We start from the raw sequence: 71,081 nt of genomic DNA on the forward strand, positions 1-71,081 counted from the left end.
AGGTAAAATACAATCACTGCCTTCAAAGAGCTCCCAGTCTAATGGGGCAGACAACATGCCAACAAACATGCACAAACAAGCTATATACAGGAGAAACTGGAAATAATCAACAGATGGAAGGCACTAAAATGAAATGAGATTAGGAAAGGCTCTCTGTTGAAGGTGGTGTTTTAGCTGTGACTTGAAGGAAGTCAGGGAAGCTTACAGAGATGAGCAGGGAGAGAATTCCAGGCATTGAGGACAGCCAGGGAAAATGTTTAGAATGAGGAGATGGGGGGGCAGCTAGGTGGCACAGTGGATAAAGCACTGGCTCTGGATTCAGGAGGACCTGAGTTCAAATCCAGATTTAGACACTTGATACTTACTAGCTGTGTGACCCTGGGCAAGTCACTTAACCCTCATTGCCCCGCAAAAAAAAAAAAAAAAGAATGAGGAGATAGAGTGTTTTGTGTGACAAACAGAAAGGAAGCTAGGGTCAGTGGATTGGGGGTGGAGTATAAAAAGACTGAAAAAGTATGTGAGGGTTAGGTTATTATATTTAATTCTGGAAGTAAGAGGGAGCAATTGGAATTTATTGCAGAAAGGGGTGATATGGTTAGACCTGAACTTTAGGAAAAATCACTTCAGTGGTTAAATGGTGGATGCAGTGGAGTGGAGAGAGATGTGACACAGAGAGATCAACTGGTCGGCTATTACAATAGTCCAGGTATGAGGTTCCGATGGCCTGCACTGGATTGGTGGAAGTGTCAGAGGAGAGAAAGGGGATGTATACAAAGAACTTTACAAAGGCAAAATTGACAGGACTTGGCAGCTTATTGGATATGGGGTAGGGGGAGATAAGAGATAGTGAGGAGGGGGCAGCTAGGTGGCACAGTGGATAAAGCACTGGCCTTGGATTCAGGAGGACCTGAGTTCAAATCCAGCCTCAGACACTTAACTAGCTGTGTGACCCTGGGCAAGTCACTTAACTCTCATTGCCCTGCAAAAAACAAAAACAAAAAAAGAGATAGTGAGGAGTCAAAAAGGACACCTAGATTGTGAGCCTGAGGGACTGAGACAATGGCAGTGTCCTTGACAGTAATGGGTAACTTTGAAATGGGGGTATTTGGGGGTGGAAACCACAAGAAAGAACTGTTGGACAATGGTATTAAAAGAGCACAGCAATCTCTATGCATAGCCCATGAAAGAGAGACAGAAGAATGGGAAGATACAAATACAAGAATATTCCCAGGCTGAACTAAAATACTCAAGTGGATTTTTATGAGCTCCCTCATTTGGGAGGTATCTTCAATAATATAGGTAACAACCCATCGATATCTGTACAACTTATGTCCATGTCTTCCCCCAAATTTACCCAATTTTGCTAGATCCTTTCTTCACTTTCTCCTGACATTTCCAGGATGACAGTGGAGCACTCTGGCTTTCCACCTGTCATCCCTTATTTCCACCATATGACCAGTCCACTATTTCTTCCTATCATACAGCTCTTTGATGACTCCTGTTTTTCTATAGTGCTCTTTGTTGGTGGCATGTCTCATGCTGCTCACACTCACTATTCACCTCTCCCTTGCCTTTGATGTGATGCTATTTTTAGGACTTTTGAGAAGCTTGTATTCCATGTCTTATTGCCATATCGGAACACCAATAGAAAATTAATACTGAAAAAATGGACCTTTGCTTCCATAGGAAGCTTGGGTTCAGCAAACGAGCATGACAGTTTCCTGAAAGGAATCTAGCCCATTCTCCTGTTCTTGTTCAATTTCATTCTACTTGGTCTTTCTTGTGTGGATGAAGAGGTCATACTCCTTTGTGGGTGATTATTAATCTCTTCTGGGAGGCTCTGAAACGTCATAGCACTTGATGCAATCATCACATCATCAGAAAACTGAAACATCTGGAAGACCTCATCAACCACAGGGAATCTCTCCTCAAGCTTGCCTCTGTGCTGGATCTCCTCCATTACAATGACAAATATTTTTTGATGAGTATATATATCTTTCTTTTTTATGCTGTGACTATTGTGTTTATAGTTATCAGGAGGTTAGTGAACAGGGTTATCTTCCGACTAATCTTGAATGGGTTTTTTGTTGTTGTTGTTGTTGTTTTTTAGTGAGGCAATTGGGGTTAAGTGACTTGCCCAGGGTCACACAGCTAGTGTTAAGTGTCTGAGGCTGGATTTGAACTCAGGTACTCCCGACTCCAGGGCCGGTGCTCTATCCACTGTGCCACCTAGCTGCCCCCATTGAATGGTTTTAATGAGTGAATGGGAAACACTTTCAAAAAAGCCTGTAAGGTAGTGTTTTGTTCTATTGAATCAAAACTCATATTCAACAAGCAATAAGCACAACAATGTGGTCTCTACATCTTTCAGTTAGTTGTCAAATTGTAGCAATGTGGTTAATTGTTGAATTGCTCTGGTGAAAGCCAGTTGTTCACAATGAATAACTTTTATTAAGGATGCCTTCAATTCATGCATAGATGATTTTCATAAGAATTCTATATGGATGAAAGAATAAGCAAATAAGTCACTAGTTTTTGATGTTTCATCAGTCTCCTTTTTTCATATTAAAGAGAATTTTTCCCTTGACAGAAACCATGTATGTCAGGGTCTCAGTGACCCCACAGCTGTATTTCCTGCAGTGCCTTTATATCTATACTTAGTCCAATAATACTGCTATTTTCATCTTTGTTCTTTTTAGTGCCACTTCTTATTGTTCAGTCATTTCAATCACGTCTGACTCTTCATGACCCCATTTGGGGTTTTCTTAGCAAAGATACTAGAGTGGGTTGCCATTTCCTTCTCCAGCTCATTTTAAAGATGAGGAAACTGAGACAAACAACGTTAAGTGACTTGCTCAGGGTCACACAGCATAGTAAGTGTCTGAGGCCACATTTGATCTCAGGAAGATGAATCTTTCTGATTTCAAGCCTGGCAATCTATCCACTGCAGCACTACCCAGGTGCCTCTAGTGGCTCTTCTGCCTCTTCTAAAAGCACATTTGGGACTATGATTTGAGGGTCTGAGAGTAGTAGTTCAACTCTGCTTGATGGAGAAAGCAGTTTATTTTAATAATAATAAACATTTTTATTTATAGTTTGGGGTTCTAATTTTTATCCCTCTTTCCCTCCCTCCCCTCCCCAACTTCCTGAGGCAGCAAATAATCATATATGGGTTATACATATATGATTATGTAAAACATTATCATATTTGTCATTTTGCACCAAAAAACTTGATTTAAAAAAAAAAATGAAAGAAAGGGGCAGCTAGGTGGCACAGTGGATAAAGCACTGGCCCTGGATTCAGGAGTAGCAGAGTTCAAATCCGGCCTCGGACACTTGACACTTACTAGCTGTGTGACCCCGGGCAAGTCACTTAACCCCCATTGCCCCACAAAAAAAAAAGAAAGAAAGAAAGAAAGAAAGTGAAAATAGCATGCTTCAGTATGTTCCATTAATATCAGTTCTTTCTTTGGAGAGGGATAGTATATTTCATCAATAATCCTTTGGGATTGTCTTGGATCATTGTATTGTTGAGAACAGTCAAGTCCTTCACAGTTCTTTGTCAAACAATATTGCTGGGGCAGCTAGGTAGTGCTGTGGATAGAGCACCGGCCCTGGAGTCAGGAGGACCTGAGTTCAAATCCGGCCTCAGACAATTAACACTTACTAGCTGTGTGACCTTGGGCAAGTCACTTAACCCCAATTGCCTCAAAAAACCCCAAACAACAATATTGCTGTCTCTGTGTACAATGTTCTTTTGGTTCTGCTCACTTCACAATACATCTTTTCATACATGTCTTTCCACATCTTTCTGAAGTCATCCTGCTTGTCATTTCATAGAGCACAATAATATTCCATCACCATCATATACCACAGTTTGTTTAGCCATTCCCCTATTGATAGGCATTCCTTTGATTTCGAATTCTTAGCCATCACAAAAAGAGCTGCTATAAATATTTTTGTACAAATAGGTCTTTTTCTCTTTTTGGGGAAGTCTTTGGTATATAAAATTAGCAGTGGTATTGAGAAAGCAGTTTATTAAAATGTTTTTTCACAAATCTTTTCCATTTTTTTCTGTTTGTATTCTTCCTTCCATTTTCATCTTTGGATATTCTTGTGAGGATTTGACTTTGCTGGGCATTTTACCAAGTTTTCTTTAAACTGGTTTTGCCTTCCCCTGCTTTTCTCCACTTTATGAGGTAACAGTGCTCATAATCATCCATCATTCTTCTTATATATGAATTTATATTCTAACCTGGTGTTGCCTTTCTCTTTGTTGGTCAAATAAGTAAGATATTTGCTAATTAAGGAAATGTCTAGGCTCTTTTGGCCATGTTGCTGTAGCAATTAATTTACTTCTGGTTAAAATAACTGCAGTTGTTGATATTATTTTGTTCATTTTCCAATCTTCATTTTCAATTACTTTAAAAAATAGTACATGGGGGCAGCTAGGTGGCACAGTGAATAGAGTACCGGCCCTGGAGTCAGGAGTACCTGAGTTCAAATCCGGCCTCAGACACTTAACACTTACTAGCTGTGTGACCTTGGGCAAGTCACTTAACCCCAATTGCCTCACTAAAAAAAAAAAAAAAGAAAGAAATAGTATATGGTTAAGTTGTTTTGATTGTATTATGCCACATATATGTATATATGTATATATAGTTATTCTTTCCTATTTTTAAAATAATTCTTTGAAAAGTCTGACTTTATATACAAGTAATAGACATAACTGCAATATTATAACAAATATTTTCTTTTCTATTAAAATGTAATCTCCCAATTGCCTCACTAAAAAAAAAATGTAATCTATGTCATTGTCTATGGAGTTATTTGTTCTCACAATATCTAGTACCCAGCAATTCTGTTTTCAAGTAAAGTATCCATATTCTGTATAACCTACAAGTCTTTGGCTTCTCTCATTTCATCTTCCTGAACCATGCTTTCCCATATACATCTCCCCTTCTCACATTTTCTTACTTTTGCACTAGAGTCATCAAATATCATAGTGTATATTGATTTTATTTGAAGGGTCTTCAAAAGTTATTTGTATAGGGGGTAGCTAGGTGGTGCAGTGGATAAAACACTTGGCCTGGATTCAGGAGGACCTGAGTTCAAATCCAGCCTCAGATACTTGACATTTACTAGCTGTGTGACCCTGGGCAAGTCACTTAACCCTCATTGCCCCACAAAACAAAACAATACAAAAACAAACAAAAAAAAGAGTTATTTGTAGAATTTCCCTATCATATTGTCCTCAACAACTGATGTTGGCATATAAGCTACAAATGTTTTAATAGTGCTCTTCTTGCAAATACTTACCATTATTACTGCAGCACATTTTATTTTATGCCCAGAGGCAAGAAGAAACATTATTTCATGGGATATTTGTTATCATACGATATAGACATTGGACAAAATAACTAAACTGGACTGGTATGCCATGCCAAGAATTCAGGATGCCTTTGGACTGTATGTAAGGAAGCCAATGGTATCTGTATTCAATTTATTTAGTAGGTCATATCAAATCCCTATGACAGAGGAAGAAAAAGAGAATATATCTTTCATCTGCCCTACCAGATTTTTGTCAATGTTCACATATGTATGTATGTGTATATATATACGTATATACACATACATACATATACATCCTGTATATTCTATTGGATCTTGATGGCACCTGTCACTTTTCAATGGCTTATAAAGAAGGTGGTTATAAATGTAAAGGTAGTACTGCATTGTGTCATCCATGTAGGTTATACGTACCCATATGAGTATCTAGATGTGGCTCCCAGGGAAGTATGAATGCACATTTCTAGAATCTCTTCCACCCACCTTTACCCCAGGGAAATTTTGATTCTTGCCAGGAGGGAAAGCAGGAAGCTAGAACCGGAGACTGGTTACTCTCTTCTCAGAAAGTATCTTTATCTGCTCCCTTAAATGTTATTGTCTAGGGGAAGTAACTTTTTTTTTTTTTTTAGTGAGGCAATTGGGGTTAAGTGACTTGCCCAGGGTCACACAGCTAGTTAAGTATTAAGTGTCTGAGGCCGGATTTGAACTCAGGTACTCCTGACTCCAGGGCCGGTGCTCTATCCACTGCGCCATCTAGCTGCCCCTAAGGGGAAGTAACTTTTAAATTCAATCTGAGCTCTTGATTGCTATCCCTTAATGAAGGAGTATTCCAAGCTGCATTTCCAAAGCTTGACTCCCTTACTACCAAATAGGAATTCCACAAAGAACACATGTAGTGAATAGCAAATAAACCCATTTATCTAAACCTATGACAAACAGAAATTAGAAAAGGTATGTAAATGAGGATATATAAGACAGAACAGAGTGAGCTCTCCCATTTGGAGTGAGATAACTCAGATCAATCAAGATAAAAAGTCCCAAGGGAAACACCCAGAAGTGCTGTCAATGTAGTCAGTGGAAAGGAATGTGATTGAGGTGTTGGCTACATGTCAGCTTCTTCTCAGTCTTTCTCTCTCTTTAGGGACCTGAAGACCATCTAGAACCACATGTTTTCTTTCTAGAAGCCAGAAGAGTAGGATCTTTTCTCTCCTAAACTTCTGCTAACTCCATTCTTTATCTGGGCACAAAGCATTGAGCAACCAATTTCCACCAGTGAGAACAGTCTAATAGCCCTTTGAGCTGAAGGTTACATAAACACGAACTGCATGGACACATTGGTGAATCTGGATCATTTCCTTTAAAAAAAAATTGTTTTTTTAATTTTTGCAAAGCAGTGGGGGTTAAGTGACTTGCCCGGGGTCACACAGCTAGTAAGTGTCAAGTGTCTGAGGCTGAATTTGAACTCAGGTCCTCCTGACTCCAGGGCCAGTGCTTTATCCACTGTGCCACCTAGCTGCCCCCTGGATCATTTCCTTTTAGAAAGACACTGGTAAAGGGCAGCTAGGTGGCACAGTGGATAAAGCACCGGCCCTGGAGTCAGGAGGACCTGAGTTCAAATCCGGCCTCAGACACTTGACACTTACTAGCTGTGTGACCCTGGGCAAGTCACTTAACCTTCATCGCCCCACAAAAAAACTTTTTTAAAAAAGAAAGAAAGACACTGGTCGAACATGCTGATGAAGAGGTAAAAAGCAGGATAGGCTAGAAGAAGCTGGTTTGAGGTAACCAATTACCAAATGTTCATTTTACAAAGCCTCTGTAAAGCATATGGGATATATGGTATTTCAGCAAGAAATGAGCAAAAACATGCAAGAGAAAATAGAAGCTTCTCAATTGACCACAGCCAAAGCACCTCAGAGAATTAAGGCCTTTTCTAGGATTTGGTGGCTGTAGCTATGGACAAATATGTAAAATAAGCATATTGCTATTGTCAAATCCCTGAATTATCAATCTCACTCATGGATCCCTGGCTGAGGAGAACCAGAAGAAGAGGGCAAAGAGAGGTCCGTTTGGTCTGAATTCTCTGAAACTGAAATCACTGGAGTAAGAAATGTGAGCATTTTAAAGATTTGGTCAAATGCTTTAGCGCACGCACCAGTACTAGCCTAAAAGGCATGGGAGCAGCTCTCTACCCAAAGCGATGGCCATCAGAAACCCATTGGATTCTTCAGCAGAGGACTTAGGGACAATGAGATTCATTTTCCCAAACGTGGACTGTAGTTCTCAGCTTCAAAATGAGCTGTCACTGAGAAATTCAAGACTGTGTATGGAGCTAAGTTTTAAGTATGGCTGGGCAACAACCCATTGGCATATATTTCAACCATTGCCAGGCTGGATGCTGTCTGCTGGAGATAGGTAGCCACAGTCACCAACTAGGAGATCAGCCTAGACTTTCAATCAGGGAAGATGAAGGTGGCTGTAGATACTGTGCCCTATAGGACATTAAAGCTGTGCGAATACCCCTAGAATTCTAGGGGTATCTGAGAATGCATATCTAAGAAGTCTATTTGAAAGCCCTAGGGACCTGCAGTCTAATAAATGGAAATGCAGCTGAGAGCACAGAGTGCTCTGCCAATATTTGTGAACAGTGTGTTGCTGAGCCAATCTTCATTTCTTTGGTTGTCCTGGGATGGCTAAAAGTGAGAGCAACAACACAGGAACGTAAGAAGTGATACAATCCCCAAAGCAAGAAAATGAATTCATTCTCTAGATCAGACGTTCTTAACCTGGGGTCCATGAATTATTTGAAAAATTATAGGTTTTTAATAAAATTGGGATTTCCTCTATAAGATTATATATTTTATTCTATACATTTAAAAGACATTATTCTATATTTAGTTAGTTAGTTTTTCCCCCACCTTACATGTAAAAACAAATAGTAACATCAATTTTTAAAACTTTGTGTTCCAAATTCTCTTCCTTCCTCCCTATCCCCCTCTTAAGAACTCAATCAATTCAATATAAGTTATACACATGAAGTCATGAAAAACATAGCAGACAAAAAAGCTTTAGAAAAAGGAACTAACAACAACAACAAAATATACTTCCATCTGTATTCAGATACCATCACTTCTTTCTCTGTAGATGGATTACATTTTTCATAAGTCCTTGTCTTGGATCATTGCATTGCTGAAAATAACCAAGTCATTTGCAGTAGATCATCTTACAATGTTGCTGTTATTTTGTATACAGTGCATTTCACTTTGCATCAGCTCATGTAAGTTAAAAGACATTATTCTGAAAACAATCCATAGGCTTCCCCAGACTGACTTCCAGAGGGGTCTGTGACACAGATAAAATTAAGAACCCCTGCTATAGAAGACAACTTACCCTCAAAGCACTTACAGAAATGGGAACTATTTAATGAAGTGCTGTGCTGGGTTGTAATTCCATATATGACATGAGTTAGGGGGTAGTGGTACTCAATGTATTTCACTCTCTGGTCCTGAATGTATTACACTATGACTTTGGATGTTTAAAGAGTTAAAAAAGAACCCTAGAGCCAGTAAGAAATTAATTTTACTGACCCCAACTTACAGCAGAGATCATCATGGGGTATGAGATGTCTTCAAGATACATTAAGGAAAATGCTGCCAGTCTTTGTGGCTTACTTGGAGAAAATAAGCCTCAGTAAACCTTAGGAGTTTGTGTGCACTAATTTCTTATCTCTTCAGGAAATCATAAGAATATAAAACCTCATTTTAATGGTAACTGATCATTTTACTGGGCATCCTCAGACATACCCAACTAAGAATCAGAAACTGTCTTCACTTGTTTAAGTATTGCCAGAGGAGTATTTCTCTACATATGGATTCCCTAGCCCAGGGAGGGGTGATAAAGATGGCTGAACCCAGAGGCAAAACCTTCCTTGCCTTAGTGCTTTGATTGTGAAGGTACCAAGATAATCACTAGTGACCAAGATGACAGAGAGCTAATTTGGGGTATCTATCAGCTTATGTCTGGGAACGCAGGCTAGGGGAGGTAGAGATAGTGACTGCCAGAGTTGACTATCGATCAATTAAGGTGTAAGTGAGGAAAGGTCTCAAAATGTCACAGAAGGACTCGAAGCCTTGGCTGGTGACTAAACTAATTTAGCTGTATGACTGAAGAGGGAGTGGTGGTAACATCACTAATACGTGTGCTTAGAATGCATGCTTTGAGTGTGACTGCGTCTGTAGGTACATTTGTACCTGACCCATATATCATGAACGAACATATTCCTTTCCTAGTTGTTAATCGCTATTGTTTTATTACTTATTTATATGCTAATGGCATGCAGATCTAATTACTACATGTGCCCATCAGCTATACCATGTATATACATAGATACGCATATATGTATGCTGTTGCTGCCTGATTTGGGTTTCTTTGCTTAATGTACGTATCATGTCTGAAGGATAGATCACATGCACATCATATGTGTGCATGTGATAAATTCTTCATATAATTTCAATATTTAAGTCACTGAAGCAGCTCTCCAAATGATCCTTTGTATTGTGCTATGCTTTCTTCATGTATTGCTCAACTAGTGTTATATAAATGCAAGGTAGTTGCCCCAGGTATATTGAATTTGGGACTTAAAAGAATGTTTGCAATGTATATCTTCAGATGTTCAAATATGCCTTGAGTAATTTTGCCGGGACTGTAACATCTTTAACTTGGGGGTGGGGGGAAGAGGGTGAAAAGGGAAGAAGAAGGGAATAAGTATGTATGTATGTATATATGTATCTATCTATATATCTATCTACATATATATTCATTCATTTACTTATTTATCTATATATCTATCTGTCTATTTATTTATTTATATGGGCACCTTATAAATGCTTAATTCTTTCCCTTCCCCTTTACCCCTATATAGTACCTACTATGTGTCAGCCACTATGCAAAGTGCTTTTATATAAAGATGATCTCAATTGATCCTCTCGTCAACCCTGGGTGAAAAGTTTTATTATTATTCCCATTTTACAGTTGAGGAAACAGAGTCAAACAGAGGTTAAGTGACTTGCCCATGGTCACACAACTAGTAAGTGTCTGAGGCTGAATTTGAACTCATATCTTCCTGACTCCAGACCTAGTACTAAATCCACTGTGCCATTAACTGCTTCTAAATGAGAAGAATAATACTCTGGAGAATTTTGTTTTGTTGTCTGCCTCTCTGGATCTCCCAAGGGCCAAAGTGATTAAGTAAGATGAAAGGGGCTAGGTAGTTTCTGACTGCCCTGGAGTGAAGGCTCATTCTCTCTCCCCATTCCCTATTAGGATGAAGAACATTATAAAAGGAAGGTGGTTGCGACTCTACCTCCATAGATATTTCTGGACATAGATGAACTGATATCAGAGGAGTAGCTAGGAGGACCATCTAGGGCCAGTGCTCAGTCTTGGGAGAAAAAAAAGAGAGATGTCTTTTATGACTAGGCATCAGACCTTAATGAGAACCATGAATGGCTACGCTGCATCTGACCTAGCAATTTGTTAGGGTAAGACTGAGTTGTAAGATACTTTCCTCCTCCCTCTTCATCTTTGGGGAACACTGCCTGTCTCCTTCCCTCTTCCCCCATACTCCAGGAGGTTTGGGGGTACAGGGGAAATCCCCAGTATCAAAGAACTAATGCAGGGCGGAAGAAAGAAAGAAGTAGAGATACTTATCTCAGCTTGAGATGTTTGCAGATGCATTAGGAGTTTACTTTCACTTCTATTTTTACTCATATTAGGTGCTCTGAACTGGGCATACTAATGCACTGTTGGGCTAGCTCTGGATTGGTTCGACTATTTTGGAAAGCAACTTGCAATTATTCACAGAAAGTGACCAAAATGCCCACGCCCTTTGATACAGAAATTCCACTGCTTGGCATATATGCCAAGAAGGTCAATGATAAAACAAAAGGCCTTATGTTTACCAAAATATTTGTAGAGACACTTCTTATGATAGCAGAGAAATGGAAAGTGGGTGGATTATCTATGGTGTAAACAAGGTATGGTACATAAATGTAATGGAATTCTACTGTGCTGTAAGAAATTATGAATAGGATGAATACAGTGAAGGATAGGAAGGACAACTGATAACTAATACAAAGTCATGCAAGCAGAAAAAGGAAAACGATACATATAATGACTATAACAATATAATGGAGGGGCAGCTAGGTGGCACAGTGGATAAAGCACTGGCCTTGGATTCAGGAGGACCTGAGTTCAAATCCAGCCTCAGACACTTGACACTTAACTAGCTGTGTGACCCTGGGCAAGTCACTTAACCCTCATTGCCCTGCAAAAACAACAAAAAAACAAAAATAAAATAATATAATGGGAAGAAAAATATAAAAGCGAATGTTGTGAAATTATGGGCAGGCTCGCACCCAAACAAGAGTTATGAGGCACGTCCCTCCCTTCTTTGTAGAAGTGGACAACTGCAAGTGTGGAGCAATGAAGATAATATCAGACTGTCAATGTGTTGGTTGGTTTTGCTAAAGTTGTTTTCCTCCCTTTTCTATTCTTTGTTTTAAGAGATGGTTCAAAAAAAAAAAAAGATGGTTCTCTGGAGAGGAAAGGGAGAACACATTGGGAAACTTAGATGGTGTTAAAAATATCAATTAGAAAATGTTTAGAATTTTTTAAAAAAAACCTATCTTTTAAAAAATTGTAACTTACATCCTGCCTGCCTGAATTCATTGAGTATAGAGGGGAGAGAAATTAACAGAATTATTTCATGGGGTGGGGGTGAGGTGGCCCAAAATAAGTCAGTCAGTCAGTCAATAAACATTTATTAAACACCTAGAATGTACCAGACACTTACTATTTGATCCTAGGTAAGTCACTTAACCCTGTTTCCTCATCTGCAAAATGAGCTGGAGAAGGAAATGGTGAACCACTCCAGTATCTTTGCCAAAAAAACCCAAATGGGGTCATGAAAAGTTGGTCACAAGTGCACAACAAATGTACCAGGCACTATGCTAAGCGCTAGGGATACAAAAAGAGACGAAAGCCAGCCCCTGGTCTCAGGGAACTCACAGTCTAATATTATGTTTTGAAGGACCTTGAACACCAGAGGACTTCGTATTTGATCCTGAAGGTGATAAGGAGATACTTGAGTTTAGAGGAGAAGGGTGACATGGTCAGATCTGCAAAAATAATCACAACGCATTAGACATTACTATGCCTAATATTAAGTTATCTGGCCTGAGGAAGGTGTGTGTGCATCCCATACAAGAAGGCAGGCAACAGAACACTGAGCTTGGGAGATAGCTTGTCTAAGAGCACTAGAACATAGAGCTGTGAAGGGAGATGATGGGGAACCAAGTTGGAAAGCCCAATGAGAGACAGATTTCGGAGGCTCTTCTTTTAGTGCCAGCCTAGGGAGTTTGTATTTGATCATATGAGCAACAGGGAAATTCTAATGGATTTTGAGCACAGGAGTTATGTGGTCAGGCCTGCACATTAGAAACATTATTTTGACAGATTTGTGGAGGATGGATTGGAGAGGAAAGAGACTAGAGGCAGGTAGGCCAGTTGGGAAGCTATGATGTTAGTCTGGGTAAGATATCATGAAGGCAGGGGCAGCTAGGTGGCGCAGTGGATAAAACACTCAGGAGGACCTGAATTCAAATCCAGCCTCAGACACTTGACACATACTAGCTGTGTGATCCTGGGCAAGTCACTTAACCCTCATTGCCCCACAAAAAACAAAACAAAAAAAGATCATGAAGGCCTCCTGGCAAGATTAGTAAGCCGGGAATGAATGGGGAGACAGAACTCCCTCCTTATGCTTTCCTTGTCTTTCCTGTGACCCAGAGCTAGGGTCTTAGACTCACACCCCTTCCTCCTTGTTTCCTCTGAAAGATCTGTGGGTTAGTGCAGTTTGGAAATCCTGGTTGGCACCTAAAAATATTGGGGAAATAGTTGGGGTACAATAATCTAATGTGGTCACATTATGAATGAATTCATTATTAATGAATGAATAACAAAAGAGCATCAATGGGGCATTTACAAACAAAAGACTGGGTTGCTTGGAGGCAACATTCCAGAGAGGAATACCTGGGTAGCACATAGGACATCCACACCAGAGAGAAGGAAGGAAATAAGCATTAATTAAGCCCTTACTCTGTGCCAGACACTACTTCACAAAAATAATCTCATTTGATCCTCACACCAACCCTAGCTGGTGGTGCTATTATTATCCCCTTTTTATAGTTCAGGAAACTGGGGTACACAAAGGTTAAATAACTTGCCTAGGATAACCCAGCTAGGAGGTGTCTGAGGTCAGATTTTGAACTCAGCTCTCTCTGACTCCAGGCCCAGAACGCTCATCCACTGTACCAACTAGCACATGTAAATAAGATTACTGTGCCGAGATTTCAGGTCCAGGCCCTGTGAGGCCTGTGAGGGTGGCCCCTCAGACCACCAACATTGGAGCTCTCCAGGAGAGGCCTCTACTGCCAAGATGTGGGGCCAAGACACATTATGGAGGGTGAGCTTGCATCAAGAGTTCCTATGATTCTGGACTGTGGGACTGGGCTGGGTGGTATTAGATACATCTGAGTGCACCCTGGTGAACTTTTAAAAAATTAAATTAAAATTTTTATCGCATTTTAAGTTCCTGTCTCCCTCCCTTCCTCCCCACACCTCACACTAGAGAAGGCCACCATTTCACACATCACACACACACACACACACACACACACACACACACACACACACACAAACACAGACACGTAAGTGTAAAACCATATTATACATACTTCTATTTATCAGTTCTTTCTCTGGAGGTAGATAGCATCTCCCTTCAAAGATCCTTTGTAGTTGATTTGAATATTTATAATACTCAGAATAACTTAGTTGTTCACAGTTATTCTTTGACCACTGTTGCTGTTACTATATACAATGTTCTTTCGGTTCTGCTCTTTTCACTCTTCATTCTTTCATGCAAGTCTTCCCATGTTTTTCTAAAATCAATCTGCTCATCATTTCTCACAGCACAGTAGTATTCCATCACAATCATATGCCACGACATGTTTAGCCATTCCCCAATTAATGAGAATCTCCTCAATTTACAATTCTTTACTATCACAAAGAAAGCTGCTATAAATATTTTAGAACATATAGGTTCCCTTCCTCCCCCCGCCAGTCACCTTGGGAAACAGACCTAATAGTGGTGTTGCTGGATCAAGAGGTATATATGGTTTTATAACTCTGGGCATAATTCCAGATTGCTCTCCAAAATGCTTGGATCAGCTCCACCAACAATGTATCAGTGTCCCAATTTTCCCCTGATGAATTTAAAATCTCCAGAGTTAGCTTGGTGATCAGGGAAGGAATGATTTCTTCATCTAGAGAAGTCAAAGTAGGGTTGCCTTTCCTCTCCCTTTCCCACAATCTATGATTACAATATTGGAAGGAAATGATTAACTTGAAGCTTGAGGAGGGAAAAGATTTAGAAAAACTTCTGTGGGGAGAGAAAGAGAGAATCAAGACGCAGAATTCCAGAGGGTCCAGTGGAAGGGGTGAGCAGGTTTGAAATGGAATGGGGGGCGGGGCAGCTAGGTGTCATAGTGGATAAAGCACCAGCCCTGGATTCAGGAGGAACTGAGTTCAAATCTGGTCTCAGACACTTGACACTCACTAGCTATGTAACCCTGGGCAAGTCACTTAACCCTTGTTGCCCGCAAAAAAAAAAAAAAAAAAGAAATGAAGTGGGGGGGGTTAGAATTGAGGAAGATGAAGATGAGAAGATGGGAGGAGGGGACTAGAGACAACTTTGTCTGAAATGGTGGGTGATTGATAAGTATCAGGATTGAGATCGAGAGAGAGAGACAGGAGAAGCCCCAGGGGTAGTAGCAGATGAGTAGAGAAGCCCACAGTTTCCAAAAGAGTGCTGCAAAGGGATCTGGCCATTCTGGGTCTGCTCCACATCTGAGTGGCTGGTGGAAGGAGTCAGAGGGGTGGTGGTGGTGGGCTGTGGTGGTCCTCTATGCCCCCCTCTCTCCACCGCTCCATGGTACTGGCCTCAGTCTGGGTTCCAGCTCTATGTTTTATGTCCTGAGGTCTCCATTAAGTTTCATCATCCTATGGTTCACTGTTTTAAGATCCCTTTCAATTCTGACATTCTATTTTTCTGTGCTCCTCTGAGGTGTGTGTTTATTATCTGGGCATGGTGGTGCACACCTCTAATCCATTTTTTTGGAGAGGCTGAAACTGTTTAAGCATGAGAGTTTTAAACCACAGTGGGCTATGCAGATATCCTGCAGAAGCAGGGATATGACAAACCCCCAAGAGAGGGGGAATCATCAAGCTGCCTGAGGAGGGTATGAACTAACCTAGATTAGAAATGGTCAAAGCTCCCAAGATGCCAGTAGTGGAATCAGTCCTGAAAGTAGCCCCTGCACTTCCATCCTGTGTCAGATAGAGAGATTTAGGCTTAAAAAAAGGAAAAGGTAAAAAAGTATGTGTCTCCCACAACCTCTGATCATGAGGGTGCACTCCCCTCCAACCCAAACTGGGCCAGGTCTACCTAAAGGGAATAAGGAAGAACTACAAAGGTGTCATGAAGACTGCAGCACAGAACACTGTGATCTGTTAGGTAACAGAAGACTTTGGACAACTTCCCTCAGAACTCACCCAAAAGGGCTTTCCTTAGGGATGCATCCATCACAAGGAAACCCTGCAAAGAAGTACATAGGGCAATAATGGGTACCGAGGTAACCATACCATCAAGAGCTCTACTGCTAACAGGTCCTCTCTAATTTCAAGGTTCTAAGGCCCTTTCCCATCCTGACATTGGGTCTTTTTTTTTTTTCCTTTTTTCTTTTTTTTGTCAGGGCAGTGAGGGTTAAGTGACTTGCCCAGGGTCACACAGCTAGTAAGTGTCAAGTGTCTAAGGCTGGATTTGAACTCAGGTCTTCCTGAATCTAGGACCAGTTGCTTTATCTACTGTGCCATCTAGCTGCCCCTGACATTGGGTCTTATTTTTTAGGGGCCCTTCCAGCTCTGACAGTCTGTGTATGGCTCTCACAATAGGTGTTGATCTGATTACAGGGATCAACACCAAGTTATGAGGGAATGGCGTGGGGAGAATATGAATTTACAGTTCCCAAATGATCTTCTTAGTGCCAACCAAGGTCAGTCTGGAAGCAGGCCGTGAGGGTCTTCTGACCCTCTCAGGCCCCTGCCCATCCTATGAACTCCCAGGATTCTCTACCCTCCAGCACTAAGCCAAGTGATAAAAGACATGGGCTCTACCTCATACTCATTGAATCGGCCTAGAGGAGAAAGACCTGGATAGATGGAACCAGGGTTTAAGCCTCCTTATACCTGGGCTCAGCAGGTGCAAGTAGATACAGGTGTGGCTTTCTGGACTCTAGCAAAGGCCTAGAGTGGAGGGAATGAGGGAGACTGGGACTTTGTCCCCAAGTTCTAGGAGGTCCTCCCCTCCTAACGCCTTTTATTTAGTGCTGGCTCCATTGAAGGAGATGGGGTGGACCAATGGTAAGAAGGGGGAAGGATGTCTTCTTACTTGGTGAAAGACAGTATTCAGGACTGAAGATGTTTTGGGGTTGAGCTGCCCTGCTTTCCCAGCCTGCCAATCCCCCTGCTCTGTCTCCTACACATCATCAGAGCCCACATTAAGGGAAACAAGTGTCAGGAACAGGCCTTGAATCTTCCCGAGAGTACCTCAAAATCCCTTTCTCCTTAGAGGCCCTGTAGATGTGGGTTGTCAGAGGAGGAGGCATTCCAGAAGGCCCAGGGAGCCAGAATTCAGGGGTCTCCTTCTATCTCAGTCTAGCCCAGCTCCTCAGAGACCCTTAGCCCCCTGAGACTTAAGATTGTAGTCACCCCGGGTAATTGGCCACCCTGAAAGTACCAAGGGACAGACGGATGGTGATGTCTTTCCTTCCCCATGAGCAGTGAGAACAGGGGGACTGTAGGGTTGGTAGTAGAGTTGATAATTGCCGGAAATGGGGAGATAAACTTCTGAGAAATCTGAAGAGAAAAAAATCAACAAAACTAGGTCATGGGTAAAGATTGAAGTGTGGAGACAGTGGCAGGGGATGGTCTAAGGTGTCCTGAGTTGCACCCCTCCAGCCTTCCTCGGGCAGTGTCTTGCCACTTCCTCTTTGTGAACCTCTTCTTCAGCAGTACATAGAAACAGTGTGGGGGAGGTGGTTTGGGGTCCTCTGACCCTCTAGGGCCCCTGCCCATTCTATGACCTTCCAGCCCCAGGGAAGGGGTAGTCCCCTCCCCCAGAGGCCCCAAAGAGTCTTTTTTCTTTTAAGACAGCCCAATAGTCTGGGGCTGGGGAGCAGCTCAGTGGCAGGCGGCCTCCTCCCAGCAGCCTCAGCGGAAGTTTCCTGCTCACGCTCCTACTTGATGGCTGAGGCTTTATAAATAGACAAACCATCCTCCCCACCACAGAAATGGGGAGGTGGGGGGAGGGAGGAGGCAGAAGAGAAGGAAATAAAGGAGGGGGCCAGGACCCGGGTGTCTAGAGTCATTCTGCATTTCCCACACACCTCTAATTCCTCCATCGGAAAGAATGTGGGACTGGGGAGTCAGGGGACTTGGGTTTTGGTCCTGAATTGGGTGCTGACTCACTGTGGCTTCAGCAACTTATTTCCCCTTCCACATTTCACTTTCCCCATCTATAAAATGGGTGATGCTTACCCACTCTCCCTCCAGAGTGGGGTTTAAATGATGTAATAGGACATGGAACTTAGAACACAGAGCTTCTGACTTGGAAGGGACCCCCACCTACCTTTGCAGCCAGCTTGTATTCATTTCCTTACATACCCTTCCCTGTCCTCTCTGACCCAACTGGACCACCCCTTGTTCCCCGGACTTCACATTCCAACTGCTTCCATGTGGCAGAGCCATCTTCTTGCCTGGAATGAACTCCCTCCTCACCTTCGTGTCTTGTGATCTTGGTCTTTCTTCAAGGCTCAGTTCATCCACAACAACTGTTCCTCCCTGTTGTCCCCAAGTCCTAGCGTCCTCTTTCCCTCCTCAAACTACCCCATGTTTGCTTATCTGAATCCCTGTCCTATCCATCTGTAAACCAAAGGTCCCTTGAGGGCAGGAATTGTTTAAATTCCTGTCTTTGGATCCCCTAAACCTAACCTAGTGAGAAAGTACTGTCTAAGCCTTTGTTAAAATCAAATTAGAACTCAGAACCCAGAATGGGAGGGACCTTGGAAGACAGAATGATCGGGCAAAAACCCTTCATTTTTACACATGGGAAGAGTGAGGCCTAGGGTGAAGGAGAAACGAGATCAAGTTCAGACTGCCAGATAAAGTATGACTGTGATAGTATCATTAATTCATTTTGCTTGTGCGTATGATCATTAAGCTCGCTTATAGGGTTGAAAGCCCAGGCCTGAGCTAAGACATGAGAACAAAGAAGGGATCCCCTCAGCCCTGTCTGCGCAATAAGTGATCCTTCAGACGTTTGACATTTTATTTCTCTGCAGCTCTAATCTAGTGCCAATCTGTGAAGTGTTGTGCCTCCTATGCCCCCCCCCCCAGTGGAATGCCCCCAAGGATGTTCTGCTCAGCTGTTCAAAAGAGATCCACATGTCCCCTGCGCTCCCGGTCGCCACCTCGGCTGACACGGTGCCTCTCTTTCTTCGTCACTGCCTGGGCAAGGATATGACTTGGGGAGGAATGAGGGCTGAGCAGACCACAGGGGAATGCCCCCAAAACTGGGGTAGGTGCCCTCACCTCAAGGGAAACCAATGTCTAGCCCCAGTTCTGTGCCTGCCTTACTTTGTGACTTTGAGAAAGTCCTCTTCCCTCTTTTGGTCTCAGTGTTCTCATCTGTAATAGGGGGATATCACCCATCTCCACCCACACTACACACATTTCCCTGGACCAGGTCATCCTGTCCATTTTTCTGCCTCTATGTCAAGGTGTACCAGAGAACAAGGGACTCTCCTGAGGCTTGGTTCTTCCTCTTTGTGTCCTTCTCAGTCCTTCCAACTACAAATGTGGGAGAGAGATACCTCCTGTTGTTCCCTAGGAAAAGCTGTTCCTGTCTCATTTAACCCTCTCTGCCTCCCAAGGGTCATTTCAACCATGGAAGTTCTAATTTGACTTCTCCTCAATCCTTATCACTCCCCACAAAGACACCCCCCTGCCCTGGGGTCTGTGTACCTCCTTCCAGCTGGCTCCTTCATTCCCTCAAACAAACCAAAGACAGAAACCCATAGTCAGGTAAACATTTTGCTTTTTATTTCAGAGTGAACTGGTCCAAGATCACAGTGCAGTCCTTAGGCTTAAGATTGTCACCCTCCACCCAGACTGCACTGTTCCTACAGGTGTGTGTGTGTGTGTGTGTGTGTGTGTGTGTGTGTGTGAGAGAGAGAGAGAGAGAGAGAGAGAGAGAGAGAGAGAGAGAGACAGAGACAGAGACAGAGACAGAGACAGAGAGATAGAGAGACAGAGAGACAGAGACAGAGAGAAGAAAAATAGGAGAGAGAAAGAGAAGAAAAAAGAGGAAAGAGATACAGAGAAAGAGGAAAGAGAAAGAGAAGAAAAAGGAGAGACAGAGGGACAGAGACTGACAGAGACAGAATTGTGTGACAGAATCCATTCATGTGTAACTGTGTGATTATGTAAGAGAGGTGTGTGATTTGTGGGTGTGGAAGAGAAGTGTGACTGTGACTTTGTGAAGCTTTATTCATGTGCAACTATAAGATGTAGGTGACTTTGGGTCAGGGTGTGCATGCCATTGTGGAACTATTTCCTTGTGTGTGACATCTCTGATATGCCCTATGTGACTATGTGTGTGCATATACATACAAACACATCTATGTATCTATCCATCTGTGATTGTATGTGTGTCCTACTGTATTTGTGTAGATTACAGTAGGTGAGTGTCAAACCTTGAACAAGGTCCCCTCACCTGTTTTCCCCAAACCGCCTGATAAATACCCCTGTGAGTCCCCAAACCCCATCCTGAATGTCAGGAAATTCAGCATCAGTTCCAGGTTCCCTAGCTGGCCCTGAGGCCACTGTTGGTGTCCTGAATGGACAGACCAGTCCTTTGTCTTGCCATCCTCTCTGACTCGCATCTACTAACTCTCTGACTGGTCTTGGAAGCACCCTCTGTTTCCCCCAAGATACCTGCCCGGGCTGGACCGTCAGCCATAGTTCATAAAACTGAGAGCTGGAAGGATCCTTAGAGACCATGTAGTATAATACTTCCATCTTACAGATGGGATAAACTGGGGTCCAGAGAGGCAGTCGCTTGCCCAAAGTCACACAGCTGGGACCACAGGATATTGGATTGACAGCTAGAAGAAAACACAGAGATCATCTAATCCAAATCCCTCATTTTGCAGATGGAGAAACTGAGGCAGCTTAAACCATGAAGGCCCCAAAATAGGAACGGGTCCCATCCTTGATCCTGACCAGTCTCTCTTCTGGCACTCGGACAAAGACTTCCTCACCAGCCTCAAGGTGGACCACACCGCCTAGGAAACTGCTGTCCCACCAGACTCTGGCTGAAGCCCCCACCCAACCACAGGAGGACCGACGGCTGACCAGCAGCTCCAGCTCTTCAGGGTATCTGGCAGTTCGTTTGTAGAGCCCGTGGGTAACAGGTCCCCCGGTCACTGACCCTCCGGGGCATCCCAAACCACCAAGCTGCACCTTCGAATAGATGTAATAGTAGCCAGGCTCAATGCACACCAATGACCCTGCTCGATATTCCAGGCCTCGAAGAAAAGCTAGGCCCAGGTGGGCCTCCCAGAGCATTGGTTCACCTTTCATTGCCAAGCTGGAGTTGGCACCTGGAGAAAGAGAGAGAGAGAGAGAGAGATGAACATACATAGAGTGTAATTGTGTATGTGGTGAGAAAAGTGGGGAGGGGTTGTTATAGTCCCCTGGCAGGTAGGGCAGGTGATCCAGGCCCTCTTGGGTAGGAAGATTCAACATCCCTTAGTGGAAAGAGGCTGTGATTTGGAAACTGAAGATTCAGCAGACCAAAGTTCAAACCCTGATCTCTCCCTCAGACTGGATTTGTAGCCAGAGACCTTGAGCGTGTTAGTCATTTCCCAGATGTGGGTTTTAGTGTCAAGTAAGGAGTTTGGACTAAATAATCTCTAGAGTCATTGGCAATACTGAGATTCTATGATGTCAGGGAAGAGAAAGAAATCTAGAAAAATAGAAAGTGCCAGGAAAGAATGAGGGATTGTGGGAAATTATGGGGAAGTTTGGGGGTTGGTTGGTTGGTTTTAGGCCTAGACTTCTGATTTCACCAGTGTAGGAAATTCCTGGTATGGAAACTATCTGTAATTGATGTCATGTGGAATATATAACCTTAGAGGGTTACCCAGGGTACCCAGTTAAGTGACTTACCACTGGTCCCATAGCTAGCATATCTCAGAGGTAGATCTTGAACCCAGACCTTTCTACCAATAAGTGGTCCTTTGTTATTGACCTGACCACTAATGACCACATTGGGTCTCAAAGGGTTACCTCTAGGGTCACAAAATCCCAAGGTAGAAATGACTTTAGAGCTCAACTAATGCAACCTTCTATTTTATAGTTGAGGAAACTGAGGCATAAAGGAAAAGAAATTACTTGCCCAAGGTCTCTAACCCCAGATCAAGTGTTTTTTCCCCCTACACTGTACTGCTTATGGGCCCACCTAGGGGATGCATCCATCCATACCCTTCAGTTTAATTGACCCATCTCCCTATGTCTTTCCTATGGTCCTTAGAATTTCTGGAGCAAATATGCAAGCTTGGGAACCTCTGGGGGCTCCTCTTTAGTCCCACATCTGGCTTGGGCCAGCAAAGTCCACTTTTGTGCCTTTCCTACCCTGCCTCTCCCTGTCCCCCAGTTCCTTACCTGTGAGGTGAGCTGCTGGCTTGTCCTGATAGGATCTCCTCTCTGGGAAGAGATAAGGTGGGAAGTGAAAGGTTAGGGAACCTGCACCTTTGTCACTCAGACCTTCCTAAAAGCCCTGCAGGATACTCTTCCTAATACCTTCCCTTTGGGGGTCATAACCCCAGATCCTGAGATCAGAGGATCACAGAATCCTAATTCTAGAGCTGGATAAGATCTCAGAGGCCATCTCATCTCATTTTACAGATGAGGAAACTGAGACACAAGACTGACTTGCCCAAGACCACAGAGGCGGCAAGTAGCAGAGCTGAGATTTGAACCCAGGTCTTTGGACTCCAAATTCAGTTCCTGGACCTCAGCTCTGAGTAGGAATGAGGCATATTATCTGTTTACACCCCCTCATCCCCACCCCCACTCCCTGCCCCGCTGCTGACACGCATTCATAGCCTTGGATTGTGCAAACTCCATTAGGCAATGGGGTTCCCAAGCTTGGAGGGGGGAGGAAGGAGGAGCATAGATGCAGAAGTGATGCTGGAAGTGGGGGCAGGGCCAGGGTGGGGGAGGGAGCAGAGAGACTGGAGTCAAGTTGGGAGGGGGGAAGGATTGGGATGGGGAGATGGTAGCCTGAGAACAGCATGGGACTGGCTGCAGATGCGACTGGGTGACCCCTCCCCCTGGGCAGTCCTGGCCCTCCTTTCGTTGTCCCTTCCTTTAAACTCACCCTGAACCAGCTGCTCCAAGGAGCTCTCCTCTCTCTGAAAAACAGAAATGCAGTGTGACTATGGGAATCACCAGGCAATGGGACACACACACACACACACACACGCAGGCATGTACATATAGACACAGGCATACCATGTGTCCACACAGAGGGACAAACACGCTCACCCAAACACAAATACACACAGCAGCACACAAACTGAGCCTGCTCACCCACCGGGAGCCGAAGGTTGAGGGCCGCCAGGTCCCAGTGGAAACTCCATAGAAAATAGCCCTCTATAGCTACGCCAGCCAGTGCCAGGAGGAGAAGGAGCCCCAGGCCCAGCTGTGTTCCCTGGCATGTCCGTTGCTTGCTCTGTCTCCGTGGGGGGAAGGGCACATCCGTCTGTCCATCCACGACAAACATTGATGGATGAATCCCTGGATCTCCCATGGGTCTTCTGCCCTCTGACATCACGGGTACTGAATAAATCTCCAGCTTTGGTGCTCAGCCTTAAGGCCTGGGAAGGTGCCCAGGCTCAGTTCTTAGGAAACGGCTCGGCCTCCAGGGCCAGGAAAATGCCAGCTCTCGTGCCCAGCTCTAGCACCCAAGTGGGTAAGGGCTGATGTATCCAGCGAAGTGTCTGGGAAGTACCTGATGGGCAATCCAGAGGAAGTCCTGGTGGCTGGCGGATGAATGCACTGGCACAACCCTGGGGCGATAGGTTCTCAAGAGGAAACCAACTGCTTACCACATGTGCTCTGGCTAGGCCTCCCGGACAGGTGGGCAGGCGAACTGAGGCTGCTCTGGTCCCAGCCTTCACCCCAAGAGCCTCTTGAAGCCAGTCTGCCCCGCCCCCTTTCCCCGGCCGCCCCCTTCCTGCCCCAGCGGTTGGTGGGCGGGTGGGGCTGATGTACTCACACTTTCCGATTTTCCAAGACCATGTGGAACCTGTGTGACCCCCTCTGGGAAAGAATGTGTGCCCTAAGGGCCTGCGGGATTCCAAAGAGGGTGCCCAATGGAAGCCAGGTGGTTGGGCTCATCAAACGATGAGTCTGAGGAGGCAGCAGGACTTATAAGAAGAGTCTGAATTGGGAAATGTAATCAGGGCATGGGACTTTAGAGATGGAAGGAACCTGAGAGCTCATCAGGAAGCATGCTGACTGTGGCTAGGCAACAACAATCAGGGAGACCTGAGCTTCTGCCTGCCTCAGACATTTTCTAGCTGTGTGACCTTGGGTAAGTCACTGTCCCCCGAAGGGCCTTAGTTTCTTCATCTGTAAAATAAGTTGTACTAAATGGACTCTGACCTTAAATCTATGATCCACCCTCAATACCCAGGATCTTTAGAGAACAGAAGAGGGATCTGAGTTGGCTGGAGGACCAAGGAGTAGTGATAAAATGTAGGTTCCCTTACCAACTTCAAGGGCCATATGTGGGTCTTTTCCATGTGTGGTGGCTTCTGTGTATATGTATGCGTGAATACGGCAGGTGTGAGGCAGGAGGAGAGGAGATGTAAAAGTATTAGAGTCAGGTGGAAAGTGAGGGTTGAATTTATAGGATTTATTGATGATCTCCAAGTACATGTTTCCCATCTTGGTTTGGAGACAGTGAATGGGGTGGGGATGGGGGAGACAGAGCTAGGCAATGCTGTGGATGGAGCACCTGGCCTAGAGTCAGGAGGACCTGAGTTCAAATGTGGCTCCAGACACTAACTAGCTGTGTGACCCTGGGAAAGTCACTTAACCCTGTTTGCCTCAGTTTCCTCATCTGTAAAATGAGCTAGAGAAGAAAATGGCAAACCTCTCTAGTATCTTCACCAAGAAAACCCCCAAATGGGGTCATGAACAGTTAGACACAACTGAAAAATGACTGAACAGCACAGAGGAAGATCCAAGGGTCCAGGGCCTAGAGCTCTGAAGGCCTTGGGGTTGGGGACATGTGCTATGGGGAGAAATAGGGTTTATTGTCCCTCCTAAGTCTCCCAGGGACTTTAGAGTCTCTGTGTTTAGCCCTGTCCTCCTTCTAGCCCCCGACCTAAGGCCAGAGTTGAACCCCAAATCACAAAACCTCCAAACCAAAGGTGTTTCCTGGACTATCTGGCTGGGGACCTGGGTGTCTGAGGGGTCCGACTGCCCTATCTCTCTCACCCATCCACACACCCATCCCTCCCCAAAAGGTCCTCTATGGCATATCTGTCTCTTCAGGAAACGTTGAGTAATGACCTGCTGTGTTCAGAGCCTTGGAATTGATGCTGAGGAAGCTTGAAGGGGCTATGAAATCTTGGGCTTGCCAAGGAGTGGGGGTGGATGAGTGTGTGGGTGCTGAGTGTTCTACTCTGAGCAGTAATCCTCTCGTTTCTATGCCCCCTCAAACCCCTGCCTGCAACACCTCCCTACCTCCTTTGAGTCAGCCACCCAGTCAGGGAAAGTAGGGGATGAGGGATTTAGAAGAAGGTTTCAAATTCTCATTCTGTTCTTTGTTACTGGCGCAACCTTGAGAAAACCCTGTCCCTTCTCAGGGCCTCAGTTTTCCAATCTGTAAAATGGGACCAGATAATAGGGACCTTCCAGTTCTGACATGACAATCCTCCAGGAGCAGAATGGAAGGAAGCCCAGTCCCCAAACCAAACCAAACCAATAAACTGAGATGTAAATGAGTGTTTGACCTTTTTAATAATGATAATCCCAGGGGCAGCTAGATGGCGCAGCGGATAGAGCACTGGCCCTGGAGTCAGAAGGACCTGAGTTCAAATCTGACCTCAGACACTTGACACTTACTAGCTGTGTGACCTTGGGCAAGTCACTTAACCCTCATTGCCCAACAACAACAACCCCCCCCCAAATAATGATAATCCCAGCGCCCCACATCAAACAGCACTCTGAGATTCTCTGATTATCATTCACCACTCAGAGATTATTGCCCTCATTTCTATGGATCAAGAAACTGAAGATGAGGCTGGGGAAGGGCCTTGCCCAGGGACAGGGGTTTATTAAATGGCATAGTCCGGATCTGAACCTGGCCGCCCACCTCTCCTCCATTCCTCCCCCCAGGCCTGGGTTCCTTTTCCCTGATCTCCCAAGGATCTCCAAGCACCACACTAGATGAGTCCATTACATCCTTGAGAAAGAGCCTTTATTTAAAAATATGGTAGGAGATGGCTGAGGCCAGGGGTGGGTGGCCATTCAGGTCCACAGGTGGGGTTGGGTCATGGCCAGGTTAGTTGGGGCAGCCAAAGGAGATCATGCCTTCAGAAAAGACCTCCAGATCCTGACACAGTTTCTGATTCTCTTCATCCTGACATTCATCTTCTTGTGGCCAGAACTCCACCCAGGTGTCCTTGCCAATGATGTAATTAAGCCTGGGGGCATGGAGAGGGAGGCTTAGCAGGGGGGAAGAGGTTATCACCAGCCCGAGGACCAGGGGGTGGATAGAGGGACCCAGAGTGGGGTGTGGGGGAGATATGAGTGCCCCAGACCAGGAAGGGGGATGGATGGAATGACCTGGGCTAAAGAAGTGAGCCAGACCAAACAGGGAGATGGCCAGAGAAACTTGGGTCAAGCAGAGGAAGAAAGTGGCAGTGAACAAAAGAACCCGAAGAAGGGATATACAGGATGACTGAGGCGGGGCAGAAAATGAATGGGATGACCTAGGCCAGGTAGGGGGCATAGAGAGAAGAGCTAGGACCAGGGGAAACATGTGGGCCCTGGCTCTTACTCTGAGTTCATCTTCCATAGGTCAGAGGAGATGCCCCAGATCAGATAATCCTTGCCCTCCCTTAGCAGCAGGGCCTCCCGACACTTCACATGGCTTATGAATGTCCGAAGCTTGTCTCGAGGATTCTCATCGGAGCCTGGGGCAGGAAACACAATGTAAGCCTTGGGAGAGGGGAATCACAGGAAAAGATCTGGGCTTGGGGCATGGATGGGGCCACTCACCAGACTTAATGACCTCTTTGATGAGCATCTGGTATTCATCGTAGCTGTCAGACTGTTGGATCTTGTTCACCCTGACCTTATAGACTGAGGACAGAAACCAGCAGGGTCAAAGAGAGGCAGGAGTACAGACACATCCAAACAGGTACCTGTACGTGGGAACAGAGAATCCCAGAGACCCAGAAGCACACAGGAATTCACAGGCTCAGCCACCACCTGGTACTCACCATAGTCCACTCCCGGCTCACAGGCCTCCTCAATTCTCTGCTGCCTCGTCAGCTGCTCCTCCTCTCGATGCAGGAAGCAGTTCTCTGTGGGGAGGAGGGACAGGAGACAGCTTCAGCGATCGGCCAGGAGAGGGCTCAGATCCCCAAGCCGGGGCCCCATCCAGCTGCCCCCAGCTGCCTTGGCACTCACCCTCGGCACATCGGCACACATCTTTGTGGCAGATCTTATTGAGCAAGCCACCCTCTTTGGTGATGTGGTAGAACTTGGTACAGCTTTCCTCTAGGGAGGGGAGGGGGAGAATGAGAGAGATCAGAGGCTTCAGCCCTGAGACCCCAAAGCTCAGATCTTCAACCCTCAGACCCGCAGACCTTCAGATGTTCATATCCCCATGCTCCCAGACTCTCAGAACTCAGACCACCACAATTTGGACTGGGGAAGGGGGGGTCCTCAAGATCTTGCTTCCTGTCCCATGCTCCCATTTTCTCCTCTCTAGCCCCCAAGACAGAGGACTCACTGACCCAAGTTGTAGTAGGAGTAGACTTTGACGGCCCCAGGCTGGATGAGTCCCACTTCAAAATATTTGTGGATCTTGAAGGACAAACACTCCTCTTCCTTGTTGGAAATCTGACAGGAGGAGGGAATAGGAGGAATGGGTGTTCATGGAGAATGGGGAGGGGTCAAAGGGAGACAAAGAAAAATTGTGAGGAAAAAGAGGAGGGAGAGAAGAGAAGGAAAGTCATAGCGAGAAGTACCATAGAGAGATGGGTTAAAAAGGATGGGGGAGGGGGCAGCTAGATGGTACAGTGGATAAAGCACCAGCCCTGGATTCAGGAGGACCTGAGTTCAAATCTGACCTCAGACACTTGACACTTACTAGCTGTGTGACCCTGGGCAGGTCACTTAACCCTCATTGCCCCACAAAAACAACAACAACAAAAGGAAGGGGGAAGAGAGAAAGGGAGAGAGAGAGAAAGGGAGGGAAGGAGGGGGAAGGGAGAGAAAGAAATGGAGGAAGGGGGAGAGAGAAAGAGTGAGTGAGGGAAGGAGGGAGGAGAGATGGAGGGAAAGAGAGAGAGGGGGAGAGTGAGGGAGGGAGAAAAAAGAAAGGGAGGCAGGGAGGGAAATAGAGAGGGAAGGAAGGAGGCAAAGCTGTGAGAGAAGGAAGAAAGGAGGGACAGTGGGTCCCCAGGAAGGAATGGGAAACTGGAATGTAAGGAGCACTGCTCACCTTGTCCAGGTAGATGATAAGAGTGTTCTTGTCAGACACAGCCTTGCCCAGCTCATATTTGGAAATGTATCTATCCTTGCCCTTGGTCAGCTTGGCGGGGAAAGAAGGACAAAGATAGGTGAGAGCCTGGAACATGCCTCAGGGCTTGAGTCCCTTCCCCCAGCCAGCCTTGCCCTTGACTCCTCCCTGCTCTATTTGAGCCCCATCCTGGACTCCTTGCCCAAATTTCTTACTAAATTGAGATCTTCCGTGTCTGGGGAAAAGCCAGTCATCATAGAGATATCCAGAATTGACATAGTAGCATCAGTTTCTCCTAGGTACCTGAATGAGGCAGAACCAAAAGGGCCCGGGGGGTGGGGGGGTGGGGGGGGAATCAGAGCAGGGGCAAAGGGCCTGAGGGTGAGCCTAGGGTTGAGGTTTTGACCTCTAGCTGTAACAAGGAACTGCTGGAGACAGGTTCAACTTCCAAGATGCTCTTCCCTGGGGGATGTTGGGACAAGGGACAAGGGGAGGGCTGAAGAAGAGGGCAGGAAGGAGGAGGGAGAACACTGGTTACAGGAGTGACCCACCACCCAACCTGGGCCTTTCCTCTAGGCAAGGGGGTGAGATGATTCCCAGTGAGTGGCCTTCACTCTCCTCTGCCTATTGGTGACCACTCACCTAGTGCAGATATCAAGGAACATGGTGGCCTTGGCATCCTGAGGCTTCATGACTGAAAAGATGTGGGACAGAACATGTGAAGGTAAGAGCTCTGGGTCTCAGTCCCCACTCTAGTGGGGAAAGGGCATCAGAATTGGGGCAAGAGTTGGAGAAAGAGATCAGAGCCAAGATTTGGGAATAAAGAAAGGAAAGGGATTAGGACTCTGGGCCTGGGAAGGGGGATGGGGGGGGATGACACCTTACCATTTTCTGGGGCTGGTCGAGTGGACACCCTCAAGTCAAACTTCTTACACAATGGATTATCTTTTAACTTGGCATTATACACTGTCACAACCTGAGAATGGGAGAAAGGAGGTCAGAGTGGACCAGAGCAGGAACAAGGAAAAGGTAGTCTTAGAGTAAGAGGGTCAGAGGGTGAGGACTGGGGATAGGATTAGAGCCCAGGCTTGGGTAAGGGGTGAGGGTGAGGCTAGGAGTAGGAGCTCAGGCTGGGCTCAGGTCAGGGGCTGGAGCTTTCTCACCGACAGAGTGCCTTGTCCTTTTCCTTTGACCTTCACAGTAAAGTCTTCATTTATCTTGGTCTAAAGGAAGGAGAATTCAGTCCAACATGCAATTATTAAACACTTACTGTGTGTTGTGCATTTTGCTAGGCATTGGGGATACAAGGATTGAAAGAAGATAGTCCCTGCCCTTTGGGAACTCACATTGGGGGAAATCAACATGTACAAAGAGAAATACAAAAAGCACACAAAATAAATACAAATTACTTTTGGGTGAATTGGGAAAGGCCTCTTGGAGGAGTTGAGGTTTCATCAATAAATCAATAAACATTTATTAAGCACCCTACTATGTGCCAAGCACTGGGGCTCTGGGGATATAAGAAGAAGCAAAAGACAGTCCCTGCCCTCAAGAAGTTTACAATCTAACAGGGAAGACAACATGCAAACAAATGCAGACAAAGCAAGCTATACAGATAAATAGCAGATAATTACCAGAGGGAAAACACTGGAATTAAGAGGGGTTAAGGAAGGCAGTTGAGAGTCACTAATGTGTCAAGATCAGACCTGGGTTTTAGGAATATCAATTTGGTAGATGTGTGGAGGATGGGTTAGAGAGGAGAAAGAATAGAAACAGGAAGCTCATTTAAGGGACTATTATAGTAAATGCAGGCTAAAGGTAACAAAGGCCATCTGTGTGAATGGAGAGAAAGGGATGGATGGGAGGGATTCTGTGGAAGGAGAATTAATAAGACTTGGCAGTAGATTGGATATAGGAGTTCAGGGAGAAGGAAGAGACAAGAATGACTCAGAAGTTGAGAACCTGGGTGGCTGGAAGGAGGATGGTGTCCTCTACAGAAACAGGGAAGCTGGAGGAAGAGAAAAGTTAGGGAGAAAGATCATTAACTCTATTTTAGAGATGTTGAACTTGAGCTGTCCATGGAACAGTCAGGGGGAGAGATCCACTAGGCAGTTGGTGATAGGAGATGGGCATTCAGGAGAGAGAGCTAGGCTGGATTTGGAGATCTGGGCACCATTCAGTTGATCACTGAAACCAGGGGAAGCATAAGATCACCATGATGTAGAAAAGAGGAGAGGACCTAGCACAGAGCCCTGGAGGACATCCACACATGGTGGTAGAACACAGATGACGATTCTGCAAAGAAAACAGAACCAAGAAGAGAACCATGGCCGAGCAGCGTCATGGAAATCCAAGGGAGAAAGTATTTTCAGGAGAAGGGGTGGCCAGCAGTGTCAAAGGTGGTACACGGGTCAAGAAATAGGAGGACTGTGAAAAGACCATTGGATTTAGCAATAGAGAGAGATTGCTGGTTACCTTAGAGGGATCATTTCAGTTGAGTTTGGGGTAAAAACCATATTTCAGGTTGAGAATTGAGTGGAAGGTAAAAAGCAGAGGCAACAAGTATAGAAAGCTTTTTTTCTGGGGCAGCAAGGTAGCACAGTGGATAGAGCACCAGCCCTGGATTCAGGAGGTCCTGAGTTCAAATATGACCTCAGACACTTGACACTTACTAGCTGTGTGACCCTAGGCAAGTCACTTAACCCAAATTGCCTCACAAAAAGAAAAAAAGAAAGAAAGCCTTTTTTTTTTCTAGGAGTCTGGCCATAAAACGGATGAGAGATATAAGAATATCCCTTTAGGGGGTGTTAGGATGGTTTTATAAAGTTGAGAGGGAAGGTCTGGACGTGTTTCCAGACAGAAGGAAAATATGATTAAAAGGGCAAACTCCCAGAGGAGATGGGAGAGGATGGGATGCAGAACACAAGAAGGGCTCATCTTGGCAAGGAGCCTAGCTATTTCTTCTTCAGAGATCATTGCGAAGAATGACAGAATTCATTAAAGGTACAGAATTGGAGAGAAATATTTTGGGGTAGAGTATGAAGCAAGGTTTACTGCTGACAGGGAGTGTGAAGCAGCAAAGAAGATGTAAGGGAGGAAGAGAAGGTTTGGAACAAGTGCTTCAGGGAGTGTGGCAGAGTCAGTAAAAGGTTCAGTGTGTTCCAGGGACCCAGTTGTGATTGGGTAATAGATTTGTGAACAAATCTGCACAGCTGTGATGTCTAGCAGATTTGGCAGCATAAGAAGAGTAGGAGCAGAGAAGGCTGATGGTGGAAATAATACAGGGTCGGGCTTGGACTGTAGTAAGTGGCCACAGGACATGGGCAAGGGACTGAAGGGGAGAAACTACATGGCAAAGATTTCAAAGTAGGGCGATGAGAGCAGAGCCTGGAACCAGGGCATTCAGGGAGAGATAGAATGACTGGAGGCTTCAGTGGGAACAGAGAATAAGCTTAGGAAACATAAGACAGGGAGAAGTGGGCAGAGAAGAACTTCTGGTCAGGGAGGAAGCTCAGAGTTCTGTATCACAAAGGTAGAACCCTTTGAGGGGGGCGGGGCGTGATGAGATGGCAGCTCTGAGTATTCCTACATCTGGCTGAGTTGGAGTGAAAGCACAGGTCATGGGAGTGACAGAAACACCCAAATTAGGAAGCAAGGGTGTTCAAAGGGATATCAGTGTGTGTCCTGAAGCCCCTCCCCTGGTACAAGGGCAGGGGTGAGGGTAGATAAGAAAGCCAGAAAGTCTTCAGGGAGGATGCAAAGTGACCTGGAAGCCACCTCGATCCAAAGATGGCATGGAAGTCTTTGAAGAGGAGAGGTGACAGTGATAAGCTAGGAGTGTGCCTACTCCTCATCCTGGCCCAAGGTGGCCATGGGGGAAGGGAGAGACAGAACCGGCCGAGGGGACCAGGAAGGCAGTGTCTTCTGGAGGAGGTCATGTTTTCATGGTAGTAGGAAGATGGAAAGAATGTGAGAGAGAGGAGAGGGGAGGGGACGAGAGGGAAGGGAAGGGGAAGAGAAGGGAGTAGGGAAGAAGAAGAGGAAGGGGTAGTAATATAAGGAGGAAGAAAAGGATAAAGAAGGAAGAGGAGACGGAGAAAGAAAAAAGGTAAAGAGAAGAAAAAAGAGAGAGCAAAAGGAAAAAAGATAGCAAAGGTGAAGCCTCTCCCCATGGCTGGGACCTTTCTTCATTTTACAGAGAGGTTTAGGGTTGGGAGGAGGTGATAGGCATCCTCCTAGGCTTTATAGTTATTCTGCTTCCTTTCCCTGTGATTCCCTCCCCCTCATCTTGTCCAGCTCCCAGAGGGAGAAGAAAGGTGACCCCATGACGGTAGGCTGAAGTGAGGCTAGAACTCTGCACGGCATTCCCCTTTATCTGGGTCCTAGCAGGCTACGACGAGTGCGGGGCAAACAGGAAGTGCCATACCTCAGTTGATCGCAACAAGCTGGCCGAGTCGTAACTGATGCGGTAGTTGAAGGCTGAGCTTCTACTGGGCAGCTGGACAGATATATCCAGATTGAGTTCTTGATGATCTGGCACATCCTGCTGGTACTGGGCCAGAGCCTGGAACACCATGAAGGTAGCCTAGAATACAAGTCAGGGAAGAAAAGAGAAAGAGGCATCATGAGAGAGCCCAGAATACCATTGAAGTGACCTAGAATTCAACCAGAAAAGAGAATGAGAGGGTTATAGGACACCTGAGAATACCAATAAGGTGGCCTAGAACCCATGATAACGAGGCTGTGTCAAAGTCTAGAGAACCATGAAAGTAATTCAGAACCACAGAATTTTCCACTGCAATTGGCCATTTGCCCAACTCACATCTGAAAAAGAAATCCCAAGACTACCCACCCAATAAGTGGTTCCCCAGCTTTTCCCTAACAACCTCTAAGGTTGTTGGGAAATTGTTCCTGATGTTGAGCTTAAATGCGCATCTTTTTAGCTTCTACCCATTGCTTCTAGTCTTTCCCTCTGGGACTGAATAGTCCCATCTGATTCCTCTTCCAGAGTAGATAGAGATCTCTAAGTATCCCAAGACAATGAGCCCTCAAAACCATGCATTCCTCCTGTAGGAGAAAGGGAGCTCAGAGGGGAACTCTTGGGGTTAACCCCACCACCACCACAACCCAAGACATGATTCAGGACTGCCAGACTGGCAGTTGGTTGTGCCACTCATTTGCTGATTCTCTGTGTGATCCTGGGCAAATTCCTTCCCCTTAGTTTCCTCATCAGTAAAAGAAGGCAGTAGGTAATCTCTGAGTTTTGACATTCTTGAGTCTACTTTCCAATGTCTCCTCTGAGAGACCAAATGCCATAGCAGATAGAAGTCAGGAAGTCCCACGTTCAAGTCTTCTCTCTTACATATATTCTGTGAAAGCACTTACCCTCTCACCCCAGTGGGGCCACCCCCATCACCTCCAAGAACAAATATGAAGTTCTCTATCCGGTGTTCAAAGCCCTTCACAACCAGCTTCCCATTCCCCATCACTTTCCAGTCTCCTTATCCCTTACACTCCCCCCTTCCCCCTTCCACTCTTCCATGACACAGGTCTCCTTGCTCTTCCTCTAACAAAGACAACTCATCCCCCAACTCAGGCTTTTCCTTTGATGTGACCCTGGAATAGTGACTTCATTTTTCAGGGCTCCGGGCAACTCCCTGAGACTCCAAATTGCAGATCAGGTGCCAATATGTCTTGGTAAGAGGGAGTTTTCTCACTGGGAGCTCATTATACAAATGGGAAAACCCACAACAGATCCAGGGTCCAGGCTTATATTATGATTTTTCTGTCTTCTATATTACGCAATTCTCTAAGATTCTACTTTTGATGCTTAGACAGTCAGGGAGGAGGGACTGACCCGTTGGCAGATGGGATAGTAGCCACAACCAATGTTATTTAGGACTCAGGGAGGTATTGATTCCCCTTCTGCATCCCGCTGGCCTGTGGATATCTCCTCTAGGAAGGTCACTGGAGAACTCTGTGTGTGTGTGTGTGTGTGTGTGTGTGTGTGTGTGTGTGTGTGTGGTCTGCTCACTAGGCCCGAGTGCCACTTACCTGGGTAGACCCATAACCACCTCCATAGTATCTCTGCTCATTTAGCCATCGAACTACAGCAGGGACCGTGTCAAAGTCTTTCAGTTTCAGTAGGGTTAGGAGGGCATAGGATGTGGCCTCCACATTGTAGAGCTGCTGGCCTCTCTCCTGCCAACTGTTGCCATCTGTGGGGAGAAGGGAGCTCAGACATACTGACTGGCTCCCGTGAGCCTGGGACCTCCCTGCGTCCTTTTCTATTGCCCCTCCTTTCCTGCTGCAAGAGGACTCGCTCACCCTTGGCTGCACTCAGGAACTTGTCCACCTTGGGTTCATCAAGTCTCTCCAGCAGGCTCAGGGCATAGCCAGCCATAGCCACGGTGTAGGGCCGGTTCAGGGCCTGGTATTTGTTGGCCAGGAAGTCGCCTGCTTTGTTGATGCTGCCTTCCAGGCTCTGTGGAAAGAAGACCCTGACCCTGCTCAGGCCAGCACTGCTGGGCACTTGATGCTATATCCTCCTCCCCTGACAAGCCCCTGACCTAGGAAGACCATCTTTTATTCCCCAGGGACCAGAGAAGAGGTTCGAGGCAGCGAGGGGAACTTGAGTGTTGGGGCACAGGTCATGGGACTAAAGAGATGCTGAGGCCTAGAAAGTTTGGGGGTTTGGGGAGAGTTTAAGGCATGGGTACTGGGGACTGGAGAAAGATTGGAACACACAAAAAGGTTGGTTGGAGGGGGTTACTTACATTGACTTGGCCCGCACAGATGTCTTTTGCTTCATGCAGAGCGATGAGCACAAAAGCTGTGAGTGAAACATCAGCCTCCCCACCCCTGTAGCCACCCTGAGGGGAGAAAAAACCAGGTTATGCATTGAGTTCAAGTTTTCTCAGCCTCTAAACTCCCATTTCTTCTAGCAAATCTCATGGCCTTAAGTCTCAGTCCTCCCTGGATTAGATTTGTGTGTGTGTGTGTGTGTGTGTGTGAGGCAATTGGGGTTAAGTGACTTGCCCATGGTCACACAGCTAGTAAGTGTTAAGTGTCTGCGGCCGGATTTGAACTCAGGTCCTCCTGACTCCAGGACTGGTGCTCTATCCACTGAGCCACCTAGCTGCCCCTGGATTAGATTTTCTGATCCCTTAGACTAGGGGAACTGACAGGGTGGGGGCAAATTGTATGCTTCTGTATCATCAGAAAAGATGATACCAGGCCCACCCCCTGCCACCCAGGCCACTGTATACTGCAACTCATGATCCCCACCCCTACTTCCCAATGACCCAGCAGGCTTTTCACACTACTAATGCCTCCACTCCTCTGGCCTCCTCCTCCAATTGATGAGTTCCTCCCTAGACCCTCGAATTTGAGGAAGTACCAACACCAGTCATGCTAACTTCAAATCCAGATCAGTCCACGGACGACCTCCACAGGCCATCTCACCTTCCCCTCTCCTACACTGTTCAGCTCCCTTCTATGTGTTGCTTTCCCCCACCAGAATGGAAGCACGTTGAAGGAAGGAACAGGTTTTTGGGGGGGAAGGGGGTTTGCTCCTAATTGCATTCCCAGTGCTTAACACAGTGTCTGGAATGTGGTTAGTCTTTAGGAAACGCCTTATCTTATCTTATCTTATCTTATCTTATCTTATCTTATCTTATCTTATCTTATCTTTTCCTCTAGCTTATCTATCTATATCTTACTCTATCCACATGTTTTGTCTCTCTATTATATCTATAGCTATCTTTTTTTTTTTTAGTGAGGCAATTGGGGTTAAGTGACTTGCCCAGGGTCACACAGCTAGTAAGTGTTAAGTGTCTGAGACCAGATTTGAACTCAGGTACTCCTGACTCCAGGGCTGGTGCTCTAGCCACTGCGCCACCTAGCTGCCCTTATAGCTATCTTCTATCATTTCTTCACCCTCCCTCTCCCCTCCCTTTCTCCCTCCCTCCCTCCCTCTCTCTCTCTCCCTCTCTCTCTCCCTCTCTCTTTTCCTCTTTCTGTCTCTCTCTGTCTCCCTCTGTCTCTCTCTGTCCCTCTGTCTCTCTCCCCTACTCTCTGTCTCTCTCCCTCCCTCCCCCCCTTCCTTCCCCTCCTCTTTCTCCCCTCCCCCTCCCCAAGCTGGGAGTCTAACCTTCCTGTCACTGCTGCCTTACCACATTCCCTCTCACCCCAACCCCACTAAATGGCAGGTGGCGGCCTTACAATCATTTCCTGGTGGATCACTGGGCCATCCTCCTGGAACATTCCATCAGGTTTCTGCTTGTCCAAGATAAGCCATTTGACTGCACCACAGAGGACCTGTGCATCAATTGCGATGAGGTTGGTGGCCATGGAGAACACCTTCACGACATAGGCTGTCAGCCTGGGAGAAAAGGTCATGGTGTCAGCTCGCTGAGTGAGGCACAGAGACTTCATCTGGCCTAAGCTCTGCCTTCTAGAGAAGGTGAAATTGAGATGCAGAGGGGTACACGGGGATGGTGAGTGGCAGCCAGGACTTGAACCCAGGTATCCCGACTACAATCATCAGGGAAACATTGGACTTGGAGTCAAACGACCTGGACTCAGGTCCCATTTCTGTTATGGGTTGTGTGGCTTTGAGTGTATCATGTGACCTCTCTGAGCCTCAGTTTCCTTATTTGTCAAATGGAGATAAGATTTATACTATTTGATTCTTGGTGATATGGGAAAGTGCTTTGTTCCTATAACGTGTTCTATATAAAGCTGTTATCATAATTGCTGTTATATGACAACATAACATATGCTATTACATATTGCTGTTATGGGAATCCCTATGTCACTCCCTTCTCTAGCCTCAGTGTCTTTCTCTGTAACATGAGAGGGATGGACTCTGTGGGCCTTTCCACCCCTACCAGCTATGAATGTCTAAATCTTGTGCTCTCTACACTGGATGACATTAGCTAACTAGCTCTCCTTACCTTTAGCAGTTGGGCTTGCATCCCTCTGCCTATATTTCAGTGTCATGGTGAGCTGGGAGAGGGGATGAGAGGGAGGGGCTGGCCACAGACTCTCCGGGGCCCAGCCCAGGCTTACCATGTGCTGGATGGTCGGTCAAGAAAGGCAGCATAGGAAAAGTCTGGCTTCTTGAAGGCCAGCTCTTGTGCATACCCTGTGGGGAGGGGAAGCGGGGACGGCTTGGTCAGAGAGGGACCGGGCCAGGCTTGCCCATGCTGAGGTCATGGAAAGGGGCTCTGGGAGAGGCCAGGGACACATCAGTGAGTCAGGGAACCTCACCCTTCTTGATAAGTTCTAAGGCTTCCAGCCGCTTTTCCAATCCAAACTTTTCCCACTGATCCGTGGCATCCAGATAGTGAACGGCGATGACCGTGGGAGTCATTCCGATCATGTTCTGCTCACCACAGCCCGACGGTGTCACAATCAGATGATTGAGCTTGCTACTATCGATAGCATCCTCCACCATCTGGGCCACAGGTGTTCCTACAGACAGGATGGAGATCCATTAGCGCTCCTTCAAGGGTGGGGCCTTGGCCACTGGGGTCCCCCTCTCCTTTACTGCATGATACCAGGTCTAAAGCCATGCCTTCAGATCATGATGCAATAACAATTACATGTAATAAAGAGCCATGGAAAGATAGACTTAAAATCAATTGGAAATGAAATAATCTCATCCTAAAGAATGAGCGGGTCAAACAAGAAATCATAGAAGCAATCAATAACTTCATCCAAGAAAATGACAATAATGAGACAACATACCAAAATCTATGGATTGCAGCCAAAGCAGTGCTTAGGGGAAATTTTATAACTCTAAATGCTTACATGAATGAAGTCGTGCCTTCCCAGAGGGAAGGAAGGAAGAGAGGCTGAGGAGAGGCCGGGGATATGTCTCCTGCATGGGGAGGGGTGAGGAATCCCCGGAGACTATTACCTTGAAATTGGATTCTGGTTTCTGACTCTGTGCCTGGAACAATGTCCTTGATGTCTGCTGCAGGAATGTCTTCCCTCTGCTCACCATCTGACCGAGGGGATAGAAGGTGGGGGGAATCACAAAGGGTCCTCTCTCCAGTTCCCCTACCCTCCTCCCCACTGTGGTCCCACTCAGATTTCCCCACCTGCCCTCCCAAACCCCAACTCACTGTGGCCAAGTTTCAATGGGTCCAGGGTTCGAGTGGTCACAGCCTTTGTCACTTTCATCCCTTCCGGCTTTGTGGGGGGGGGGGTAGTAGGGAGGAGATAAATGTCATCCCCAGAATGGGCTTTCTCTCCCATTCTGAACATGTTTGGATCTGGTTCTAGAGGATCTGGGGCGGGGGAAGGATTCTAGCATCCTCGAGCTCTTGCATCAGAAGATTCTTGGAGTCTTAACATTCTTCTAATCTAAGATTCTAGAGTCTAGGAGTTTAAGCTTCAGAGGTTTGGGGATCCCTCAGTCCAGAGAGGGTAGAATTCTTTGAGTTCTAGGATTCTCTAGTCCTGAGCAGCTAAGATTCTTCAGGTGTCATCTCCCAACGCTCCCTCCAACAGAGTGGCCCGACTGATGCTGGCTCCAGGGGAGTGGGCAGGTGAGGGAGGACAAAGCTAAGTCCCCCATGACTTACCACGACCTTCAGCTTCTTTTTGACACCATCACTAATGAAGTGGTTGTAGACGGCAGCCTTGACTTCAATGTCATGGTTGCCGATTTTCAGGGGCACGATGACGAAAGGCACAGCTAAAGAAGACTTGGGTGGGATGTTCACCACCTGTTGGTAGCGCTTCTTGGAGGTGGCAGCACTGCAGATGACCGGGTTGTAGAGCAGTTCCACACGTACCTGGGAAGATGAGGGGGGGATGCCTCCGAATGACACCTCCCCTCCTCCAAAGTATGATCTTCCTATCTCCTGCCCTGCTCAAGAACCCTCCCCCCACCCCTGTGGCTTCCAATGTTCTCTGAAGCTGGTTTCAAATCCTAGCTCTGCCACTTACTACCTGTGTGACCTTGAACAAGTCAATTCTACTGCCTAGGCATGTTCCTCCTCTGTGAAATGAAATTAGAAGACAGCTAAGGTTCCTTCTAGTTGTGACATTCAATGCTCCAGGACCAAAGAATCAGAGAAACTCAGCATTGGAAAGAATCTCAAAGGCCACCCAGCCCAGCTATCCAATCTGTACCTGAACAATCATTCCCACTCTATCTTCATGCTAAAAGCCCTATTTACTGAAGCCTTTACTTAAAGACCTCCAGGAAGCACTTAGCACAGTGCCTGACACATGGTAGGTACTTAATAAATGCTTATTTATTAAATAGGCTTTACATCCATTAAGTAGGCACTGAATACTGACTGACTGAGGGAGAACTTGTTCCCCACCAAGGTTCTACTTCAGGGCAGCTCTAAATGCTAGGAAGTTTGTCAAGCCCAAACCGACAACTCTGCAACTTCCATTCGGGGCCAGGTGACACATGGGATAAGAGCCCTGGACCCAAAGTCAGGAAAATCTAAGTTCAAATGTGGCCCCAGGGGCAGCTAGGTGGCACAATGGATAAAGCACCAGCCCTGGATTCAGGAGGACCTGACTTCAAATCAGGCCTCAGACACTTGACACTTACTAGCTGTGTGACCCTGGACAAGTCACCTAATCTCCACTGCCCGGCAAAAAACCCCCAAAAAACAAATCTGGCCCCAGACACTTAACTACCTGTGTGACCCTAGGCAAGTCACTTGACCCTGTCTGCCTCAGTTTCCTCATCTGTAAAAATGAGATGGAAAAGGAAATGGCAAACCACTCCAGCAGCTTTGCCCAGAAAACCCCAAATGGGAACACAAAGCACAGGGCATGACTGAAAAATGACTACATTGTTATAATTAAGCTCCCTTTTGGTATGGGACCAACCAGAATAAGTCCAAGTCTTTCAAGGGATTGTCTTTCAGATTCTTGGAGGTAGTGATCACTTTTCTTCCCTAGGTTAAGCACCCTAAGTTCTTTTAACCAGTCCTCAGAAGGTCTATCCTTGAGGCCCTTTGCCAGTACTGGCTGGCTCCCCCTGGATACTCTCCTGCTTCTCAATGCCAGCCTACTGGCTTTGACATTCTATTTTCCCCAAGTGCCTCTGATATTCTCTGTTCTTGTTTTAAGGCCTCATCCTGTTCTGCTATTCTGTGAAGTCATATATGTTTTCTCCTCCTATCTCCACCCCTACCCCTAGCCCTCCTTAAAGGTCTGGCACACTTTGTTAGGAAATGGTGGGGGGAGGAACAGTGGCCAGGGATCAGCGAAGTCCCACTGAATGAGTCATCCATTGACGAAGAAGCTCATATTCTTCTCCCTCCAACTTAGGAGGTGCAGAACAAGCAGTGAGGTCAGGGTCGGGGTAGGGTGAGGAGTGAGCCCAGAGAGAGGAAATCCAGGCAGGGCCACCGAGGTCCCCTCACCCTAAGTGTCTCAAACTCTCTGTAGTTGTAGAGCACAGCTCGAATCTCCACTTGCTCGTTGCGGACCACAGAGTAGGGCAGGCGAAGGTCGATGAAGAAGTCCTGCATCACAGTGATCTCATAGGGGTCAGCCACACAGATGCCTGCCCAAGTAGAGAACAGGAGCAGGGGGTAACCAGGCAGCTGGAGGTAGGCAGAGTCAAAGGCCTGGGGGCCAGTCTCACCTCAGCCCTTAATTCACCCTATGACCTTGAATCAACCCATGACTGTTAACAAGCATTTATTAGGCACCTTTTCTGTACTAAGCACGGTACTAGGCATTGGGGAGGCAATGGCGAAGAATTAAACAATCCCTATTGTCAAGGACTTGACAGTCTAATTTATGTATGTGTGTATGTATGTATGTATGTGCATGTATAGAGAGATCTAACATAGTCATTATATACACACACCACACATTACATATACTGTACACATTTGCTATATATGTATTACACATATAATATATATATATTTACTATATATGCACATGCATATATATATATACCCACGTATATATGTATACATACTTACATATATACATATAACACCTATTCCCAAGGACTTTCTATCCTAATATAAGAGTGTAAATATACATATGCATGTATGAGCATATACATGTATATATGTATATCTTATATGTGTAGGGCTGCTAGGTGGATAGAGTGCCAGGCGTGTGTTAGACACATTCATTTGGAGATGTCTCTGGGATACACAGGAGTCACTGATAGGCCACTAGAGGTGCGCGCCTCCAGACCAGACCCAGGGAAAGACCTAAGGCTAATATGTGTGTGGGGGGGGGGAGGGTGTTTGATTGATCTGCTAACTCTTTTAGCCTCCTCCATCAAGGCTACATGGATAGTTCTGGGAGCTATCATCATAGAGATGATGATTAAGCTTGAAGCCATTAGGTGCTTATTAAACACTGAATTAAACTAGCCTTGGAGGGTCAAGAGGGCCTTCATTTCAAAATCCAGAGAGAGGAATGAATTTGTCCAGAAGCATACAAGTGCTGTCGAGATTCGAATTCAGGTTTTTTAACTTTCAATCCAGCCTCTTTTCTCCCAAAGACTTGGCCCCAAAGAACAAATTGTTCAGGGCATCTCGCTCCCCACTAGAGGCAGCATCAAGAGGCCTGGGAGCGAAGGGCGCTGCTGTTGCTCCCCAGCCCTAGCTCCCCCAGCCCTGAATCCTACCAACCGCTTTTCTGTTTTGGTCCTAGCCTCACCTTTGGTGTCTGACAAGCTTACAGCCAGGATCTCCCAGGTTGTGATGGAGTCTTTGAGGAACACAGTGAGGGACTTGGTTGAGATTCTGGGAGGGAGGAAAAGAGTGAGGAGTAAGAGAGAAGGATTTAGGAGGAGGGGTTGCCTGTTTCCGGGATGGACTGGAGGTCTTAAGATTGAAGGAAGGGGGGCAGCTAGGTGGTGCAGTGGATAGAGCACCAACCCTGGATTCAGGAGGACCTGAGTTCAAATCCGACCTCAGACACTTAACACTTACTAGCTGTGTGACCCTGGGCAAGTCACTTAACCCCAACTGCCTCACCAAAAAAAAAAAAAAAAAGATTGAAGGAAGGACATTGGCATCATCTCAGTAGAAAGAGATGAAAGGGGATCAGAACAACTATTTGGGGATTGCGGAAAGGGGGCTGGGGGCTGGGTTCATCACAGCGGGTCTCAGCCTTACCCATACTTATCTGGTTTCTCTGTCAGTCGCTCCAAGGACCACAGCCAACTCTCTGGGAACTGGCTTCTAGAGATGATATCTTCTTCTGGAACAATTTCCTCATCTAATTCACCTGGGGAGGGAGGACAGGATGTGGTCACTGGGTCAGGGTGGCAGCCTCTCCTGGGCCCCTCACCTACAGTCTACTCAAACCTCCCCACTCAGGCTGGGGCCCTGAGGCTGTGCCTCCCCCTCAATCTGGGGCCCTGGGGGCCATGCCTTCCCTTAGGCTGAAGCTCTATTTCCTCCCACAGCCCAGGCCCCATCTCCCCACGTCTCTGACAGTCCATTTTTAGACTTCCCATGATCCACTTCCATGTAGCCCACAGCAGGCACAGGAACACTTACTTCGGGACAGGTTGAGGGTGTTTACCCTCTGTTTCTCCTGACGAATCTTGGTGATGTAGTTACAGCAGTCCAGGAAGGCCTTGACACATTCCTCACTGTCTAAAATGTACTGGGTCCTCCTTTCGCATGAGTAGCCCATGGGATTCATATGCATGCCATCCTCACAGCAAGTCCTCAAGTGTTTGTCCTTATACTGGCCAGCTGCAAGAGCCCCACCCCATGGCCCTCAGTCTCTTTTAGGGTCATCCCAGAAACCAGGCGAGATCTGGGCTGAGCTTCCCTTCTTTTGGGAAGGACTAGCAGGGGGCAAGAGAGAAGTCTTCCTGCCGGCAGCGCTGGCCGGATGGGCCCCGTTCACTCACCTTTGTCGTTCCTTATCTCCATGAGCTGGACGGAGCGGCGGCGCCTCTTGGCTACCTTTGGGCACTCGGGGTCTGCGAGCGGAGGATAGATCAGGCATGAGGGAGGATATGAGATAGTCTGGGTAGATTTTATAGGACCACCATCTCCCTGCTCTCCTTGATCCCCCACCAGTCAGCCTCAGGTTCTGAAGGGGCCTTTCTATGTGACTTTCCTCCCTGATGAGCCCTGAGGACATCCTGTCTAAGCTTTTTACTCCTTCAAGGCACTGCCTACACACAGCCCTGATCCCTCCCCCATGCCTCACCAGACCGCTGGACTGTCTGAAGTTGCTTGTTGGTCTTGAGGGCAAGCCCAGCATCTGTGAACACTCCAGCATAGTCCTGTCCGCTACCTGGAGTACAGCCAATGTCTCCCTTCTCCACCGTGTCCCAGATCTGGAGGCAGAGAGAAGTCCAGGCAGGAGCTCAGTGAGGGGTATGGCAAATCAGCAAGGGGGTGGGGGGACGGGAGGGGGGGGAAAGATTCAGTGGGTGGGGAAAGAAGCTTCGTGAAGAATGGAGTGGGGGGATGGTGATGATGATAGCATTTATATGGCACCTACTAGGTGCCAGGTACTATGCTTGGCACTTTACAAGTATCCCAATCTCAGAACTCTAGGAGGCCGGTACTATGATTATTCCCCTTTTACAGTGAAGAAACTGAGGCAAACAAAGGTTAAGTGACTTGCCCAGGGTCATTCAGCTAGGAAACATAAAAGGCCAGATTTTAACTGAAGGTCTTTCTGATTCCAGGTCCAGTGTCCTATCTCCTGCGCCAACTAGCTGGGCTTAGTGAGGGGGATGAAGGGAACTCCGAGGGAGAGGGGGATTCAGTGAGGAAGATGGAAGAGGTTCAGTGAGGGGGGATGGAGAGAAGTCGATGAAGGGCATAGAGAAGGTGCAATGAGGGGGACTGTTGTTATTTGTCCTTCATTCTCCAAGAGGACCATGACATCAGGAGGTGATGTCATGACTTGTAGTGAACTGGATTTAAGAGAGGGCTATGCAAGGTCATCAGCCTCGCTCTCTCCTCCAGAGCCATCTGGGTCAAGTGGCAAGATATACATAAGGACGACTGGAGGTGGCCCTGGATGTTTAAGGCGATTGGGGTTAAGTGACTTGGCCAGGGTCACACAACCAGTAGGTGCCTGGGGTCACATTTGAACTCAGGTCCTCCCAATTTCAAAACCACCTAGGAACCCCATGAGGGGGATGGAGAAGGTTCAGTGAGAGGGTTGGGGGATGTTTCTGCCACTGTCCCAGACCCACCTTGCTTTGGGTCAGTTTATTCTTCTTGTTCAAAACAAACACTCCCTTGTCCACAGCCACAAGCCCCACCAGGGCTCCAGCATCACCCTCAATCTTCAGTGTGGTCTGTTTCCCAGGTAGGTGTGTTTTCTCCACATTCCCTGCTCCTTTCACCACCAGCTAAGAGGCAGAGAGGAAATGCAGTCATACTTAGAGGTGGGGAAATGGATCCATCTAGGTCCCTCCCTCAGCAGAGGACTGAGGGGAAGGGGGAGTAACAGCCAGCTGGTCCTTGGAGAACTCTGGAGATGAGGAGTTCACAAGTTCCAGAGGACCCCTTCCAGTTTTGAATAGAAACCAAGACAGACATAAACACAGAAAGAAAGAAAGAGGTGGAGAGAGAATGAAAGGATAAATAGACACATGTAGCAGGAGAGAGAGAAATACAGAAAAAATGGAGAGAAGGGGGGAGAGGTGAGGACAGAGGTGAAAACCAAAAGAGAGTCAAGACTAGGTAGAGAAAGATGAGAGGAAGACAGACAAAATAGAGACAAAAATAGAGAAAGAGATTAACAGAGAGATGGAGAAAGGGACTTCGGAACAGAAAAACACAGAAAGGCACATTTTCTTCAAATTTTCCTATATTGCTTTGACAAATCTCTCTTTTGCCCATCTTTTATTATACTCATCTGTGTAGGAATTCTTTCCCTTCTAACAGAAGAGAAACTCCTTGAGGACTGGAACCATACTCTATTTTTACTTCCTGCTCTCAGAACAGGGCCTGACAAATAGTAGGACCACAGGATCAATAGTGTAGAGATGAAAGGGGCCTCCAAAGCCATTTAGTCCAACTCATTCATTTTTCAACAGAGAAAACTGAGGCCCAGAGGGGTTCGTTGACCTACCTAAGGCCAAGCAAGTTGTAAGCAAAAGAGTCAGAATTTGAAAACAGGTCCTTGAACTCCAAATCCAGTAAGTACTAAATCAATTTTTATTGAACAGAATTGAGACATAGAAAAACAGAGGCACAAATAAGACAAAGAGAAAGAAAAGAAATGACACAGATAGAACACAGAGATAGAAAGAAAAAAGAACAGACATATCAAGAGAGAGGTAAAGATAGACACATGGAGATGGGGAGAGAGAGGAGAGAGAGAAAGCTCATAGGGATGGAATCACATATCTGGAAGCATTTCAGAAACCATGTGATCCAACCATGGGTACCCAGGGCCATAGGAATTCAAATTTTATAAAGCTTAGAGACCACCCAAAAAAGTCTTCATTTTATGGAAGAAACTCATGCCTGATCAAGAATGATCTTTACAAGTGATCTCAACAAGAGGTCATTTAGCTGTTCCTTGAATCCCTCTGGAGATGGGGAGATCATTAGCTCTAGAAGCAAGCCACAAAACTCTGGAACAGAAACAAAGACAGACCCAAAGCTAAGAAGTCAAGGCTAGTGTGGGGGTGGAACTCACCTTGCCCATGCAAGTATCCTTGACATCTACCCATATAGAGTCAGCCACCAGCTCCTTCTGGCCATTCCGAGTCACCTGGTAATATGCCACCACTCGAAAGGAGGGGATGAAGTCAGCCGTCAGGGGTAGTGTAAGCACCACCACATCCTGGCCCACCTGCCGCAACTGGCGTCCAACCTTCATCACCATCCCCTTGTTCATGATCTGGAAAGGACACAGATTATGGAGGGGCAGGGCTAACTGATCTTGCTTTCACAGGGACAGGAGACTAGGGGGGTTTGGGAGGAGGAGCAGGGGAGAGGTACCCAGGAGGAAACATGGGTGGGGAACTTAGAAGGCAGAGAATGTGGGAAAGGGAAATCAAAGAACACTGAGGAAGAAGGACCCAATGAGGCCTGGGAAGTGAGAGTGATTAAAGGAGAAGAGTCTGGACAAATAGAATGGGAGAAGAATACCAAGGAGAAGAGGATTAGGAAGATGAATAGGGACATAATAATAATAATATAATTATAATTTATCTAATAATAATAATTTATCTAATAACTCAAAGTTTGCAAAACAAGTAAGTGGAAGAATTGGGATTTGAATCCAGGACTTTCTGACTTCAAGCTAGCCTCCTATCAACTATGCTGCACAGCCTTTCATTAGGGATGAAGGGGACTTAAGAAGGATCATGGAGATGGAGTCTACAAGGAGGGGAAAGGATGAGGGGAGGGCAGTTAGAGAAGGGGGAAGCAAGAAGTATCAGAGCAAGAAGGACCTGGAAGATGGGGAGTGGAGAAGGAAGCATGGGGTCAGGAATTGCACTGGACACATACCACATAGGTGAAGTAACTGATTTGCTGGTTCACGTCGGCCCCATCTGTTCGCAAGTGGAAGTTGATGTTCAGGCTGTCGCCAACCTTGAGTTCCACTGAGGGTACAGACAGGTGCAGGTAGTTGTTGGAGCCTGCCATGGTTTGATAGGGCTGAACGACCATTTGCTGGGATGCCTGGCGATCCACAGGTAAGCCTTCCTTTTCTGTCCTTACCTGAGGGTAGGAAGGAAGTAAAACCTTAGTCCACAACACACATTTAATGCTTTTCATGTGCAGATGAAATTTCTCAGTGCCAGATGATTATAGCCAGGAGAATGGACAGGATGACTTCTGGTCAGCACCATCCAGGAAGCCCACCGAAGACCGGAACTTGTCCAGAGTAAGAAAAGGGCTGGGATGGGGGTATCAGAATACTTCAAAGGGACAAGGGAAGAGGATAGCTGCTGTGGAAGAGACATACATACACAGAGACAGAGACAGAGAGAAAGCCAGAGAAGGGGTGGGGAAAAAGGAAACAAGAAGAAGAGTGGGAGGAGGGAAAAAGGGGGAAAGACACAGAAAGTGGGGAGATACAGAGGTGCAGAGACAGATAGAGACAGAAAAAGGAGGGGAGAGAAACAGAGAGGGGAAAGATAGAGGGAGAAAAAAGGAAAAAGAAACAGAGGGAAAGAGAGAAAAAAGATGGAGAAAGGTGTAGGGAAAGGGAAAGTGAGAGGGAGGAGAAAGAAACAGACACAGAGATTGGGACAGAGGTGGAGGAAGGAATCAACTTTTTCTGTTCTGTTCTGGAAAACTGACGGTAGGATTAGGGTAGGGTGAGGTAGGGAGGGAGAGAGAGGAATATGAATTGCAGTATCGCTTATTTGCTACTAAGACATATCAGCAACAGGATGAGTCCTAGGTTATAAAGGTTGGTCTATGGCTAATGCACTATCTGACCTTAGTGAGTTTTGTGCCCTCTTGAGGTCTGGGTTTCCCCACTGTAAAATAGGTAGACCTTGGTGTTAGACAACTAACAGAAATATATCAGACTGAAAGCCATTCCCCAAAAGAAAAACTGTCAAATGAAATGAATTGTCAAAAGATATGCAGAGTTTTCTGCAAACTATTAGCAAGCATATGAAAGAATGATCCAAATCACTAAAAATAAGAAATGAAAATCAAAAGACCCTGAGTTTGCACGTCATATCCAGCAAAGTGGTAAAGATGACTATAAATCAAAATAGTGTCAGAAGGGTTATGGAAAGATGGACACACTAGTGCAATAATGAAACTATGAATTAGTATAATCGCTCTGGAAAACAATTTGGAATTATACAGAGAGTGGCTAAAATATACATATCCTTTGGGGATTTAAAAATGTTTTTATTTAAAATTTTGAATTCCAAATTCTATCCTTTTCTCCCTCCCTGAGGTGGTAAGCAATCAAATATAGGTTATACATGTGCAATTATGTAAAACATTACCATGTTAGTCATTTTGTATAATAAGATTCAAATAAAAGAAAAAGGAAGTAAGTGAAAAAGAGCAAGCTTCAGTCTGTATTCCATCAATATCAGTTCTTTCTCTGGAGATGGATAGCATGCTTCATTATTAGTCTTTTGGGATTGTCTTGAATCATTGTATTGTTGAGAATAGCTAAGTCATTCACAGTTCTTCGTGAAATATTGCTGTCACTGTGAACATTCTCCTGGTTCTGTTTACTTCACTATATATCAGTTCATTTAAGTTTTTCCAGGCCTTTCTGAAATCATCATGCTTATCATTTCTGTTTTTTGTTTTTGTTTTTTGTTTTGCGGGGCAATGAGGGTTAAGTGACTTGCCCAGGGTCACACAGCTAGTAAGTGTCAAGTGTCTGAGGCTGGATTTGAACTCAGGTCCTCCTGAATCCAAGGCCAGTGCTTTATCCACTGTGCCACCTAGCTGTCCCCCGCGCTTGTCATTTCTTATAGCACAATAGTATTCCATCACAATCGTATACCACAGCTTGTTCGCCCAGTCCCCAATTGACAGGCATTCCTTTGATTGTCAATTCTTAGCCACTACAAAAAGAGCTGCTATATTGGATAGAGCACCGGCCCTGGATTCAGGAGGACCTGAGTTCAAATCCAGCCTCAGACACTTGACACTTACTAGCTGTGTGACCCTGGGCAAGTCACTTAACCCCCATTGTCCCACAAAAAACAAAATTTTAACAAAGAGCTGCTATAAATATTTTTGTGCAAATAATAGCCATATTCTTTGACACAGAGATCTCACTGCTGGGACTATACACCAAGGAAATCAATGACAAAAAGAAAGGCCAAATTACACCAAAGTATTTATAGCAGCATTTTTTCATGGTAGCAAAGAAGTGGATCTCAAAGCTTATTGATGAAGAAATGGTTAAAGAAACTGTGATAAATGAATGTAATAGAATATTACCAAACTGTAAGAAAGGATGAATATGATGAATACAGAGAAGCTTGGCAAGACATTACTGGATCCAAAATGAAATAAGCAGAATCAGTAAAATATCTACAATGAATATAACAATCTAAATGGACACAACAAGAACAACAAAACAATTGAAATTAAATGCCATGAAATTATCACAACCAAGGTTGGCCCCAGAGGTATAAGAAGATGCCTCTCCCTCCCTATTCCTTTGCAGAGATGAGGAACCAGAGGTAGAGAACACTGCAAATAACATCAGACTATGTTGGTTAACTTTGCTAAAGCTTTTCCTTTCCTTTTTTTATTATGAGAGCTGGCTCTTTAAGAGAGTGAGAAGAGGGGGTGGCTAGGTGGCACAGTGGATAAAGCACCGGCCCTGGATTCAGGAGTACCTGAGTTCAAATTCGGCCTCAGACGCTTGACATTAGCTGTGTGACCCTGGGCAAGTCACTTAACCCCCATTGCCCCGCAAAAAAAAAAAAAAGAATGAATTAAAAAAGAGAGAGTGAGAAGAGGGATGCAATGGCAAACGGAGGACATGTAGAAACAAAAGACATCCATAAATTTTTTGAAAAAAATCACACAGGCTCTTCTTTTCTCCAAACCATGAGCTTTGGTTCTATGTGAGCACAATCCCCACGGGGCGAGTAACAGAAGCCTATCATTTCAGGGAAAAGATAAAAGCTCAACTACTTAAACAAAAGAACTGTGACTATGTCAAGGAGAGACCGTAATTACCCAAATGAGAGAACCCAAACAATGCAAAGGACCGAATCCTATGGGTTCTCTATGGGTTCCCAAGATTACTTACTCGAATGTTCAAAGGACCACGGTTATTGGGTGTGTTGATTCTCAACTTGGCCAGACCATCTTCTTGGGTCATAGATTGGACCTGAAAGTCTGGGACCACCACTGGAATCTGAGGGGCTGGGGATCCATCTGGATTAGTCACAAAAACCTGGAAAGGTCACAGAACAGAGAATATGTGGGAATGTCCTCCTGGGGGCCATTCCTCATCAGCCATACCCTCCCCTTTCCCCCACGACAAGCTTAGACATGTGACCTAGGAGGGAAATGAAAAAAAGTTCCCTCCAGAGAAGGGGGGACTGTGCATTCGAAGGGACTCACCGTGAGATCAAAAGGCATAGCTGGCTTGAAGTGCTTAGGAGTCTTGGTGAAGTGGATTTGGTAAGGAGATATCACGATAGGGATCCCAGTGTATTCAGCCTCAACCATATCACTCCCTACAGAGGGAAAGGAGAGGTGAGACCAGGAGGAAAGAGCACACACACACACACACACACACACACACACACACACACACCATCTCCCCCATCACTCACCAGTCTGCAGTATAACTGTGACCGCCACATACAAGGACTTTCCCACCAGGTTTTGGCCTGGGAACTGTTTCAGCAGAGCATTCCGGGAGAGGGTAACTTCTCCATTGCCATCTTCAATCTGTGTGTGGTGTATAGCCCAGTGAGAAATGTTTAGGCTTAATGAGGAGCAGAGAAACTCATCAGAAGGAGGCAAACATGGGCACAATGAGGGGAAAGGGAGCTCAGTGAAGAGGAGAGGGGCTCCATGATGAGCACCAAAGACCAGTGATAGGGGTCTTGGCTCTGGGAGGGTGCAGGAGACCCTGTGAGTGGGATCACGATTCAGAGAGGGGCATAGTATGGAGGGGATGGGTGATCAGTGAGGAGATGGGGGCTTAGAAGAATTGGAGGCCAGTCAAGGACATTGAGGCTCAGCGTGGGGGGTGGCAGTTCAGTGATGGAGTTGGGGCTCAGTGTGGTTGAAGGCGACACAGTAAAGGGATATGGGTCTGGGTTTGGCAGGTCACATACCACAACTCGCGTGAGGGATTCAGGAATGCTACGCTTATTTCCTTCATCCAGAATTCCAAAGATGGCAAAGGCAGTGCCATCCACCATCTTTCCATACAAGAACCTGTGTAGGGAAAAGGGAAGTGGTTTGGTCACTTCATCCTCCCCACCGCTTCGTTTTTTAAAAAATTCAAGGCAATGAGGGTTAAGCGACTTACCCAGGGTCATATACCTAGCAAGTGTTAAGTGTATAAGGCCAGATTTGAACTCAGGTTGTCCTAAATCCAGGGCTGGTGCTTTATCCACTGTGCCACCTAGCTGCCCCCTAAAATTGCTCTTAATGCACTCTTAAGTCCCAGACAAACCAGAAAGGTCTCCCTCCCAACCTTGCGTTGCATTTGCATGGTACTCCCCTCTTCCATGAAGTCTTCCCCAGTTGCCTTGCCCACCTCTTCCCAAACTCCCTCAACAAATGGTGTGTCTCTTTTCTGGCCTCTCTTTCAACTTCTATTATAATTATATGTCCACCAGAGATCATTATACTCCTTCAGGGTAGAAACATTGCCATTCCACAGCCCAGAATCTTGCACAAAGTACATACTTAATCAATATTTATCGAATTGAATTCTGCATGCTACATGTTGAGCACTCAGTCCTTCCCCTAGCATGGCCAACCACATCCCTCCTCATGGACCCTCTCCCTCCATCCCTAAGCTCCTACCTGGCCATGATGGAGACTTTCAGACCATCATGGTTGTCGATATAGAAGAATTTTTCCTCTGGGTGCAGCTTTACCTCAAAGCTTGGCAGCACTGGGTGGGAATGAAGAAAGTGTGCTCTGAGTCTGGGTCCAGGTGGGGAGGCATGGGGAGCTATTCTAAGAGATCCGGGTCTGAGAGGAGGCACTGGGGCCAGTCTGAGCATGTACTGAGGCATGTTCTGAGGACGCTGGGTCTAGGGGCAGGGGAAGAAGGAATACCGGGAGCATTATGAGGGCTATAGATCCTTGAAGAAAGACATTCTGAAGGATCTGGCTCTAAGTGGGGAGATCATGGGGGACATTCTCAGGGGTCAGAGTCTGAGTGGAGGAATATAGGGAGATATTCTGAGGGGTCTGGATCTGGGGGAGATTCTGGGTGATATTCTGAGAGGGCTGGGTATGGAGGGAAGGTCATTCTGCTATGGTACCCTAGAAACCAGGGGACCTTTCTATCTTGTTCTGCAACTGAGCCTTCCAACATGTATTTGCCTCCTACCATTGGAATGTGAGCTCCCCAAGAGCAGGTATTGATTTTCTGTTTGTATCCCCAATGATTAATTTAGTGCTTGACACTCAATAGGTGCTTAATAAATGCTTATTCATTCATTCATTCTGAGAGATTTGAATCTGAGATAGGGGAGACATGGGCATTATTAGGGGTCAGAGGAAACACGGCGTGGGGGGGGGGTGGACAACAAGTTGCTATTCAGAGGTCCCTTGGGTAAAAGACACTGAAGGAGACCCTCTGAAAGGTCTGTGTCAGGGATAAGACAATGGGAAGGGGTTAGAATTCTGAGAGATCTAAGTCTGAGGAGAACCCTGGTGGGTGGGTAGCAGATGGTGAACACTGGGAAACATTCAGAAAAATCTGAGGAAAAAGTGAAGAGGACACTTAAAGAAGTGTGGTTTGAAATAAAAAATTTTTTAAAAAGGAAAAATAAAGAAGTGTGTTTTGGCGGCTGGGAGGCATGGGGAAGGCATTCTTACAGGTCTAAATCTGATAGAAATATTGGGAGTTAAAACTGGGGGACATCCAGAAGGACTGGGGAGCTTTCTTGGGGGACACTGGAAGGGAGGGGTGCTGGGGGGAAGTCAGATCCCTTTCCATCTTTAACACCTCCCACCCTACTTACCATACTCCTTCACTTCAAATTCAGCAGAGAAGGTTTTATGGGGGGAGTCATCATAATAAGCAATGATCTTCCACTGGCCCATGCTGAAAAGGGAGAGACAAAGACAAGACTGAGCAGCTTGGGGGGGGGGGTCTGCCTAGGGGGCATTCACTGTTCCAAGATGATCACAGGGTCACAATATAGCCACCCTGGGGTGGGGGGGAACCTCGTAAATCTAGTCCAAATTCCCTCATTTTATTATGAAGAAACAGAGGCCTAGACAGGTCAAGTGACTTCTCCAAAGTCCCAAAGAGAGTCAGTAGCAGAATCAGTACAAAAGCCTAGACCCCCTGGGTCTGTGTCCAGGATTTTTTTTTAAATCCCTCTTCCCCTGCCCAAACTAAAGCATCTCAGTGGCAGGTCAGGTGGACATGGAACTGATTTGAATCAGGGTCCAGGGTGGATGACCAAGGAGGAAAGCTGCCCATATCCTCCTAAAAGGCTTCCCTCTGGGGCTTGTCCCCCAAGAAGCACAGACACACACACACACACAGAGCTGAGTTCAAGCAAGGATGAAGGTTGGGAGGGTTAATGGGGCCCCCAGCACCTCTCCCCCAGGACTCAGGTCAGGCCACTTACGTGACAAGCTCAGGAATAAGCCAGGACATTCCCAGTATGCCATTCTTGTTCTGAGAGGACTTTGGGTCCTTCCTGATGATGATGCCATCAGGAGTCTGTGGGCAAAGATCTTCGGTAAGAGAGGGTCTGACCAGTCCCTTCCGCACTGAGCTCCCCTCCCCCCCCCCCCCCCCCCCCCCCCCCGCTAAGTCTGTGTGTGCCCATTCATCTGTGTTTGGGGCAGATGTCCATGAACAGGAGGGGTGGGGGTGGAGGGTCTGTGGAGGTATATTTTTCTATATGTGTGTATGTCCATGTCTGTGTGTGCCTGTGTGTCCATGAAAGGCTGTGTTTGTGTGTGTGCACGCACTCAGGCACGCAGGCACTTGTGCCCGGAGCCCCCTTACCTGGATGCTGACAGTCAGAGTTTTGGCCAGAGGTTGAAGCTTGTGGCCCACAGTAAAGATACGGTACAGAACTGGAAAGGGAGGGGGAGAGAGACTCATGAGCCCCAGCTGCCTCTGGCCCACCCTCGCTACACACCAGCATCAGCGAAAGAGCCCGCAGCTAGGACCACTGCACAGCCAGGGGAGCTGGCCAGGGTTGGCATTCCCGCCTGAGCCTAACAAGGTTGGGGCTCACCTGTGGAGCCGGGTGTGTAGATAGTTTTGTCAGTCTGGATAAATAGGTAGCCGCTGTGGAGAGTCACTAACACCACTTTCTCTATTTTTTCATTGTTAAACTTGGCCAAGATACTGACGTACTTGTGGTCCTTGTTATTCTGGAAGTTCTGGGCTGGGATCTGGAAGGAAGTGAGAGTGGGGCAGCACTCCTTAGAGATCCAGCCACTTGCCAGCATACCTCCCCCCCTCCCCAGTCTCATCCCCGGAGGCTCTCTGGGCTCTGGGTTCAAGCTCTTCCTCTTTCAGGGAGTCCTCCCTGATTCCTGCAGTTTGCAGGGATATCCGCCACCCTGATGGGTGTAGGCAGGTCCCACATTTGGGGAACTCCAGTCCACAGATCTTTCCCGAGCTCTCCTGGGTTCATTGCCCTAGGTTCTACCACATTTGTTGGGGGTGAGTGGGGAAGGTGCAGGTCCAGCTCTGCTTGGGGATGTGCTGGGGGAGAGGTTCAGGTCACCAGCTTTGTAGGAAGCCCATTGGGCAAAAAGAAATTATTATGATTGAGATGATTATTAATAATTGAGATTAATCATCTTTAATATAATTATAGCTCTTTTCTATAGGACTTTTAGATTTATAGCACAATGCTTTCATTGAATTGAACTGAATTTACAAAACATTTTCCCTGCCAACATCCCTATATGGCATAGACAGAACAAGTATTATTAATCATAGGTCCATACATCTAGAGATGGAAGGGCCCTTAGAGATCATCTAGTGAAACTGCTTCATTTTACAGAAAGGGAAACCGAGGCCCAAACAGGTGAACTCTCCAAGTCCTTTAACCTCTGCATACCTATAGGCAATTCTCTCAAACTCTTTTTTTTTCTTTTTTCTTTTTTCTTTTTTTTTTGGTGAGGCAATGGGGATTAAGTGACTTGCCCAGGGTCACACAGCTAGTAAGTGTCAAGTGTCTGAGGCCAGATTTGAACTCAGGTCCCCCTGTCTCCAGGGCCGGTGCTCTATCCACTGTGCCACCTAGCTGCCCCCTCTCAAACTCTTAAATTACAAATTAGCAACAAGGAAGGAGGAAGTTTCCCCACCTAAATTCTCCACACAGAAGAGATCAGCCATCTAGACCAATTCAATTCAAATGTAGTCTTACCCTTGGGTTAAACAAAAAAAAAATCAACTTTACAAATACAAGACAGGGTAATCGAATATGCCTGGAAAAATCCGGGAGCTTTAATGGACAGCAAACTAAATCTGAGCAAACAGCGTGATTACGGCAGCTAGATAAGTAATCTTTGGCTGTACTGAGAAGCTTAGTGTCCAAGACCAGGGAAGGGCTTGTCCTGCTCCCCTCTGCCCTGGTGAAAGACCACATGTGGAATGCTGTATTTAGTCCTGAGTGCCACATTTTAGGAAAGACTTTAATAAGCTGGAGAGTATTCAGAAGAAGGCAAACAGAATAATGCAAAAGCTTTTTGTTGTTGTTTAGTTGTTTCAGTCGAGTCTGACTCTTGAGAGTAAAAGAGCCGTTTTAGAGTGAAGCGACTTGCCCAGGGTCACAAAGCTAGTGATGTATCTGAGGCCAGATTTGGACTCAGGTAGATGAGCCTTCAGGGCTCCAGATCTGGCGTTCTATCCTCTATACCACCTATCTGCCCTGAAAAATAGAAAAAAGCTTTCAGACCATGTATATCCCATTAGGGTGGTTTGAAGGAACTGGAGAGTCTGAAAAAGATGAACACCTAAGGGGGAGGTGATGGTGGTTTTCAATTGCTTGAAGGGACTGTTTCAGGTACAATAAGGAGGTCCCTTTCAACTCTGTCTGAGCTTCTGCAGTTGATCTTTTTCGTTTTGTTTTGTTTTTTAGTGAGACAATTGCAGTTAAGTGACTTGCCCAGGGTCACACAGCTCGTAAGTGTTAAGTGTCTGAGGCCGAATTTGAACTCAGGTCCTCCTGACTCCAGGGCCAGTGCTCTATCCACTACGCCATCTAGCTGCCCCGCAGTTGATCTTTTTTTGAGAGGAACTGCTGGCTAGCCATGCCTTATGCAGACCAAACTGTCTTTGTTCTTATTTATTTGTTTCTTGTTTTTAACCCAAGTGCAAGATTTCACATTTATTCCCAACAAATTTTCATTTTATTGGAATTGCTCCGATCATCTAGCCTGCCAAGAGATCTTCGGGGCCCAACTGCCAAGCAATGTATTAGCTGTCCCTCTTAGCTTTGTGCTATCTATAAACTAGATGAGCTTGGTATCTATAGCTTAAAAGCATTCTGACTGGGGTTGGAAGGCCACGGAAGTCCTAGAGGGAGAGAATGGTGTAGGGGAAACAGTAGCTGAATTCAGCATCAAAAGTTTAGACTAAAGGTGCAGCTAGGTGGTTCAGTGGATAGAGCACTGGCCCTGTAGTCCGGAGGACCTGAGTTCAAATCCAGTCTCAGACACTTGATGCCAGCTGTGTGATCCTGGGCAAGTCACTTAACCCCAATTGCCTCACCTCCCAAAAAAAAACAAACAGAACAACAAAAAAATTAGACTAAGATTTCATCTCTGCCCCCTTAACACCTGCATGCACTTGGGCAAATTATTCTTTTGGCTTCAGTTTCTTCATCTGTAAAATTGCTTAGTATTGCACTTGAAGGCTTGCAAAACCTTTTATGTCTTAATTCATTGGAACTCACACAACTCCATCAAGCTGGTGTTATTATTGTTTCCATTTTAAAGGTGAATAAACTAAGATTAAGTGCCTTGTCCAGGATCACACTGCTAGGAAGCATTTGAGGCAGGATCCAAATTCAGGTCTTCCTGCCTGCAAATCCAGGACTCTAATCCATGGTACCACCTCGCTGCCTTGTAAGAAAGGGCTTGGCCTAGATAATCTGCAAGACCCCTTCTCACTTTGAAATTTTATCATTTTGCTTAACCATCAATGGCCCACCAAAAAAAATAAAAAAAGGAAAAAGAAATGTTATCATTCCGATAGTAATGTCTGCAGTAGTCTGCAGACACTGTGTAGACTTCACATATAGGAATAGGACAGTTGGACAGATTAACCAGAGGGTCAAGATTGCTCAAGGGGAAATTTATACCTACCTTAACAGTGATGGTACCCAGGTAATCATTGGCATTGTTCAGGGTGATCTTCTCTGAATAAAGGACTTGCTTCTTTTGGGGGAAATCATGGATGGTGACCTCAACAGGTACGTCGCCAGCAGCCCCATGGGCCTCCAGTACCAGTTGCTCCTCGCTTTCCAGTCTCATGACATTGGGAGTGAGCAGAATGTAGCTGGCAGGGGGTTGGGTAGGTAGAAGAAGAGGTCATTGCTAGCCCTAAGACATCCAGTGTCCTCTGTGCCCCTGCCCCTCATTAACACTAGGCTCTAAGATCTATGTTCTTGGCACTGGTCCCCTCTATTCCCTGTCCCTGGGGTCATGGTACAGTCCGATGCCACCCTCTCATCCCCGTGCTCTTCCCCAGAGCTGGCTGCATCCAAACCTGATTCTATCCACATTCCATATCCAGGAATGTCTAGATTCCTTGGCTGGAAACTGAGCTTGGCCAGAAACATCACCCAAATCTCTTTCCTTCCTTTTGACCCAGGGCAAATGATCCCTGGATCCCTCAGGTATCTCCCCGCCAAACTCCTACAGATACAACCTGCATCCTATGAATGTCTCCAAACCCCATAGTCATCTGGGTCCCACAGATGTCTCCAGAATCCTCCAAATGTCTCCAAAATTCTAGGCTCACTCATGATGTCCATGGTTGCCCAAATTCCATAGATATTAGATGTTTTCCAGCCTCTAAAGACGAGGACTTCTTAACCTGGAGTCTATGAACTTATTTTCCTTTTAATTTAGATAACTATATTGCAATATAATTGGTTTCCTTTATAAACCAAGTATTTCATTTTTGCACTTAAAAACATTCTGAGTATCCTCAATACTTCCAAATGAGTCCATGACAAAAAAGTTAAAGAACCCCTAATCTAAGCATTCCTCAATCCCTCAGCTGCCCTCACTATGGTCCCAGGTCCCCCTAGCTCAATGCACAAAACCTCTCCAGATCTGGGGCCCCCCAGGGAAGGAAGTCGGGAGCAGACTTCCCCACTACTCACAATGGATCCCCTTGGGCCAGAGTCACACAGCTCAGAGCCAGCAGGACCAACAGCGGTCCCATGGCTCTGGACTGGAGCTGAGAGAGCAGGATCAGCTGAGGAAGAGGAGGGAGAGGAGTGAGCAGGAGCCTGGAGGTGGCCTCTTATCCCTGGGGTTCAGAGACTGCCCCCCAAAGGGGCGGGCCTGAGGATTTCTCAATCTGGGATAGTCCCGGTTGAACCAAGGGGAGGACTGAAACTCTTTGTTTCCTTCTTCATTTGTCTGGGTTTTAACTCTTCTGAGCGGGGTTCAAGGCCAGGACATGGAGAACAGGATATGAAGCAGCCTGAACATCTGCCTTAATAATCCCCCAAATCTGTATTACTGTGTCTGCACATCTGCGTCAATGGGCCAATACAAGTGTGTTAAGAAGTCCACAAATCTGGATTAATACATCCATGGATTACATTAATAGACCTATTTTACAGATCAGAAAAGGAACATCCAAGGAAGGGAAGGGAAATACTGACCCCCGAGTCACACAGTTACATTTGGAACCTGGATTAGATTGCCAACCCAAGCGTTTTTGTCACCCTATTACACCAAACTAGCCCAGGCACGATTCCGAGCACCCCGTTCTAATGAGGGCTCTGCCTCTTTCTACCTGCGTGGTTTTGGCCGAGATGCGACCATTTACGGGTTTCCTCTTCCTCTCTTCCAAAAAGAGGGTACTAGAAAAGGAGAAAGTTAGAGAAAGTGATACCTAAAGCTCCTTCGGGTTCTAACCTTAAGAATGCGTATTTACTTAGGGCGTGGCTGGGATTCTGCATAATCACCTAACTCTAGGTTAAGAGGCTTCAAAAAGTGCCCCTGGGGACAGCTTCATTTCCTCACTGACTTTCTTGCTGGGTTTCCTTTTTTTTTTTTTTTTTTTGGCGGGGGTGTGGGTGGGTGGGGGCGAGGGGGGGGGAAGGGTAATCTGGATTAAGTGACTTGTCCAGGATCACATAGCTAGTTAAGGGTTTGAGGTCTGATTTAAACTCAGTTCATACTGACTCCAGGGCAGGTGCTCTATCCAAAGCACGACCTAGTGACTGGCCCCCTCCCCCACCCACCCTACTCTACCACTGACAAAAGTCCTCTTCAAGGCCCTTGGGCTGAAAAACATATTAGGGTGGGAGGGGGAGTCAGAGACAGAGACAGAGACAGAGACAGAGACAGAGGCAGAGACACAGAGAGACAGAGACAAAGAGACAGGGAGAGAGAGAGAGAGACAGACAGACAGAAGGAAGAGGGTCTCTTGAGTGCTTAATACATTTCAGCCTGCTCAGATCCCACGTCCTGGAATCACCTAGACGCAGTGACTCTATTCCCTGTGACTGCGTTATTAGGTCGGATGTCTTGTGTTCCCAGTCCCCTTCCCCTCCCTCCACAACCCCAGATCTTGTTTTCACCTAGGAAAGTGGATAGGAGATGGGGGGGGGGGGGGCGGGGGGCGGGGCATTGTTGCAGTTCATGTAACTTGCTTTCTTCAAAAGCTCAACTCAAGTGGTTTCCACACAAGTCCTACCAAGTCCTATCCTTATCCTCAGAGTTCCTCATGTCTTCCTCTCCTCCCTTATTCAAGTTTCTTTATATTTTGTATTTATTTCTCTATTTACCTGTTGTTCTTTACCTTCCCCCTTCTCCACAGACTAGGGCAGGGACTGTATAGTTTTTGTATCCTGGGCACCTAGCCTAGTGCTTGGCTCATAGTTAGATGCTTAATACATAGTTATTAAATTGAATGAACTGGAATTAATTGGAGCACGTGGCAGTCCCTCCCTCCCCGATATTTTCAACTGCACCTGTTTGGTACGAACTTCTTCAACCCTTGGAGGAGGTAGCAGGGCAATAACTAATGCTCAGCCAGAGTAATTCATTTGCCCAGGGTCACACAGCAGCCAGGGGAGGGAGGTGGGAGAGGGAGAGGGTCCCAATTCCCAGAACCAAAAAACCCAGCCCTGCCCCCTGTAACACCACTCCCCATCCAAACCTCCCTGCCCCCCCTGCTCTAGGGGAATACTGGTTTCGTTTCCGGTAAGTTCCACCCCTTTCTTGGCACCGATTTAGGCCGGCAGAAGAATGGAATACCCCTCCAGGTATTGCAACATGATGCCTTTGAGGGTAAAGGGAACTCAGAGATCCAGCTGACCATCTGAGTTAGGAGGGCACTTGGAGATCAGTTGGCATATTAGAAAACAGGGGCCCAGAGGGATGAAGGCACTTGCTTGAAGTCAGTTAGCAAATCAGATCTGATTCCCAGCCCATGGTTCCTTATATCACAAGGAACACTCACAACCCTCAAGAATCGGGAAGAGGGGTGAGGGAGTGGGAGAGGAGAGTTTAACCTTGGGGAAGAGAGACAGCAGGAAGAAAAACTCCAAAAGAGCCTCATCTCCATTCTTCCTTTAAGATTTTTTCCTTGGTCTTCTGCTCACCCCCCCAGATTTCTAGATTTCAGTTCCACAGTGGCTAATCCTGTCCCTCCACAACTCCCTCCCTCCCCCCCCCACTATGGGGTGCCATGATAGTGAAACATTTTAAGTTGGGATTCTGGAAGGCCCAACATGGAGGGACCGTACAGTCATTGGCTATAGTTGCAACACTAAACTGGTAGATATAATTTACACCCCACTCATTTTATAGATTAGGTAAACTGAGACCAAGAGACAGGAAGGGATTTGCCCAAAATCATATTGGAAATGCTGAGATTTGAATTCATGTTTTCTGATTATCCCCCAGTCCTTGACTGCCAACTGGTGGGACTGGAATTAGAATTGGGAGGAGAGGGATGAAGGTCAGACTTTTGCAGGGATTTTCCAGTATCAGGAAGGATGAATGATAGTGGGAGTAAAAGGTCTCAGGCATAGGGGGAGGGGCAGCTGAAATACTTCATGCCAAGGGCAGAAATGGACCAATAAGAGATGGGGCTTGAGAATCTGGAGGTCAGGGACCAAACCAGGAACTGGGGAGTCAGGGTCCAGGGTTCAGTCTCTATCTGAGGTCTTTGACCCCCCCCCCCCCATCGACATATTCCCATCAATAAGCAAACACCAGCCTCTGGAAAGTAGCAGGAAAGGCCAACCAGGAGATAATTCAGTTTGGACCAATATGTACTGTCCTCACCTGCCTATGGGAAGATAGAGCTTCCTCTTGCAACACTGATCTCCCCTGAGCTTGATCCTGGTTCTACCTTCCTCTAGTCCCCCACCCCCCTCAATTCCCAGTTGCTGGGGCTCTGGGCCAACCTAAGCTATGCTTATCTCTTCAACTCCAGCCTGCTCCAGCTCTGTGGAGCCTCCCCTCCCAGAGGAGAGGAAAAAGCTGGCAGTGAGGGCAAGTGAAATTTGGGAAAACTCAGAACATAGGCATCCAAATGCTGGAAGAACCTCTGAATTTAGAGCTGAAAAGGAAGGGGAACAAATATTTATTAAGTGCTTGCTATTTGTCAGGTATTGTGCTAAGCGCTTTACAAATATTAGGTCACATTATCCTCATAACATCCCTGGGAAGTTAGTGCTACTGTGATTCCCATTTTACGACTGAGTAAACTGAGGCTTAAAGTGGTTAAATGGCTTGCCCAGGATTATACAGCTAAGTGTTTGGGGCTGGATTTGACTTCAGGGCTTCAGGGCTTCAGGCCCAGCGATGTCTCACTGCACCACTTAGCTGCCGTTTAGTCTGACCTTCCTTACTTCCCGCCCTCCCCCTCATTTTACAAAGAAGGAAACTGAGGCTCAGAGAGAGGAATGACTTGCCCCCACAACCAACCAGACTCCTTTCCCAATTAGTTCTCTGAACATCTCTAAGCCCACACAGTTCTCCACCCTAGCTCCCTGAACTTCAATTATTCATTAACTCCCTAATGTCCTTGACCCAGTTATAAAGCCCACAGCTTCAGTGAAAGGGATTCTCATTTCTCCATCCCAATTTCCTTCTCTCTCCTGGTGTGAATGGGATTTTTAGGAATGCAGTTCTCTGAGCAATTAGGAAGTATGTAGAAGGCTCGCCAAGAAAACAAGGTCACTCACAAGAAGTTAAGGCCAAAGACAGATCTGACTCTCAGTGCCCTAACTTAGCTAGGAGTGCTCCCATTCTTCATCCAGAAGAACTCAGTGCCTAAGACTGAGAATCTCCTGCTAGGGAAACTGTGACCTCGTAGGGAAGGCTCGTAGAGGAGCAAGGTGATTCACTTCAAAGGGGAAAGAAGCTGAGATTTGTTTTGTTTTGTTTTGTTTTGTTTTGTTTTTTATCACAGGGAAGGCTTTTTGCCAGCATGAAGCAAAGATGTCTGCCTTTTCTGAAAGAGCCATGGCTAGAAAGAGTATAAAGTTGTTAAGCTAAAAGGGCGTGGAGGGGCAGCTAGGTGGCGCAGTGGATAAAGCACTGGCCCTGGATTCAGGAGGACCTGAGTTCAAATCCAACCTCAGACACTTGACACTTACTAGCTGTGTGACCCTGGGCAAGTCACTTAACCCCCATTGCCCTTCCAGAAAAAAAAAAAGGCGGGGGGGGGGGGAGCATAGAAGCACTCCAGAGATTTCCACTAAGCCAGAGGTAACAGAGCAGCATCCAATTGACACTACAATACAGACAGCCAAATAGCATCCACAAGGGATGGGGGAGGGAGAGAGAGAAGGCCTTTCAGCATTTGTCCCTCCACATGTATTCTTGGCATGTTTGCCTCTACACGTGTGTCTCCTCAGATGAGCAAAGGAACCAAGCATTCCTCTGATGTCCCATCTCCTGACAGGTGCTGCACGTCCCCTGAAGGGACCAGCCAAGGTGTGTGTCTTCCATCTGCTCAATAAGCCTACAACTTTCTGTTGCTACCAAATCTCCAGCCTTCTAGAGTGAGAAGAGGAGCCAAACTTTCCTCTCTCCTGCCTTTAACATCCTGATAAGTTCAGCGCATCCCCTATGGGAAGGTGGCAGGAGGACTGGCCAGATGTGACATCCATTTGTGACAGAACAAGGGGACTTCCTCCACTTGCTGCCACCAGCCCAGTCTCCTAGCCAGAATGCAAAGAGGATCTCAGTTTGTACTCAAAAGGTACAACCTTCCCCTTGACCTCAGGCCTGTTGTCTCCTGCCGCACCTGTCTCCTTTGGTTTAAAAAAAAAAAAAAAAAGAGGAAAGTTGGTAGGGAACAGGACTTCCTTCTCCTGTTGTGAAAAGTCTGATTTCTATCCGCTGTTGCATCCTTTTCCTGCCTAATCTCCATCCACCCTTCAGAAGGGAAAATACTAGTGAAGCAGGGTCACTCTCTCTTCTTTTCCCCATCTTTAATCTTTAGTGAACCAATTCAACTCTACCCTATCCTCCTCTCTTAAATGCCTAGACCCCTTATACATTTTGCTAATAACACCCTGCCTAGCTTCAGCTTTGGATCACTCCCACTATTTGGTGCCTTCTCCCCTACACAGGTGCTGCTGAATGAAGGTATGGAAAGTATAGAAAGTATAGTAGAGAAGGTAGAGAAAATCATGCAATCATTCCAACTGGGTCAAAATACAAATTTATATAACCTTATAAATAACCTCAACTGGGTCCTCATTGCTGCTAGGCAATCCTACTATACTACATGTCCCTTATCAACTTATTATGCCACTGACCACAGCAGGTCTTCCAAACCTGATCTCTCCTAAAGCCTCCTATGGCTCCCCCTCCCTCTGCTCTTTCAGCTGAGAACTTTGCTTCATTTTTTTACTGAAACAAATTGGGGCTGTTCACCATGAATTCCCCCTTCTCCTCTCTTCCTCATCTCCTATCCCTCAGGTGCCGTCCACCATTCTCTCCTTCACTTCATCTCCCATGATGAAGTGGCCTTATCCCTTACCAAAGCCAACCCCTCTATTTGTTCAAGTGGTCCCATTTCATTGCATCTCCTCCAAGACATTGTCCCCTCTGTCACTCTCACTCTATTACTTATTTTCAGTCACTGCAGCTTACAAACGTGCCCATGTTCCCCCTCACTTGATCCTTCCATCTCTGCAAAGTATTGTCCTCTATCCCTTCTGCCTTTGTAGCTAAAGTCCTCAAAAAGGGCATCTAAAGGGGCAGCTAGGTGGTGCAGTGGATAAAGCATAGGTCCCGGATTCAGGAGGACCTGAGTTTAAATCCAGCCTCAGACACTTGACACTTAGCAGCTATGTGACCCTGGGCATGTCACTTAACCCTCATTGCCCCACCAAAAAAAAATTAAAGGTATCTATAATAGGTGTAGACTTCACTTCCTCTCCTCTCCCTCTATCCACTGTGCCACAAAGAGGAAAAAGCTTGGGGTTCTCATAAAAGGCACCTGTTAGGGTTGTACTGGGTTGTGTACCCTTGTGGGACTTTTAAAAAAGTATATGGAATTTATGAGTGACTGGCTCTTTAAATGTCTTTTGGTTTGTTCACATAGCTGACTGGTCCCCTTGAGAGCACAGCTATGGCAGTGGGTAAAGATGCATAAAGGACCATGTGGCTGGCCTGAGGGGAAACTGGAGGTAGCTCATGGAAGCTCCAAATGACTGAACCAACCTCTGGCTTCCGCTTGTGCCCGCCACACATTAGGATGAAATAGAGAGGAGAAAGTTAAGTTCATGGGTGGCCCAGGGCCAGCCTGCTGAATTATTGAACAGCCTGCTGGGGCCCAGGGCTAAGCAGTAGACTGACTTGGCTGGCAACTGGCTGGGAAATGAATGTAGTTTCCACAAAAGCTTCAAGATGAGATGGATTCAATCATGTAGAGATTCCCCTTCCCCCCATGACTTGGAAAGGGGGAATGGCTGAAAATGCTTTTCTGTAATGGTCTTTGGGTTCTTCTGTGTCTCCTTCACCTGAGAAAATGAAAAAGTGTGATGCAGAAGACATTAGAAGGAAGTTGAAAACTCAACCTAATCAGGAATAGGTGGACCCAACCATGCCCAAATCTTACTGTTATATAATGGGCTCATGCCCGGATCAGTCTCCCTACATCCCCTATAGCAAGAGTGGGAGAAACCTCCTTTGATGGATTATGTAGCCAAAAGGGTACATCTTTGAAACTGACCAGATTGGGACAGCTTGCTTGACTGGGAGAGGTTTGATAAATTTGGTAAAATGCTTATTTTGTTGAGTCCATAGAACTCTGTATTGAGGGATAATGGTGATTTTCATCCACACATGTGAGATTGCATATGGTCATACAACATTGGCTGTCTTGAGACTTTACTGTATGACAGTGAGGAAGCTAGTAAATGTTCATTGCTTCTGCCACATCCTCCTTCCCCTAACCCCACCTCCCAACTATTCCACTCACTGCTGCTTGCATCTGGAGGGGCAAGATCACAGCTGGACACCATGATTAGAACAGGGGAGGGAGGATACCTTCCCACTTCCTCTCTTTTATTTTGGGCCTGAGAAATGGGCCTGAAAGCATCTCATCTATTCAGTTTCAACTGCCACCCAGACCTTGGAGTCAGAACTCCAGGGAGATCATTATAACCAGCACCCCTGGAGAAGCCAGGATGCCTGGGACTGTGAGGTGGGGTTTGGACCTGGAACTTAGGTACAGGTTCATTATTTTACTTTTGAAGTAAATATTTCTTTGCTGTTAGTTCAGGGGGCATCCTCTACACTTAAGGGAACACCATTGGTGGAGGCTAGAGACACTGGCAGAGAGCCCAGACACATCCCAATCCCCTTAAGGATACCAGAGAACCTGAGGGGAGGAGTGAAATATAACACACCCAGGCCCAAGGGTGGTCACTGTTACAGTTAAATTTTTCTTTTGTCTTCTATGTAGCAAATACAATTTAGCCTATACTCAGGGATGTGATGGTAAATGTTTTAACAGCCGGCTCCCTGGGGAAAAAATACACAGGACCCATTTTTTTTTTTAGTTTAATCTACATCATTAAATATTTTCTCTATCACTTTCTGAAGTCTAAACAATCAACGAAACAATCCATCAAGCCCTGATCTGTAGCATGTGCTGATTTCTGAGGTGTAAATGCTCACACTGAAAAATTTATCAGTTTGCTTCAGCTGACTCCCAGCACACCCCTGCCAGTATGCTGAAACCCCTTGTGTGTAGGGAGGCCCACCTGTGGTGAGGGGGTTACCCTTGTGCAACTTGAAGGGAGCCACACTAGGCAATCTCTGGCCTCTTCTCCTCCCCACCCTCTCCAAGAGAAATTTTAATTCCTACCAGAAAAGGAAGTAGGGGCTGGAAGCTACCACTCTGGTCCCCTCAGAAAAGTGGAAGGTGTTACCGCTAAATTGGTTCTGAAAATATTTCTCTTTCAAAGAATCACTCGCCCACACAATCCAATCAGGATTTAAGTAAAAGTTTTTATTTTTTGGCACATAGAGATATGGCTGGGAGAAGTCTAAACTTCAACTCCTAGAACAAAGGAGAAGATGACAGTTTTATAGAGGAGAGAAAGGAGTTGGGGGCAGGGGAGAGACTTAGGACTGAAAAGTTACAGCTATTTGGAAAACGATGTTAGCTGTTTGGATACATAAATAATAAAAATTCCACATTTCTAACTTGAGATTATTGTCATTACCTGGTCCTAATCACATAGCAAACACGACTGGCTCCCAACTAAGCTCATGATGTAAACTCAAGGTGCCCAGTTTTCTGGGTGTCCCTGACAAAGGGAAGGGTTACTGAGCTAGAATTATATCTTTCTGCTCCCTTAAATATTTTTATTAGTTGAGGGGACATGATCTAGTTCCATGTAACTTCTGATCATCGTCATTTTGGGGGTAAGGACCCCAAATTCTATATCACTTGACTCAGCTCCACAATGAACATGCATAGCAAATACTGAAGAAATCCACTTATCCAAGTCCTAGCAAAACAGAAATCAGAGAAGGAATACATGGGGGAATCCACACCAGACAATACAAAGGGAAGGAGCTCTCCCATTGGGAAAAAGATAACTTAGCAGCTGAAGCAAGAGAGAGGGTTGTGAATCTCACCCAGGGGGAAACTCCCCATAATCTCTAGATAGCAAGCTGGAGAGTGGGACATGGAGATTGCTAGCCACTTTCATGTCTTCCCAGCATCTTTTCTTCAGTGACCTGAAGTGGGGTTGTCCTCTTACATCTTCCTTCTTGAAGCTGGAAGCCAGGAGCCCCCAACTCCATGATAGGAGAGTCTCAAAGAGGGTCTGGACAAGGCCAGAGCTTTTCTCCTATTCTCAGCTCCACCTGGGCCCTCACACAGGGCAGGGTGTTCATCTTTATCAGTAAGAACACAGCCCCATACCAATGGGCTTCGGGACAGGGGTCACCATGCCATTTGATTAAGTTCTTTACGGACCCACTGAGACAGGGAAAGAATGGGAAATGGTAGTGAGTGGGGGCATGAACTAAGTGATTTATATATTTAAATAAAGATAACCTCTAGATGGAAATGTGGAACCTAGACAGCACTAGGGGTTGGCTAATGACTTTCTGCACATTCACTTTCCTGAGAGCCTCCTGATGGTTTGTTTAGATACAGTATTTCAAGCAGCTATTACAAGTCATGCTGCCTAGGAAGCACAGTGCTGGGCTTACAGTCGAGTTCAAATTCAGTCTTAGACACTTACAAGCTATATGGCCTTGAGCAAGTCACTTACCATCTGTTTGGCTCAGTTTCCTCAACTATAAATAGGGATTTTTCCTCAAAGGCTTGTTATGAGGATCAAATGAGATAAATATTTGTAAAGCACTTAGCAGACAGCCTGGCAGATAGTAGGCAATATATAAATACTTATGGGAAAATGTCCTATGTGGTGGTAAAAGTATTTCATGATTATATAGAGTAAGAAAAACAAGAATAGAACATTTCCCCCATAAACCTGGGGTACTTCTGGTAATATCTTGCTGCTTTCTTCTGGGCCTATTTCCAACGTGTCTGTCTCCCTTCTCCTCCCTCCCCGCTCTGCTTAGCTTTTTAAAAAAAATTTTCCAGTTCAAAAAAAAATTATTAAGCAATAGTATTTATTTAGTTCATTAGTTTTCAACATTTATTTCTGTAAGATTTTGAGTTCCAGTCTGCCGGGCTCTTTTTTTCTGCTGCTATCTACTAGGCCTCAGCTGCAAACCAATGTGAAGTGGGGTTCAGGGGGGTTTAATTCATCTTCCTTGCCACGTAGCAGAGAATACTTTCTAAATGAGCACCTTTCGTGTGGTGAATGAGCAGCCGCAGCAGGAAATGAAAAATAAACCACAAAATTGATGAATCTGTAGCCAAATATATTGAAAGATATTTCAGGGGTATAATCAGTTGGCCTGTGATCTCTAGCATGTGGGAACTAACTCCGCTACTAACCAGTCTGGAACGATTCCTTTGGAACATGCTATCCCAGGCGTTGGGCCTGGTGTCAATCACACTGGTGGAAGTAGTCACAGCTTCAAGGCAGCTCCTAGACATGTGTAGTAACCCAAAGGTAAGGCTTTCATCTGTCTTATATACAGGAAGTAGGAGTCTTCTATGCTCTCTGGGGTGCCTCCCAATGTCCCCCTGTGTCCAAGATCTATACCATATTAGGGTTCTTGGGGTCAGAAGCCAAATTTAGCACTTCTTGGGCTAGTATCCATGAAGGGATGTTCCTATCTGCCTAGATCCAAAATGGAAGACTTTCAGCTGAATTTGTTCTTGATAAACAATAGAGGTGAGGGGCAACCTGATTAGTTTTTGGAAGTTGGGGAGAAAAAAAAACAAAACTGAAAAAAATAGTATAAGGAAACACATATAGCAATTCTTTTTGGCCCATCTGCCTTTCTTAAAGCATAGAGGGAAGACTTTTTTTTTTTTTAACCATTTTAATTATCTAGCAAGAGATTTTCATTAGTTCTTTACCCTTCAGGGATACAGTGGATACCCTAGGTGGTAACAGTGGATAGAGCACCAGGCCAACTCTGCCATCAGACACTTACTAGCTATTTGACCCTGAGCAAGTCACTTAACCCCTATTTGCCTCAGTTCCTCATCTGTAAAATGGGGACATACTGGAGAAAGAAATGACAAACCACACAATAGGAATAATTTCATAAAAAATTAATGCCAGTAGGGGGCAGCTAGGTGGTGCAGTGGATAAAGCACCAGCCCTGGATTCAGGAGGTCCTGACTTCAAATCCGGCCTCAGACACTTGACATTTACTAGCTGTGTGACCCTGGGCAAGTCTCTTAACCCCAACTGCCTCACAGAAAAAAAAAAATTAAAAGAAAGGTAAAAATTAATGCCAGTATTTACTTAAGCCATGATGTGAAACAAACCACCCTGTGGCCACATGGCACAAAACACCAAGTTTTGGGTCTTACATATTTTCAGACCTCTGGATGGACATTTCATCACTAACACAAAAAGTTTTGTATGTACACTCCATAGATTTCCTGCTGCAGCCAAGTAAAAACATTTCAAATTTTGAACATAAAAGGCAAAGCTATTTTCTCCAATTATTTAAAAAACAATTTTTATTTTTAGATGACTCACCAAACATTGCCAGTAAATTTTAGATAGAAAAAAGCGTACTTTAAAAAATAATTTCTAGGGGCAGCTAGCATGATGTACATCTATACTCTGTTTTGTTTTTTTTTAATTAAGCTACAACTTATTTTTTTTGCAGGGCAATGAGGGTTAAGTGACTTTGCCCAGGGTCACACAGCTAGTAAGTGTCAAGTGTCTGAGGCTGGATTTGAACTCAGGTACTCCTGAATCCAGGGCTGGTGCTTTATCCACTGTGCTACCTAACTGCCCCCCCAATTAATTTTTCTTTTCCTTTTTTTTTTTTTAGTGAGGCAATTGGGGTTAAGTGACTTGCCCAGGGTCACACAGCTAGTAAGTGTTAAGTGTCTTAGGCTGGATTTGAACTCAGGTACTCCTGACTCCAGGGCCGGTGCTCTATCCACTGCGACACCTAGCTGCCCCCCCCCCAATTAATTTTTAAAAACAGTTGTAGAGGGGAAGCTAGGTGGCACAGTGGATAAAGCACCGGCCCTGGATTCAGGAGTGCCTGAGTTCAAATCCAGCCTCAGACACTTGACACTTACTAGCTGTGTGATCCTGGGCAACTCACAACCCCCATTGCCCTGTGCAAAAAAAAAAAAAAAATTAAAATTAATTGCTATTGGCATGGCACCATTTTTGGCAGTGACCATATAATTTTTTTATTAATATTATTATAGGGGGCAGCTAGATGGCGTAGTGGATAGAGCACCGGTCCTGGAGTCAGGAGGACCTGAGTTCAAATCCAAACTCAGACACTTGACACTTACTAGCTGTATGACCCTGGGCAAGTCACTTAACCCTCACTGCCCTGCAAAAAAAAAAAAAAAAAAGCCTTATGTCTAATGAAAATTGGAATCTTTTAAATTAGAGATTTGTAAAATGATAGGTTATCCAGTTGTTACATATGAAACTTAGATAAAAAAAAATTAGGACCCATTTTTTTTATACTTAGCATTATTTCAATCTCCCATCTGGAGGATGAGTGCCAATAAGGAATTTCAGATTCCTTTTTTTAAAAAATAAAAGTATTTCATTATTTTCCAGTTACATGTAAGGATAGTTTAACATTTGTTTTCATAGGATTTTTAGTTCCAAATTTTTCTCCCACCCTCTCTTCCCTCCCATCTCCAAGAAGGAAAAGCAATCTGATATAGTTTATATATGTACAATCACATTAAACATATTTATTCATTAGTCATATTGTGAAAGAAGAATCAGAGCACAAGGGAAAAACCTCACAAAAGGGGG

At 45.9% G+C, this 71,081-nt stretch overlaps 2 protein-coding genes across 2 annotated transcripts; both read right to left on the reverse strand.

The window, feature by feature from the left end:
* Positions 1-19,871: 19,871 nt before the first annotated feature.
* On the reverse strand, positions 19,872-23,614 carry TNFSF14 (TNF superfamily member 14). The gene is made up of 4 exons (XM_043977195.1): positions 23,186-23,614; positions 22,970-23,003; positions 22,252-22,293; positions 19,872-21,188 (listed from the first exon to the last, which is right to left on the reverse strand). Exons 1-4 carry the CDS (start codon positions 23,420-23,422, stop codon positions 20,758-20,760), a joined length of 744 nt encoding a protein of 247 aa, XP_043833130.1. The 5' UTR covers positions 23,423-23,614; the 3' UTR covers positions 19,872-20,757.
* A 2,452-nt stretch (positions 23,615-26,066) lies between these two features.
* C3 (complement C3) lies at positions 26,067-58,495 on the reverse strand. The gene is made up of 41 exons (XM_043986695.1): positions 58,338-58,495; positions 57,313-57,505; positions 54,225-54,384; positions 53,990-54,060; positions 53,604-53,698; positions 52,986-53,068; positions 51,814-51,904; positions 51,114-51,216; positions 50,604-50,721; positions 50,389-50,504; positions 50,072-50,218; positions 46,825-47,037; positions 46,007-46,210; positions 44,550-44,708; positions 43,547-43,676; positions 43,242-43,313; positions 42,880-43,080; positions 42,493-42,604; positions 42,032-42,117; positions 40,765-40,907; positions 38,953-39,165; positions 38,491-38,557; positions 38,283-38,369; positions 37,631-37,834; positions 37,430-37,505; positions 36,581-36,740; positions 35,134-35,229; positions 34,685-34,841; positions 34,412-34,575; positions 32,784-32,942; positions 29,521-29,580; positions 29,243-29,333; positions 29,000-29,051; positions 28,573-28,660; positions 28,340-28,429; positions 27,630-27,735; positions 27,301-27,390; positions 27,111-27,194; positions 26,887-26,970; positions 26,666-26,801; positions 26,067-26,309 (listed from the first exon to the last, which is right to left on the reverse strand). Exons 1-41 carry the CDS (start codon positions 58,397-58,399, stop codon positions 26,168-26,170), a joined length of 4,965 nt encoding a protein of 1,654 aa, XP_043842630.1. The 5' UTR covers positions 58,400-58,495; the 3' UTR covers positions 26,067-26,167.
* Positions 58,496-71,081: the final 12,586 nt, after the last annotated feature.

Source organism: Dromiciops gliroides, chromosome 1 (genome assembly GCF_019393635.1).
Source record: "Dromiciops gliroides isolate mDroGli1 chromosome 1, mDroGli1.pri, whole genome shotgun sequence".
Taxonomy (NCBI): domain Eukaryota; kingdom Metazoa; phylum Chordata; class Mammalia; order Microbiotheria; family Microbiotheriidae; genus Dromiciops; species Dromiciops gliroides.

Coding starts and splice junctions, on each gene's coding strand:
- TNFSF14 (XM_043977195.1), bottom strand. CDS start 23,422: ATGTCAGAGGGCAGAAGACCCATGGGAGATCCAGGGATTCATCCATCA. Junction 23,004..23,185: donor CCCTCAACCTTCGGCTCCCG/GTGGGTGAGCAG, acceptor TCTGTTTTTCAG/AGAGAGGAGAGCTCCTTGGA. Junction 21,189..22,251: donor GCCAGCAGCTCACCTCACAG/GTAAGGAACTGG, acceptor CTCTTTCTCCAG/GTGCCAACTCCAGCTTGGCA.
- C3 (XM_043986695.1), bottom strand. CDS start 58,399: ATGGGACCGCTGTTGGTCCTGCTGGCTCTGAGCTGTGTGACTCTGGCC. Junction 50,505..50,603: donor CACAGTTATACTGCAGACTG/GTGAGTGATGGG, acceptor TTCCCTCTGTAG/GGAGTGATATGGTTGAGGCT. Junction 32,943..34,411: donor GTGGTTATGGGTCTACCCAG/GTAAGTGGCACT, acceptor CTTGTATTCTAG/GCTACCTTCATGGTGTTCCA.